Raw genomic sequence first — 54,094 nt, 5'->3', positions numbered from 1 at the left:
GTCATTACCTATGGGGGGAAACTCAAATTCGTATACCTTAAAAACTTCAGTTAGTATGTATACGGGATCCACAAAATGGTTATAGTCTTGATGTGTACGCGAGCAATCTGTTATCACATGAGAGCATGGATACTTCAGAGCTTGAAAAAACCCGCAGTCGCACGTTCTGTCCCTTAGATTTACTCTTAACGACACAACTTCAATCCCTTGAAGAGGACGCGACAACTTTGTGGCACGAAACATTTCATGCCTTCTAGAGAAGCTTGTTACAGACATTCCATTTGATGCAACATTTTTTTTCTGTAGATCTGCAACTAATCTAGGGTGATAGATATGACCGCCTTACATCCAGGTTTGAGCTTGTCCCCCGAGCTTCACAAAAAGCGCTCCCAAACGAAAATATATAGTTTTTACCAAAGCCGCTACAGGTAAGTGACGTGCACCCTTTAAGGTTGAATTGATTGCCTCAGCCAAGTTGGTCGTCATGTGTCCATATCGATATCCACCATCATATGCGTTCGTCCACATTTCTTTATCGATGAGGCTGATGTAATCGTATCCTTCCTCGTTCTTCGCCCGTAAATCTTGAAGCATTGATTCAAACGTTCGAGGAAGTAGTTCGTAACCTGATTAAAAAATGTATAACTTACTAACTTGCTTTCTTTGCAAAATTAAAATGATCAAAAAATGTATAACTTACTAACTTGCTTTCACTTACCCATGCGCACAATTAATTAACGCTCATCATTCTTCTAGTACCTCCCATGATAGTTCGCAGCAATGTGTCAGAGATAATACCTATGTTGGACAAAGGGTGGTTGCCACATTGGACCCAAAGACTCCATTGCTGCTTTGATCCCAGCTCCGCGATCTGAAATGACACAAATATTTTCCCTCGTGATAACATGTGCACGTAAATTTCGGAGGAAAAAAGCCCAAGAATATGTATCTTCTCATTCGACAAGAGCAAAAGCAACTGGAAGAATGTTGCATTTACCATCTTGGACAACTGCCAATAATAAAACTTGCTTGTATTTTCCATATAAGAAAGTCCTGTCGATCTGGACCACAGGCTTGTAGTATTTGGCAGCATTAACACACTGTGGGTAACTCTAAAAAACCCGGTAGAATTGGCTTCGATCGCGAAGAACTCGATCATTATGGTATGCATAGGAGGTTTCGAAGTCCACAATTATCCCAGGATTCAATGTCTGCACCATCCTAAACTAACCTGGAAGTTCGTTGTAAGATGCATCCCATTCGCCATGAAGTTTGATAATGACATTTTATTTTGCCAACCAAGCTTTTTTATAGGAGACAGTATACCCATACTGCGATTGTATAGCTGAAATCAACACTGCAACAGCTATATGAGAGCTTGCTTTTACCATGGGCATGATGGCTTGGCATATCACTTCAAAGTCCAAGTTGGGATGATCTTGGTTGACCTCTCCAGCACAACATGTGTGAGGACCGTTGTATACTGTTAGTTCCCATATGTTATTTTTCCTCTTCCTTTTCGATACGCGAACCATCCAATTACATTCGTTTTCGCGTCGGGCACAGTAGCATACATATTTTTCAGTCGTGGATCGGTTGACTCTGGACTGAACAGAATTACATATATTGTAATTTTTTTATAGCCATCACCGCTTCTTATTTGCTTGAGAACTCCATGCCTAAAGATAACTCACTATTATTTATTGATGAGAAATATCCATAGTCACTGAGATGAGGCATATCCGCAAATTCTGGCCCGTACATTGTACCATAATCAGCTTCATACATGTGTGTAGGAGGGTCAGTTTGTGCCACATTTACTGGTACTTCATCATCATCGGAGTTGAATTGCGGTGATTCTGGGTGAATGAATAGTCCATTTTCAGCACCATCCACACCAGGCTCACGAAGCGGTTCTTCTGGTGGAGATGATGGTTCCTCCATGCTCTCCACATTTAGGTCGAAGAACCTACTACTTGCACGCTTTTTCCTTGAACTGGTAGGCATATCGACATTGAGATCGAAAAAGCTCGCAGTCGAATGCCTCCCCCTGAAGCTTGAAGCCATCGTGTCAAATGGAAATTGCATAGATGGTTGCGTCGATGGCATCTCCATATGGTCAAAGAAATTTGCAAATGAATGTCTTCCCCTTGAACTGGACGCGGTGTTGCCATACGGATTGTTCGTGGACCCACCTCGGTACATATCGTAAGGAGTTGTGGATGAATGTCTCCCCATTATGACATTAAAATCATTACACATTACTGTAGTCGGGCTGTCAACTTGTTCAGCTAGCCCATAGTGTGAGCTTAAAGATTGACCCCGAACAGCACACACTTGAACAAAATATGCATACATCTCAATAGCGACGTCTGAATAATTATTTTGATCTTCAACCATCATTTGAACATCATCATTGTTCGAAAGTTCGAACGCTGTATAAGTTAATGACAACAATGATGTTGGAAATCTGTACTGCAACGACGACATTCTTCTACTACTTCTAACATGAATCTTTCTCGAAATCTTCGTTATCAGCTCCTCAAGAGTTATGTTTCTCTTGAATGATATTTTAACACGCTCATTTGATATGAAAACAACGCCGGTTTCATATTCTCGAATTTCACTATCATAATAAACAATAGCTGAAAGTCGCGCAATTCTTTGAGTTTAAAAGTGCGGCAATATTATATCTGCAAAAAAAAAATAACTGAAATAAACTGATTAAATAAATTATATATGAACAAAAATATAACACAAATTTTTTTTTACACATCAACGTAAATAATTTAAATAATATAATTTTATATTATTACCTGCACCGCAAAACTATTTCGACGTATACTCCCGCTTTTCAATTTTACAAACATAAAAATTAATTGAAAATAATTAGTATAATATTTTTTCAAATAATGATAATAAACAATAAGAATAATTAAAAAATTATAACAAAATTACCTTATAACGAAAAATCACACGAACTTCTAAATCAAATAGGAGTAGATTGCCAGAATCATTACTCGTTGACGGAATTGTTGTATTAATTTATAAGTTGAGAGGAGAGATGAGAGGAGATGTGAGAAACTTAACCGGTGGAGGATGGTATTTATAACCATATAAGGCGCGGTACCTGCACCGCGCTATATGTAATTATTCAGATAAAAGATATAGCGCGGACCAGGGACCGCGTTAAATATAATTTACCCCTACGTGGCGTATAGAGCGCCCCCTGATCCGCTCTATACCCCTACGTGGCATATAGCGCGGATCAGGGGCGCGCTATACGCACGTGTAATCCATATCAACGTATAGCGCGGTGCAGAAGGCGCGCTATACCCCACGTAGAGTCAAATCAACATATAACGCGATTCAGGAGGGCGCTTTACTGCTACATGTGTTAGATTAAAAAATATAATCTGACCGGTATTAAATCGATAAATATATCGATCACTTATGATTTTTCAGAAAATACACTCCATAAAATTAGATTTAAAATTATATAATAATGTATTAACACCCTTTAATTCTTAACTTTTGTAGAAAAAGGAAAAGGCAGTTTTGTAATTATCATTAAATGAGCCTCTGATTTAGGTGACAGTCATATTTGATTTGATGGAAGCGGAAAGGAAAAAAGAAAGCGCCAGCTTTACCTTTTATATAAGAATGACGGATATGCATAGGTTGAATGCTGAGATGGGAAAGTGACAGAAAGAACTACTTGGCCAGTTTTGTATTTACCAACCAAATAAGGCAAATAATTTTTGCACACCAAGTTTTCGACAAAATTCCTTTTACATATTAAAGAAGAAGAAAAATCTGCGAATGTTTACTAATGCAGAAGAATAGGCTTGGTCACCATCTTTACTCTCTAGCGAGACACTACTCCAGAGTAGTTCCGCCTCCACCTGCGTATGCTGATCCGGTCATCCGCGTATCCAGTAACGTGGCTTATCTGTGCAGTCCAAAACGGGGTCCAAAGCCTCGCCAACTCATTTCTTTGCCCTCTTCCCCTGGTTATCCTTTGCCCGGGAAGGACTCTGCCACTGGTCGCATCACTGCTATCAGCTGGCTCAAATATTTCTTTGATGAAATTTCAGATTCCGCCATTCAGTCTCATTTTAACAAGGGCCTCTCGTACGTATGCCAAACTACTTCCCCTTTGAGTATTACACACAAAAAGAGACCTATTTCTTTGCTCGATGCTTTAGGCCAAGTAGTTTTTTCTGTCACTTTCCTATCTCAGCATTCAACCTATGCGTATCCGTCATTCTTGCTGCAGGTTGAGATTGAATCCTCAAATCGTGATGCAGCTGATTCCTTCATTGAAAGGGGTGGGCAAATGAAACCCTTGAGAAAGGTTAGGTACTGATGCTTCTTGGCACGTTACCCTTATTCTCAGAATAAGAACGTTGTTTTTTCTTGGGGCCCTTCTGTGCGGGTTTAATTACCCTGCACTTATACAGTTTACCTACAGATCAAGCATAATGAGGTGATGGAAGTAGGGGACTCTTCATCCAAATGCTGATGAGATTGACTATTTGCGAAGACTTGTCATACAAAGCATGTATTGAGTTTAATTGCTTGCTGGTATCTTTTATCAATCCCGTGCAGGGTTTCAAGAAACGTTCGGCGACCGCAATTTCGTCCGCCATATAGCGGTTTCGCCGCGGTCCGGGTTTCCCGCTACACCCGCAATAGCACCCAATAGCACACGCTATGGCCAGAATCACGGTAAACCCAAAATGACCGAAAACGCGACCGCGATTTGAAACTCTGATCCCGTGTGCTTATTAATCTGTTATTGTATGTGTTTGTCCTTGGATACAAACCTTTAAGTTGATAAGCATCCGTCTAAACTAGTATGCTACTTTTCACTTGATGGGTGATGCATGCTCCAAGTTCCTTACTTCAGTCTGAAGGTCTTCCCCACCATATGTTCTTCCTTTTTTTTCATTTTTTTTCTGATTTATGTTTCAGGACTATGCTATACTTGTACTAAATAAACCCCCCAAGCTGCCAGTAAAGGTTTGTTTACATCATTAAAGGTATTTGAGTTGTCTCAGCATATTGTGTTTCCTCTCACTTTGTTCTATCACAATGTCTTCAGGGAAGTCTGCCTGTACATAACGGCATGGATGCATTAGCAGCGGCAGCTCTGTCTTATGATTATGATGAGGGTTCTAAACTGGTATGCTCATTTATTGTAGAAATTATATGGTGAAATTGAATGCCTTTACCAGTGTCTGGTTGTTATTATTATTGCCATGTATCAGTAACAGTTAAAAAGTCGATACTTTTCTTGATGCACTTAATATATATATATAGATAGCATCATATGATGAAAGAATGTGGCTTAATGGCTAAGCTTTGGATTTAAATGAACACAAGCTTTCTTGTTTGAGAGCAGAGCTAGCATCATGGTGAAGCATATGGGATGAAAAATAGCCTGACTCCACACATGTAGCTATATGGATTTTATGTAGTTGTAGTTTTAAATGTTTCGTATCAACTCTGCGTGTGTATTCAGTTACACACATATGCAGTTTTTTCTTGGAAAATATTATCGACTTCTGCTTAGAGATCCATAACATGCTATTTGATTTTTATTTTTTCTTCAATATTCCAAAGAAAGCACACGTCTCATTATTTCATGGGAGAAATATGTTTTTTTTTACTTATGTGGTAAAAACTGTATCAACCTTAAAAGATATGTTTGGGAATAGGATTAAAGAAGAACCAAGTATTTTATCTCCACTTTCCTTTTTCATTATCGTTTATTGAAGTCTCAAGTTAATTGGACCACGTTAAAGTAATTTAATTTAATTTCATTGATTCTTGATGTTAAACTGTATATCTTGAGAGTAACGATGACAAAGAAGTTAATAATTTTTTTGAGGGTTTATGGTGCTTATTCAGCTAATTCTTAGAAAGGCCGTAAGAGGTATGTTGAATTTTTGTGTACTTGGGATAAGGCTTAGCGAAGTCAAGTTATATGTTGAAAGATTTGCTTGTAGTCGTAAGTGAAATGTAGTTTGTAGCTGTTAATGAATTGTTATCTAATTTCATTTTTTTTATTTTCCTTTCAAGCCAATTCTGTCTGACTTTTCTACTTCTGCTTTTATTATGAACTTCTGTCAGGTGCATCGGCTTGATAGAGAAAGCAGCGGCCTCCTCTTAATGGGAAGAACTAAAGAAAGCATAAGTCATCTTCATTGGCTGTTCAATGATATAAATCCAGCAAAATCCTCCTGTAAGGTACATGTACCCCAACTAATGAAAACAAATTGTTAGATGCCTGCTTCCTACCTCCCATGTTGTTGTTATGCATTTTTTTTATTAGTGTGGTGGCTGCCAACTTGTAAAGGCATTATAGACTGCCGGTTGAACATTTCCTGTTCTTTTAGTTTACAACTATTCTGTTGGCTTATTTAGGCTAGGAATGATGCTTGTGATGCAAAGTTTCAGCGGTATTGGGCGTTGGTAATAGGCACTCCAAAGGAGAATGAAGGCTTAATTTGTGCTCCTCTTTCGTAGGTTCTCTTTTGCCAATCTCTCTTTGCCTCTACCTTGACCAGCTTTTTAATCACATATCTTTTTTTTAGATTCTTCTTGACGATGGTAAGACTGAGAGGGTCATCTTGGCTCAGAATGTGGGTTTAGAACCTTCTCAAGATGATATGACCGAGTATCGAGTACTAGGTCCTATGATGAATGGATGCTCATGGATTGAACTGCGCCCACTTACTACCAGGAAGCATCAGGTACCGTGTTTATCTATGTTTATCTTATTCAAGTGATGTTTATAGGAGACATTTTGTAGTTGTAGAATCCTGCTCAGAAGGTGACAATTATAGTCTTGCCTCCGCCCACAGGCTCTTGATGATCACGGAAGGAAATCCATTTTTTACTTGGGTTGGGGGGGGGGGGGTTCTCGGGTTTTGTAGTCCAAAAAGTAGGTGGCAAATACATACAAGTCTATAATTAACCTTTGTGCCTACCTTCATAGAATTTTTACTTCTCGTATTGAGTCAACAATAATATGCAGTCCTTTGTTAGTATATATTTGTATGAATCACACCCAATCTCTCATACTTCCAATTTCTTGCAGCTCTGAGTTCACTGCGCAGAAGCTCTAGGGACTCCCATAGTTGGTGACTATAAGTACGGCTGGTTTGTCCACAGGAAATGGAAGCAGATGCCTCGAGTTGATATTGAACCAAGGACAGGGAAACCATACAAGTTATGAAGGCCGGAAGGTCTGGATGTTCAGAAGGGAAGTGTATTGTCTAAGGTTCCATTGTTGCACCTGCATTGCAGGGAGCTTGTACTTCAAAATGTTGCGAAGTTCCTTCCGCTGTTGAGTCAGAATGCAGAAACCCTGGCTCATGGACTAAGTGGCAAGCCCGATATCTTGCGCTTTGTTGCATCGATGCCTAAACACATGAAAATTAGTTGGAACTTGATGTCCTCCTATTTAGTGTAAATTTTAACTTTGATGATCTCCTCTTTACATTCATTAAGGCCATATTAATTTTGATCTATACTTGTTCGGGTCAAAGGATTTTTATAATTTCAGCTTACTTGATCTAGTCTGGATTATTATTCATTTTAAAAAAATAATTATAAAAAGTAATTTAATATTTTATTCTTTTTTAATATAGGCAAATATTTGAAAATCATCGGTGGATCTTGGAATTAAGTTTTGGAGAGATTTAATTAATTTTTTAAAAGAAATTTAAAGGATTTGATGAAAACTTACAATTTTTTTTTGGAAGTCTAATCAAATTTTTTTAAAAATTTAAAATCAAATTAAAATTTTCAAAACCTTTTAAAAAGCTTAAAAAATATATTTTTGTCAAACCTTGAGAGGGAGCAAGGTGTTGTGGTATGGATAGCGCTATAAGCAGGTAAGTACACCAAGGTCAACCATATATAAGATATATTAACAGGATAGAATAAGCTTATCTTTTTTCAAGCATTTTAATGTTTTCTAGGTAAAGAACATGATTAGGATAGATTGTTCTCATTTCAAACATTTTACATATCTACACTTAGCGTTTCTACTATTTTGTTTTCCCATATATGTAGGGGTGAACAGTCCGATAGAGTTTGGGCTGATCACAAGTAAAGATATGTGTAGACACACCATCAAACGTTGCCCCTACGACCTAGTTGATGGTGTGGGGTGAGTATGGACAATATAATCCGACATTTTAACAATAACCTATTTTTTCCTAACGAGAAAGTTGGGGTCGATTTTGTGCATCTGCTATGCCTTACGGTCTTGACCTACTTGGGGAAAACTCTACAATGACTATATCATTAACACTTATGTTGTTACTTCTTAGACAGATCATCGAAGATTAAGGCTGACTTGACTTGGGTAAGGTCAATTTTCAAGTGTCATACGGACTAAAAACTTAGTTGAAAGGTATATCTGTAACACAAGGCTCCCATGCTCCGATGGCTGTCATCATCTACTCGTGTTAAGACTAACATCTATATTGAGAAATTGCTTGCTTTTAATTATTTTTTAAAATTAAATTTATGTAAAAATATATATTATTATTATAATATTTAGATGACATCAAATATTTTTATTATATATATTTTTAAAAAACCTTAAATTTATTTAATACATGTTATTTGTAAAATTATATTTTATTAAATAATAATTAAATATTTTTTTTACATAATCAAATATTACTTTTACTCCTATATAGAGCAACTTTGAAACTTTTAATATGGATATGTAGGGAGCTTTTGCAGTGCGGCGCCTAAAAAATGGCGTGACCGGTTAAAATTTAGACCGGTTATGTTATATCATTTAACCGGAAATATTATCAAGTACAATAACATATTAGGTAGCGTTTATATAATGTAATAGGTAGCGCTTATATAATAAAATAGGCATTTAACCGGAAATATTATCAAGTACAATAACATATTAGGTAGCGCTTATATAATGTAATAGGTAGCGCTTATATTGACATATTTTCTAAGTAAACTGGTATATTTATACCGATAACATTGTAAATTTACCTATTACATTATAATTATCGGTTTCAATGTTTTTTGGATTGATACAATTTTAAATGTATCAACACTTTATGCATGCACCTCGTTGGGCATTCATTCTGGAAAAAAGTATCGACATAAACTTAAAAAGTGTCGATATATTATTTAGACCTATTTTCTCATAAAACCGGTATATTTCTATCGGGTACATTGTAAATTTACCTATCACATTGTAATTATCGGTTTCCATGTTTGTGAGATCGATACTTTTAATAAATATATCGATACTTTTAATAAATGTATCGACACTTTATGCGTGCACCCCGTTTGGCATTCATTATGGACAAAAAGTATCGACACAAATTTAAATGGTGTCGATACTTTATGCTAACATTTTTTCTTATAAAATCGATATATTTATACCAATTACATTGTAAATTTACATATTACATTATAATTATTGGTTTCGATGTTATTGGGATCGATACTTTTAATAAATGTATCAACAATTTATATTCTGGACAATATATATATATTGACACAAATTAAAAAAGTGTCAATACATTATGTTGATATGTTTTCTAATTAACTGGTATATTTATACCCATTACATTGTTAATTTACCTATTACATTATAATTACTGGTTTCGATGTTTTTGGGGTCGATACTTTTAGAAAATGTATCGACACCTATTTAGCTAGTTATTGTACATACCTAAATATGTCATGCGAATTTAATGTTGTACCCACCCTTCAACTACCACTACCAATACCACATCCTATTGAAAGCACGACTGAAACATGTTCAATGAACCTTTACTTACATCTCCATCAACTCCGGGACCACTGAACTTGCACAACAAAATTTTTGCCATGGATCATACTGATTCAGACAATGTTAAGCCAACCGAGGAATGCCATGAAGTACATAATGTTGATGAATCTGACAGATTGGTTGGTCAGCTCTTCTCTTCACATGATCAAGGTTGGTACTTTTACAAGGGATTCACACGGGAACATGAGTTTAGTGCACGTAAGGGAACAACACGGCTTGACGTGGAAGTGAATGTGAAGACACAAGAATTTTGTTGTTCCAAAGAAGGGTTTCGAGTATCAAAAGTCAATACTGTTGATCGTTAACGTGCTCATACGCCAGTCACAAGAACATGATGCAAGGCTAGAGTCGTAGTTACAACAACAGATACAAATGATCACTGAGTTATAAGTAAGTCTTATCAGAAACATAATCATGCATTGTGCACACCTGCTATGACACCATTTATGCATTCTAATAGAGATATAAGAAAAGATGATATCGATGCGGCAACAACATTGAAAGAGGTCGGTGTTGGCACGTCACAAGTAATGAACTATTTAACGCAGCAGGCAGGGGGCTATCATAATGTTGGATTTACACATAAAGACATCTACAATACACTTCAAAGAGGTAAAGCAAAGGAAATCGTCGATGGGGATGTGAATGCGCTTATTGCTTACTTTGATTATAAGAAACATGATGATCCCGGGTTTTTTATAACATAATCGGTAGACAAATCAGGGGCATTACATAATCTTATTTGGTCGGATTCTACATCGAGATCAGATTACAAATGCTTCAGTGATATAATTACGTTCGATACAACTTACAAATATAATTTGTATGGTCGACCAATTATGCCTATTGTCGGTGTCAATCATCACCATAACACAATTGTGTTTTCCACTTCCACAATCGTTGACGAGAAGTCCCAATCTTTCGAGTGGGTACTACATAATTTTTTAGAAGCCATGATAAATAAATCGCCTATTTCAGTTATCACCGGTGGGGATAGGGCAATGCAGAGGGCTATCAAATCTGTTATCCCTTATGTTAAGCACAAATTATGTTCTTGGCATATTTCTCCCAATGCACAAGCTAACATTGGTGACCCAAAATTTACAGTAGCATTCTCAAAATGCATGAATTCCTGGTGGACAACCGAGGAATTTGATATTCAATGGCGTTCGGTTGTTTCAGAATTCAACATCGAAAAGCATCAATGGGTGATTGAGAAGGGAAATACTCGGCACTTATGGGCACAAGCATATCTAACCGGTCATTTCTTTACCAATATTCGCTCAACACAAAGGTGCGAGTCTATGAATGCTTCACTAGCGATTGTACTGAAACACAAGAAGACATATTTAGATGTTGTTCGTGCAATTGAAGATGAAATTAGTAGAATACGTATAACGAGGTGAAAGCGGATTACTTAAGTTCCCAGACGAAGCCCTTCCAGATCACAAATCTGGTCGACCTTGAAAGCCATGCTGCTGAGATGTTTACCCGCGAATCTTTTCGTGCGTTCCAAGATGAACTTCAATGGGAGACATTGTACCGGATTGAGGAAGAGATTCAGTCCTTATCAAATGAATGTCAACATTATATTTTGACAAAGTACAAAGAAAAAAATAAGACATTTGAAATTAGTTTTGATTCATGTACAGAAACCCTAATTTGCTTTTGCAAAAAAATTAAGACCGTTGGACTTCCGTGTCGCCATCAACTTCACATTTTGAAGCACTTGGATTACACATATTTTCCTGGGACTTTGATTCAAAGTAGGTGGACTAAGGATGCGAAGGCTTCTGCACCCAGTTATGTTGACTTGAATGTGCTTCTAGAAGTGATGCAAATGGCAAGGTTCGCTCCTCTACGTTCAACGTCTAGTAGGTTATGCTATATTGCATCAAAGACAGACGTGTCTTTCAAAACCGAAAGAGATGAGATAAAAAGACTAATAGAAGAATTTGAAAACTCGTTTGGTTTGAATGATTCAGTCAACCAGAGCAGTGTAGTAAACAACGTTCGTGACCCTCAATGAAAACAACGCAAGCGAAAAGAAGTACCGAAGAACAAGTTCAAGAAGAAAATTAGGAGATCTGGGTACTGCAACGGTGAGGGACATAACAAACTAACATGTCCTCAAGTTAAGCTAAGTTTGAATACAAGCACACAACCTACATCAACTGATTTTTTCGAAGACGGAATGGAATGTCCATTTAGTCCCGCACGTGATGACAACGATCTCCATATATCGTAAGGATTGACTCCATTTGTGTATAAGAAACATGTACAACAACCTATTGCTAACTTTTCTCATCTCATACATAATTACATTCACATACAAAATTATAAATCGTATGTAAAATTATAAATCTTATACAAAATTAACCCTACATTAAAAAAATTTCCTCTCTTAGTCTATTTTGATTGTGGCTTACGAGACCGTTTAATATTTCATCTGCATCATCACATAAATGCCAAACAATCTGTAAACTATAGTCTCCCACAATCATGGCCGGAATCAGTTCTGTAACTGGGATTATGTTGGTTAATCATGTTGACTGCATAGCCAATAAAACCTGGGGGTCCAAATGGTAAACTAGGAATTGGTAAGGCAAGCTTCCTTTGAGGGTTTAGGGTTTAGAGCCCTCCAACGTAAGGAGTGCATGATTGAACATTACATATAATATTTGTATTCAGTTGTTGAATAATTGTTCTTAATTTTTTTATATAAGGATAGTTGTTATGATATACGTTCACATTTTGGGACCAATTAATTAGATGCGTGTAGTAGCCTATATCCTCGAGGCAGAGCATAAGAAATCTGGCACTTAAAGATTTACCAAAAGCAGTAGCTTTTGCTCTGAATGAAGACCGAACCTAGAATCAACTTTGCAATTATGGCTATCATGCTGAAGAGAATCTGCTGAAAAATATGATTTGTACACAACTGCAAGCATTTTAAACGCTAAACCCAACTCCTCACATGGAAAAGTATACAACAGAGATGTCAGGATTTCCCATAAAATGATTGACAACTCTGTTGTATAATTTTCCATGTGAGTAGTTGGGTTTAGGGTTTAAAATACTTACAGTTGTGTACAAATCCTATTATTCAGCAGGTTCTCTTCAGCATGATAGGTATAATTGCAAAGTTGATTCTAGGTTTGGTCTTCATGCACAGCAAAAGCTACCGCTCTTGGTAAATCTTTAAGTGCCAGATTTCTTGTGCTCTGCCTCGAGGATATAGGCTACTGCACACATCTAACTAATTGGTCCCGAAACGTGAACGTATATCAGTACAATTATCCTTATATAAAAAAAATTAAGAACAATTCTTCAAAAACTGAATACAACTATTATACGTAATGTTCAATCATGCACTCCTTACGTTGGAGGGCTCTAAACCCTAAACCCTCAAAGAATGCTTGCCTTACCAATTCCTAGCTTACCATTTGGACCCTGCAAGGGGTTTTATTGGCTATGCTGTCAACATGATTATGAGTTTCCTTTATCCTTTCGCTTTCAGTCAGATTGTAGAGATTTGAATCAATTAAATTGGATTAAACACTTTAATCCAATTACCATTTCAAGAACAATTACATAAATACATTGATACTTACTGGTCCCTTTCGATTTTCTTCAATATTGATACGGTAGGGCTCCATTTGAAGGTCATACATATCGAACACAAGAAGGGAAAAAAGTGTCCAATCAGGAAATCAATACCATAATATCGATAAATTTATATGAATAACTGATCGTAACTGTTATGAACGCTGGTATTCATCAGAGTGGAAGAGAAGAGAACTGTCTTTAGGGTTTATCGATTTAGGGTTTTTATAGCGTTACATATAAATAATGAAGGAAAAAAACGCGTTATTTAAAAAGTATCGACACAAATTTAAAAGTGTCGATACATTATGTTGACATATTCTCTCATAAAACCGGTATATTTATATTGGTTACATTGTAAATTTACCTATTACATTATAATAATCGGTTTCGATCTTTTTAGGATCGATACAATTTCAAATGTATCGACACTTTTTGCCTGCACCCCGTTTGGCATTCATTCTGGACAAAATGTATCGACACAAATCTAAAACGTGTCGATACATTATGTTCACCTATTTTCTCATAAAACCAGTAAATTTATACCGGTTACATTGTAAATTTACCTATTACATTATAATAATCAGTTTCAATGTTTTTGAGATCGATACTTTAAAAATGTATCGACACTTTATGCGTGCAACCCTTTTGACATTCATTTTAGACAAAAAGTATCGACACAAATTCTATAAGTGTCGATACATTATGTAGACCTATTCTCTCATAAAATAGGTATAGTTATACCGGTTACATTGTAAATTTACCTATTATATTATAATTATGAGTTTCGATGTTTTTGGGATCGATACTTTTTTATAAATGTATCGACACTTTATGCGTTCACCATTTTGGGCATTCATTCTAGACAAAAAGTATCGACACAAAATTCAAATGTGTCGACACATTATGTAGACCTATTCTCACATAAAACCTGTATATTTATACCAGTTATATGACAAAATTGCCTATTACATTATAATTATGGGTTTCGATATTTTTGGGATCGATACTTTTTAAAAATATATCGATATTGTATGCATGCACCATGTTTGGCATTCATTTTGGACAAAAAGTATCGACACAAATTCCATAAGTGTCGATACATTATGTATATCTATTTTCTCAAAAAATCGGTATATTTATACCAGTTACATTGTAAATTTACCTATTACATTATACTTTTCGATTTTGATGTTTTTGGGATCGATACTTTTTAAACATGTATAAACACTTTATGGGAAACTTTAAGTTTAGAAACTTTATGTGTCGATACATGTTTGTAAGTTACCGATATTTCTAAGTATGAAAACTTTGTTGTGGAGATTATAGAAAATGATTATTTAATAATGTGTTTCGATACATTTGCACGTAGATGTAAAATACATTAACTAGTATTGATATTTCAACAATCCTCAAATGTATCTGTATACATTAATAAGTTGTTACCTTATAAATGAAATTTAAAACAATCCCGATGTTTCCATTGAGTAAGTTTTTGTTTGGATGGAACAAAGGCTCGGGCTATATTTATAGTGGAGCTGAAATTTATATTGAAACTCAAACTCAAATTGAAATTGAAATTCAAACTCCAATCACATATGAAATGAATTTGAAATGCAATGTTAAATTGAACATGGAAATTCAAACTCCAATCAAATTACATAATTGAACATGGAGCCGACATCCTTGACACGCTTCTAACTGACTTTTTCAACAAAATCATATCCCGCTTTTTTAATAAATAACATGTCAATCTTGTGGGTTAATCGAACTGGGGCATCATGTGAAAAATCATCTTCTTTCTTATTCAACAGATGGGTGATGACACATCCATATGGTAGTGAAGTTGAAATTGTTGCTCCCTTTGTGACCATATATACAATTGTATTAAATATCAGTTTAGCAATGTTTGGAGCCGTTTGGGATTTATACTTTGCTATCCGCCAATAATCGCTGTCTCAAAGCGTTGAATGTTTTCCCCAGTAGGTCGGATATACCAAGTGAGCATTTTGTGAAACATTCTCGACTCTACATCTAGGTGAATTTGGCTATTTCTAGCAACCCGTTGTATTGTAGTATCTAATGAATTTTCATCTGAATCCCCTTAATTCTCGACACCTAGACCCTCCGCAATAGTATCCATATATATATATATATATATCCTTCCCCATGTCATGTGTATCAATTCCTATTATATTAGTCTTATTAGGCTCGTGCTCTAAGGAAGCATTGTTGTAGAAGACTCTAACTAGGTTGGGGGTAATATTTTGGTTCTACACCAAGGAATTCAAGCCAACCCCAAGATGTAAATGTGGATTTAAAACTAAATGCATATTTATCATCGAACAAGAAACCCAGGTCAATGACATGTTTGAGATGAATATTCCTTACTTTAAAACTCCTCTGCCATCTTTCTTTCTCCGTATCAGATCTAAAGTTCAGAGTTTCGAAAGACATGATTTCCTCAGAAGAAGCGATTGTTTGATAAGGAGGTTATGGTTGAGAAGAACTGGGTGGAGAAGAGGTTTGAGAAAGACCGCGCTTCTGACGCTGACATTTTGGAGCCATTTTGGGTACGGATGTTGTTACATTGGAACACAAACACATTCAGGAAAAAAAACTCCAATCTGGAAATAAATAAAACCCATAAAATATCGATAAATTTACATGAATATCTGATTGTCACTGTTATGAGAATGCTGGTATTCGTCGGAGAGGAAAATTTCTCTTCTGCCTTTAGGTTTAGGGTTTGTCGATTTGGATTTTATATCGATTATAATATATAAATAATGAAGGGGGAAACACGCAATTTTTAAAATGGTATCGACACAAATTTAACAATTGTCGATACTTTATGCTAATCTATTTTCTCATAAAACCAATATATTTATATCGGTTACATTGGAAATTTACCTATTACATTATAATTATTGGTTTCAATATTTATGGGATCTTTTAAAAATGTATCGACACTTAATGGGTGCACCCTTTTGGCATTCCTTCTAAACAAAAAGTATCGAAACAAATTCCATAAGTGTCATTACATTTTCTAGACCTATTCTCGCATAAAACCGATATATTTATACCGGTTACATTGAAAAATTACCTATTACTTATAATCATGGGTTTCGATGTTTATGGGATCGATACTTTTTATAAATGTATCGACACTTTATGCGTGCACCATTTTTTGGGCATTTATTCTTGACAAAATGTATCGACACATAATTAAAAAATGTCGATACATTATGTAGACATATTCTCACATAAAATTGGTATATTTATATCGGTTACATTACAAAATTACCTATTACATTATAATTATGGGTTCGATGTCTCTGGGATCGACACTTTTTAAAAATGTATCGACACTTTATGCGTTCACCATTTTGGGCATTCATTCTGGACAAAAAGTATCGACACCAATTTCAAATGTGTCTATACATTATGTAGACCTATTCTCACATAAAATCAGTATATTTATACCGGTTACATTACAAAATTATCTATTACAATATAATTATGGGTTTCGATGTCTCTGGGATCGACACTTTTAAAAAATGTATCGGCTCTTTATTTGTGCACCCTTTTGGGCATTCCTTCTGGACAAATAGTATCGACACAAATTCTATAAGTGTCGATACATTATGTAGACCTATTCTCTCATAAAACCGGTATAGTTTTACCGGTTACGTTGAAAAATTACCTATTATATTATAATTATGGGTTTCGATGTTTCTAGGATCGATACTTTTTATAAATGTATCGACACTTTATGAGTTCACCATTTTGGGATTCATTCTGGACAAAAAGTATCGACAACAATTTCAAAAGGTCGATACATTATGTAGACCTATTTTCACATAAAACTGGTATATTTATACCAGTTATATTACAAAATTACCTATTACATTATAATTATGAGTTTCGATATTTTTGTGATCGATACTTTTTATAAATGTATCGACACATCTGCTTATCTATTTTTTAGAAACTTTACGTTTGGGAACCATACTGGACAAAATATTGGAAACAAATCTCTGTGTTTATTAATTTTGTCATTAAAAAGTCTATTTTTACACGTACATTGTAAATTTACCTTTTACTTGAAAGTTATTGAATTTTGTAGTTATTCTACATATCCTCAATATGGAATGACCATTCAGTGCCGCATATGATGACAATTATGATGACATTTGGAATAATGTACACAATGTATCAACATGACTTTTAATGTGTATAAGAAACATGTACAATAACATATTGTTAACTTTTCTCATCTCATGTATAATTACATTCACATACAAAATTATAAATCGTATACAAAATTATAAATCCTATACAAAATTAACCCTACATTTACATCATCACTTCCTTTTGTTATTATTGTGTCTCATGACAGCTTTTGTTATCTCATCTCTTAGTTGATTTTGATTGTGCTTACGAGATCGTTTAATATTCGCGATCGATCCCACTGTCCAACAACCTATATTCAAATTGTTAGTACGTTAAGTATTGTAAACCACAACATTCAATATACGACTTTTAACAATTTAACCGCAAACGAATTTTTAATTCCACTTACAAAATCACCAGTTGCCTCTGTTGAACCGATCGATTCCATCCACATCATCACATACATGCCGCAATCATAACTGTTACAAAATTTGAATACCACACATGTCAATTATGAAACCTACATAAATTAAGCTTTCTATTTATGATAACATCTCATATCCATTCACTTGCTTATTCATCTTATGCTCCACAAATTTGAAATTTTTCAAGGGGCGGTTTCCTAGAGATCCACATGCTTCTACCCAATTGCGTTTCTTATTATAACTATCTAATATTTTCATCTGCATTAAAATATATGAAGTTATGATCCAAACACATTATGCATTATAATTAACATAATTTACTTTCATACATACCAATCTCTTAGCATCATTCACTCTCTGTTTAGCTGCTTCATATGTAAAGAAACTATCATATAATGTTGCAACATGATCTACCATATCCAACACCAACAGATACCAATGTGAATTATGGTAGTTTATTGTGATCATGATCTTCAACAAATTTCACACCCAATTTGACAAAATTCAACATTCTATATCCGAAAACATCATTTGCAATTCGTATGGTGTCTTACCTTCTCATATTCGGTGAATTTCACATAGTTACACAATATAGGACCCCAAAAGCTAGCAATATCCTCAAACCTTACTTTGTTATTTGCATCCAACGCCTGTTGTTGCAATTACGCGACAATCATTATTAATTTACCGTCTATAACACTATTTTTCAACATTTATTAATTTAACTCACCTCTAAGTGGTATGGAAGGTAGCCAATCCTCCGGAGTGACTTTTTCGAATCGTAGCATACTGTCCAGGCGAGCAAATCAATAACCTAACAAAATTAATTACACAATAAGAACATATTCAATAGGTTTTAACATTTTTTACTTTCTACTTATCACACCGCCAACCCATTCTGTAGGCTTCAACGTTGCAACGTCGGATACACTAGCGAATTGATTTCCCATTGAGGTTACAGAATATCTGTATGAATCATTAGGATTAATATCTTTGTCATGAAATATTTAAATATCACTCACAAAGCAATATATTTCACTTACCCCGATTCTAACCCACTATTATATAAATAATCACAAATTGCAGCTTCGATGCCATCAATTCCGCTTGGAATATACGTTTTTTCAACCTACAATTTTGCATAAAATTTTTGTCACAACAACATGATAAAAATCAAATTAAGTTTAATTTTATTCAACTTACCTTCTGCTTTTTCTTCTGGGGTGCAGGACACTCCGAATCCAAATCTGCATCTATAACACTTTCCGATGTATAGATCATATCGACATCCTTTCTCCTCATTTCCTCCATCTTTTCTTCTTCATATTTTTTCAGTTCATCGTATTTTTGATCTACATAGCTCTTCATCTCTTTTATTTCACCTTTCAATTTTTCCCCTTCATCCAAGTATTCATCAACCACCCCCTTCACCCCTGTAAGTTCACTCCTCAATTTCACAACCTCCTTCACCACTCCATCAATTTTTTCACCCTTTACCGTCTTAAGTTCACCCCTAAACACCTCAACTTCTTTCACCACTTCACCCCTTAATACCTCAACTTCTTTCACCAATTCACCCCTCAACACCTCAACTTCTTTCACCACTCCATCTATTTTTCCTTCCACTTCCCCCTTATGGCTCTCAAGTGTCTCTTCGACTCTCTCAAGTCTCTCTTCGACTCTCTCAAGTCTCTCTTCGACTCTTGATTGTCTTTGCATGATATCAAATTGGATTTTTTTGATATCAGCCAATTCAGACATCAAAATGTCGAATTTACTCTTTTTCCCCTCACCGTTATCCCCTAATACAACTATCTCTTCTTCATTCTCCTTTGCCTCCACTCCCTCCTCTACCTCCTTGCCAATAACCTTCAAAATTAAAGTACAATATTAAGACATTGAATATTCTTAATATTATTTAATTACATTTATTACCCTTTCTTGCTTCCTCGGTCTATCCAACTTCAACTTCGTCATCACTCTAACCACCTCTTCCTTCCCCCATGCACGGATGCGTGCCACTCCGATTCTTTCATAAGCCGGCACTGCCTCACAACCCGACCAAAAATCGAACAGTGCAACCTGTATTTATAATAAAATTTATAATTTTTTATAATAACTATACTATCATTTTATATAAAAAAACAAAAACGTTCTTCAACTCATTTACCTCTAAGATTGCTATGCACCATTTGAGGTATCTCTGGCTGCCCTTTTTACAGGTGATTATTGATTCAATCAATCTCGAATAGACATATTCAGCCCAATTGAATTCACCATTCAAGTCTTCATCGCAAATGAGCTTCATATAGTCCTTGTTCGTTGACGTATCACCCGTTAGACAAAGAAAGATCCCGACAATGTACAATAGAACTTGGACCTTCAGCTCATCCCCCCGTAAGATCCACTTTTAATTTCCTCTTCAAGTTCATCATATGTCACCTTCTGCTTCAAACTATATTTGGAGGCAAGTGTTTTCCAGTTCTTACTCTTAGAGACTTCTACAACACTTTTGCCTTCATTTCCTACCCCAAAGACGGCTGCAGCACATGGGATTCCCAAAGGAAATGAAAAATTATCATATTTAGCAATACATTGTTCGACATCAAATTGAGCCATCAAGGATCGACACAATTCCCTCTGAATAGATCGATCCCTTACTCCTACCAACGATCCAAACTCTATTTCTCCCAACACATTCAACTGACCCTTCTCCTTAAGGTGTTTAATTAATGAATTCACCATTTTAATGTTGCACCTTGTCGATACTTCCTACATTTTTTAACAATATATAATGTTATAGTTCTTATATATTTTGTATCAATGTATTTACAAGTTTAATAAATACCTTCTTTTCATGTGCTTTCCTCCATTCTTTGTATTATTCACTATCAATCTTTGACTGTGCGATGTAATGTTCCTTATCAGCATTACTCATCGAATTCCATTTCTCCAACACATCATTTCTCACCTAATATTAAGCATAAACATTTCTTAATCAATACATTAACGCTAAATAATACTCAATGTCAATTTCAATTTACATACCGCACCGATGTGTTCGCCACCTTCCTTCATCCTTTGGCATTCGGTCATACTGTCAATATTTAAAATTTGTAATCAATTTAAAGTTCTTAAATACTTTAATCCAATTAGCATTTCAACAATAATAACAAAAAGACATTGATACTTACTAGAAGTACATATATTCACCCTTTGGTTGCTTTCGAGTCTCGGCCTCAATTTCAAAGTCATTTGTGCCACCAACAATTTTTCTACCCATTGACTCCATTTTTCCTTCATATATCAGTTTACGCAAATCAAATCAAATACTTGTTACATACACTTTATTCAATATACAAATATAGATAACTACTCTTATGGTAAAACAGTTTTCTTCAAAAGAATTTGAATGACCACTACAAAATGTGTCGGCACATTTATACAACCTAAAATATAATTTTCTACCTATAATATTATATAATCGATCCCAAATACTTCTTGGCTTCGATTCAAAATCCCCAAACCAAACCCAAAAACCCTAATCCCTATTTCCTTCAAACGAATAAGAACACTCAATACTCCAAGTATCGACACATTTATACAACACATAATATCATTTTCTACCTATAATATTTATTAAAAGTATTGATATTTATATTTTACCTAGAATATCACTTTCTACATGTAATCGATCACAAATGATTCTTTACTCCAAAACCCCAATCAATATATAAAAACCATATTTTCGATTACTGTAATAATAAAAAAATAGGGTTTCGACAACAACAAACAAACAAACTTCTCTTTAGAAACGCCTTCTGAAACGCAACAACAATTACGCTTCGATTTCAAAAACTCGTCCGTTCTATATATTTTTCAGAGGATATTTAACTATGTCCATTATATTTTCACCGGATATGTTATTTATATTTAATTGATATAACTATAAAAGTTTCGATACTTTTATGTCAGGTGTCAATACTTTCGATAGTATAATTACCTATTTCTTTGAAAGTATCGATAATTTATTACGCGTACTTATTAAAGTATGGACACTTTAAATATATCCGGTAGCGCTTTACCGGTTTTGTCATATTTTTACTTCTTATATCGTTGTGGACCGATACATTGTTATAAAGTATCGACACTTTATAGGCACTAAAACTGCTTCTCTTTTAAATTCACAAAGTGTCGATACTTATATTAAAATATCGACACTTTAAATATATCCGGTCGCTCTATACCGATTTTGTTCTTTAGAGATCGATTTTGTCATATTTTTACATGTTATATCATTTTGGATTGATATATTGTTATAAAGTATCGACACTTTATGAGCGTTAAAATTGTTTCTCTTTTAAATTCACAAAGTGTCGATACTTATATTAAAGTATCGACACTTTCAATATATTTGGTCGCTCTATACCGGTTTTGTCCTTTAGAGACCGGTTTTGTCATATTTTTATCTGTTATATCGTTGTGGATCGTAAAGTATAGACACTTTATAGGCGTTAAAACTGCTTCTCTTTTAAATTCACAAAGTGTCGATACTTATATTAAAGTATCGACACTTTCAATATATATGGTCGCTCTATACCGGTTTTGTACTTTAGAGACCAGTTTTGTCATATTTTTACCTGTTATATCGTTATGGATCGATATATTGTTATAAAGTATCGACACTTTATGGATGCTAAAACTGCTTCTCTTTTAAATTCACAAAGTGTCGATACTTATATTAAAGTATCAACACTTTCAATATATCCGGTACCACTTTACCGGTTTTATCTTTTCGAGACCGATTTTGTCATATTTTTACCTTTTATATTGATGTGGATCGATATAGTTTTATAAAGTATCGACATAAACTGTCAAGCTAAGTTTGCCGGTTGCTAAATTTTTTAATATTTTTTCATGATTTAGACCTACTACATTATTATTACTCAATATTTCCGGTAGTGCTAAACCAAATTTATTAAATATCTTTTAATGTATCTGGTAACACCGTATATTAACCGTATATTAGCGTGCCTTTTCTTAGACAATCCCTGTATACGTAAGCCGCCGAATTGAAGGCTGAGATTTCACATGCACTAAGCCAAAACCATTCAAAACACTAGGGTTTACTAAAGATTGGATTAGCAAAGTTTGTTGCTGTAAACTCTTTGCCAACGCCGTCGCAATACACTCTGAGCCGATGGCGGACCAATCACCTGCCGATCAGACCCCGCCGTCCTCCGAAATGCAGTCCCTTTCTATCAGCTCTCAACCTCCATCCTCTTCTACTCCACAGTATGTAATTTTCGTTGTAATTTCCGTTGTAATTTCAGATAAAAAAACGACTTCAATTTATTCAGTTATTTTGAAATTATGGTTTCAGGGTGAGTTTAGAAGAAAGGTTTAGGATTATAAGAAGCGTAGGGGAAGAATGTATTCAAGAGGATGAACTGTTAAACCTTCTCACTCATAAACCTGAACCCATTTGCTATGATGGCTTTGAGCCTTCTGGCAGAATGCACATTGCTCAGGTATTTTTCCTCTTTTTAGAATCTTTGAAGTAATTTTTTTATCAAGATTTTCTACTCGTCTTACGTTGAATCCTATCTATATCTAGAAATTGAATCTCAGAACTGAAACAACTGCTTTGTTGGATTTGATTTATACAGAAAAGTTAATTATGGACTTGATCATTATTCCCAACTCATTGTGACAAATAGAAAACTGCCAATTTTATCTCTCTGATGATTTGACTTCAAAGATTTAGCTTCTTTGTAGTGCTATACTGATTTAACTGTTTCTTATCAATTGCTATTTGCTGCTTGCCGGGCTTTTACTTTTTCATTGTTTTCAAATCTAACGACTAACATGCTTCTGTAATTTACTTTGTTTATTCATACACTGCTCCTCAACAAGATAGTAGCAACTTTTGGTCTCGACAGTGTAGAATACAATTAGATTTATGGTATTTCACCCTCTTTCACTGAATTTTCTTTTGTTATTTGTGGTATAAACAGGGAGTTATGAAGGCAATAAATGTCAACAAACTGACCACTACTGGGTGTAGAGTGAAAATCTGGATTGCAGATTGGTTTGCACAGCTAAACAATAAAATGGGTGGTGACCTGAAGAAAATCAAAGTAGTTGGACAGTATTTGATTGAAATCTGGAAGGCAGTTGGCATGGACCTGAATGGAAAGGTTGAATTCTTGTGGTCTTCAGATGAAATTAACTCCAGGGCATCGGAGTATTGGCCACTAGTGATGGATATAGCTCGCAGAAACAAGCTTCCCAGGATCATGAGGTGCAGGGCTAATAAAATAATTTTTCTCTGTTTTATTCTTAATATTTGTATTAATTGTTTTGTTGACTCCAAATACAAAATTTGTTGTTTTCTAGGTGTTGTCAAATTATGGGTCGTAGTGAGCAAGATGAGTTGTCAGCCGCCCAAATTCTTTACCCATGCATGCAGTGTGCTGACATATTTTTCCTTAAGGTGCTTCTGTTTTGGATTTTATCCTGTTATTATTCCTAGGCTTTTTGAGAACTTTAGACAAATATATTTATATGTAAATCTCAATGAATGTGCAAGTGTCACTACTCACTCGTGTCCCAAGTTATTTCTACAAATTACTCTATATCTCTATCAGTGTCACTAGCTTTATCTGTATCTTGCTGATAACCAGTATTTTGTAAAGTCTCTATCATGCCCTTCATGTCAATTGCTTGTTACAGATTGAAATTTCTCCCTGAAATTTGAAAAAATAGCCCAGTTAGTTGTTGCCACTAGATCTTTACTTTGAAGGTGGGATTTTGAAACCAAGCATATATAAATGCTTAGTAGGTGTATTTGGACATCTATTCTTTTTTCTTTTTGTAATTGAGAAATTCCCCTAGGACATTATTTGTTATCTTTTCGTTTTAGGAATTGACTATTATTTCTCTCAGCGTTGTTCATATATTCATGTTTTTTCAATCATGTCAAAATAAAGAAAAGTTTCAAATTCTTACTGAAGATCCAAATGTACCATAAAAATTTTGCTACAAAACCATTTTAACTTTGACAGTTTAAGTCAAGAACCGTTAAGGATCCCAGCATGGTTGCTTTAGATCTCCTTCATTTCTCTGCATTCTGGACTATTTTTTAGGAGCTGTAGGTACATTCTATGTTTTCTTATAATGTTAAATTCAAACTTTTATTTATCTAAAGCAACTGGAATTGCTTTATGTGGACAGGCGGACATTTGCCAGCTAGGCATGGATCAAAGGAAGGTTAATGTGCTTGCAAGAGAGTACTGTGATGACATAAAGAGGAAAAACAAACCAATCATTTTGTCTCATCGTATCGCCCTACTTCAGTATCTATAATTTGGTTCTTTTTCATTTCCTTTTTTTCCCCTTTTATTTTAGTTTCTCTTGGTTTTAATGATGTTCAGATATGCTTCCTGGTCTCCAGCAAGGACAAGAGAAAATGTCCAAAAGTGATCCATCATCGTCAATATTCATGGAAGATGAGGAGGTAGCCTATATTTAACCCGGAGGATTAATATCTGCGTTTTGAGTTGTGTGCCTAATGCTTTCTTATGATTCTTGCCACAGGCAGAAGTGAATGTGAAAATAAAGAAAGCATACTGCCCCCCTAAAATTGTTCAGGGGAACCCTTGTTTGGAGTATATCAAATACATCATATTCCCTTGGTTTAATGAGTTCAAGGTGGAGCGCAGTGCGGACAATGGCGGTGACAAGTTAGTAGTTAAATACCTTCTTCATTTATATTCCACATTAGAATGTGTGTGTCTTTTTGGAAATTAATGCCTATGCATCAATACTTGAAGCTTCAGAAATCCTGCAGGCTTTAACGTACTTTATTGGTTTAACAAATCATTTGTACTGTCATTGTCGCACAATTTTGGAATGGCGTCGCACTAATGTGTTACTTCTTCTTTCAGGACTTATATAGATTTTGGGGAGCTTGTTTCTGACTATGAGAGTGGGCAATTGCATCCTGGTGATTTGAAGCCTGCTCTTTCTAAAGCTCTAAACAAGATACTACAGGTAAGCATGCACTACCTTCTATGTTTTTTTCCTCTCCCGGTAATAACTTGGTAATGCTTGAAGAAAATACCTAAAACCCTATGTTAACTCTACCCTAATGCAACCGAGTCCAGTTACTACCACACAGCCTCTGTCTAATCATTTTGGTTAGATGTGTAACAAATTTTGAGACCTACCTGGTTAGCTGCCACAGGCTTCGTATGAGACTTTATCACCGTACGGAAAAGGGTACCTAAGAGCACCAAGTGTGTGTTTGATCAAATGTGCATAGGCTGAAAGGGCTTGTTTTGAGGTGCTTTTGCTATAGGTGCATGGCTTAATAACACTGTATTTAGCATCTGGATTCAAATTCTCATTTTCCTGTTTTGGAAGCTATAATCCTGCATCCGTGAATGTTGCCCAGGACTGTTAGTGTAAGTGTAGGTAAAATATCATTAAGTTTTAGTATTATATACCAAAAAGAATATTTTGCTCAAAGTAATGGCTTGATGGACTTGCATGGTCATTTAAATTTACATTTCCTCCATTTATTTTCTTATTTTGTTCTGAAGATGTGTACTTAGAGGTAAGAAAATATTATGATGCTCGAATTTGGTTCGATCGATAACTTGAACTGCTTGAGCTCATCAGATTCTAGTATTTTCTGAGTCGAACTCTAATAGCTTGCTAGTATAAGGATATATCATGTACAAAGTTGTCGAACACCTTATTTAGTTTAAATGGGTGTGAATCTAATTTTCTTCTGAATCTTTTATCTACAGCCGGTACGTGATCACTTCAACACTGATGCCAACGCCAAGGATCTGCTCAAACGGGTTAAGGTATTGGTTCATATTTCTTGATTCCCGTGTTTTAGTTATGATATTTTTTGATGAGCCATGAGATGCTTGACCAGCTGTGCCAGTATTTTATTTTTCAGTTTGTCAGACAGCTTTTTTTCATCTTTTACTGTGTACGAAACTTGAGTTTTTAATATTTTGTGTGATGCAGAGTTACCGTGTGACCAAGTGATGTCGAGGAAGATGATTCTTAACTGCTGCTCATCCGGATTGATTAGCATTTAGTGTTGCTTTGTTTATCACATAACATTCAAATGAAAACTTGACCGTGCATCTTCTATACTTCTATAGATAATAAGTTTGTTTTGGGTTTTATCTAGGCTTAATTACCTATATGGTTTTTGTACTTGCCAGCTCTAAACTTATTTACCCTCAGCTTGATGCCTGCACTTCTATTCCGCTGATTATTTTGATATTTTTAATGCCGTTAATTTTTTAGCAATATGGACCCTTCTACCAATAGAAATGTGCCACGTGGACTGTTTGACTCAACTTAATGTCTGCACTTTATTCCTAATTTTCTTGATTCTCTGTATTTTAGGTATGCCATTTTTGACCGGCTGTGCCACTATTTTCAGCTTGTTAGACATCTTCCTTCATCTTCTACCGCTAACGGAACTCGAGTTTCTAATATTGAGTTACTGTGTGACCGAGTGATATCGATGAAGAAATTCTCAACAAGTATAAACCAATTATGCATTACAAATTCAACTGTTACCATAATTTTATAAACCCAACCACTTAAATTTCCCACACTGTTAGATCAACTCAAGAAATGTTTAAACTAATCATGCATTACACGTTAAAATGTTACCATAGGGCTAAAAATCCAACTGCTTGAATTCTTCAATTGGGAAGTATCAAGCTCAATTATAAAACAAAACCATCGTTATTTGCCTCTTGTGTAGGGCATTAGAAGATCAATTCTCTTGCTAACTAGCTCTTATTTTTCAGCCATTCTACCGATTGCAGTTCACACAAGATTCTAATCCATTGTTTGTAATCTGCCGCATAGACAATTCAAAATGTATGTAAAGCTTTAGTTACCTACAGGTAGATTCTAATGGAGATGTTATGATGAAAATAAAATGCAAAAGTTATAAAATTTGAGCAGAATACCACACAAATATTATGTATAACCTTCCACAAACTACCATAGCAGAATACCCAAACAAATATTATGTATAATACATGCATACATAAATATGAGCAGAAATTTATAAAATTTGATTCTAGTTCAGTAGCATTGAAGTACTCTAATCTCAAATTCCCAAACCAACATAAGCCAGATAAAACAAAACAAAAAACTCTATCTAGAAAAATTTAACCTAAACACGTTTAAGAAGAAGAAGACGGCTTGGTAGCAGTCCTAACAGAAGACCAAATCTGGGCAATACCCTCAAAAACATGAGGCAAAACACTGCTGATGCCATTGAAAGCAGCCCCGGAAGCAACCCCAATTGCAAAAGTCTCCAAATACCCAGGCTTGGAGTCGAGCTTCATATCCACCACCGCTAGCCTGTTGTTGACACTGTCCATCTTTCTCGAGGCGTCGATCAAGAACTTGTCTTTCTTGGGCTTGGAGTTGGATGAGACGACCCTCATCACCACATTCTGGAGATCCTCAATGACTTTGACGGAAGCTTCTTGGGCATCCAGGCCTTGGGTTTGGTAATGGGATATTAGCTCTTGCGGTGTCGGGATTTTCCTCTTTGTTTTGCTGCTGCTGGTCTTGTCTCTGTCACTAAGTTTTTGAGGAACACTTGGTGTCGCAGGTTGTTCCATTTCCTTGAAACGATGGAAACACCGCCGAGAAACCTACAATTCTGGGGTTTTGGGGGATTAGGAAACGGATAGGACAACTGGAGAAATATACATTCTGTTGAGGTTTAAGGTTTTATTTTTTCTGTTCATTGATTAAGCCCAAATTGCTAACTTAGTAAAGGCCTAAATTTATCTTGTATAAAATTAATGGCCCATATGCAATGGGTTGCTCCAAACGTAGGTAAAAGTAAAGGCGAGTAAAAAAATCAAACTAATTAAAATTGAATCGAATCATAATATTTAACGATTAGTAGTTTATAAATTTAAAATTATAATAGTTTGAATTGAATCAAAAATTTTATTTAATTTATAAGTAATAATTTTAAAAAAAAAATACTTTTTAGTAAATAAAAACAATTAATAACTCTAATATAAGTACATTTAAATTATTTTCACTATTTGAGATATAAAAGATAAATTAATAAATTAAATTGATATAAAAACTGAAAATCAGACCTGTTTAAAATAGATACAAATTAATGAATGAATGAATCAGACATGGCCATTATATTTTTTTAGTTTTATAAACAGTTTCTTAGATTTATCTTAATTCTAAAATTAAGCAAATTGGTCCCTTCAAAAAAGAGAGAATTAATTTAGTCAATTTCAATTTTAAATATGAGATATTAAATACAATTAATCGAAATATTAATGTTTTCTACCAATTTTATACGGTTTTAATTAATATAATGATAAATTTATCTTTTAAAGTTTATATATTATATTAATTTGATCCTAATTCTATAATCATTTAGTTTAACCTAAGAGTTTCATAATATGTAAATTACATGTTAATTTTTTTAGAATTATGTTCAAAATGACATAATAGATAAATATCAAAGGCTAAATTTGTTATAATGACAATAAAATAATATAAAATTGACGGGAAGCGTTAAAGCTGAGAATAGTTGTCCTTAATTGCTCATTTTAGGAATTGAAAAGTACTAAATTACTCGTTTTTTTAAAAGGCCAATTTTCCCAGTTTCAAAATTTAAAGGGACCTAAGAGGTCATTTGACCTTTTACTTTTTATCTCAATGAGTGGTTCTTTTAACTATATATTCAATAAAATAAAATGTTGCTTGGCTCCGGTCAATTTTTGAAACACCTAAATTTAAATTTGATAATTTGATTTATTAATAATATGAGGGTGGTGTTTCATTTTCAAAAGAAAAGAAAAATTAATTTTAATATTAATTAAAAATAAAAAAATAAATTTTAATTCAAGCCAAAAAGAAATTGAAGATCTTGGTACAAAAAACTCAACCGAGTTCTAGAAAAAGGAAAGAACATAAATTTTAAAAAAATAGATTAAATTATTGGTATTGATGTGACTTAGAATTTCAGGTAAAAGAAAGAAAGTATTAGTATGGGATAATGAAAGTACTTTCTCTCTTCTTCCCGAAGAATCGAAGTAGGGAAGGGCGGACATTCAAAATGAAATAGTTTGAAATTAAGAGCAAAAATTGCAGTAATACTATCTTTATGCTTGTTCCTTTTGATAAAAAAAAGAAGCTTAGTCATGTGTAGTTGAAGTTTCCTCACTACCAGCCGAACAGCTAGGGGGCATGTTCTCTTCAGCAATCTCTTTGAGTCGATTCAGTTCCGGTAACACTTCCTTGTCGAGATCAGGCCTGTCTCGCCGTCTAAGTTCCGCACATCGAATTGCCAGTTTGGCCATTGACAAGGTCTCTTCAGCTGGCCAGTCGGTCACTGCAGGGTCCAGCATCTCTTCAAATGTGCCATTTTCTATGGCTAGCCCGACGTAGTGAGACAACCCCATTGGTGGCCTTGCTGTTAAGAGTTGAAGAAGTATGATCCCCAAGGAATATACGTCGGATTTCACCCCCAGCACACCTGTTTGTTGATACTCCGGATCGATGTAGCAAAATGTTCCGGCTGCCGATGTTATGCAGCACTGTGTCACGTTCTCTGCCACGGCTGGTACTAGCTTGGCCAGCCCGACATCACTGATCTTGCTAACGTAGTTGTGGTCCAGCAATATGTTGGCAGGCTTCATGTCACGGTGCACGATCGGTTCGGGTTTCGTTTGATGGAGAAAAAGTAGGCCTGTTGCGATATCTGCAGCGATTCGGAACCTGAGTTGCCAAGACAATACAGGACTGTTCCCTTTACCGAATAGACAATCATCTAAGCTTCCCCTAGCCATGTATTCGTACACTAGGATCCCATACTCTGGGCAGGCTCCTAGAAGAAGTACCATATTAGGATGGCGGATGCTGCTCAGTACTTCAATCTGCAAAACAATAATCAACACTCAAGAGCATGATGTTCAAATCATTTTATGTCTTTAAAGAGTCCCTTAATTGATTATATTTTCAGTTTTTTTTACCTCTTGCAGAAATTGTAATCTCCCTTGAGCAGCATCTGGTCGCAAAACTTTAACTGCAACCTGTGTATGTTCAAGATAACACTTAAAGACAGGACCATAACCTCCTTCTCCGATTTTTCGATTGGGGGCAAAGTTTTCTGTTGCCTTTTCAATTTCCTCAATGGAGTATCTCTTGTATTTGATATTACTGTTGGATAGAATCTGCAACATCCTCTTCATTTCCTCTGTTTCTCTTAGCGCTCCCCCTCTTGTACTTGCCAATATTCGCTTTGATTCTACTCGCTTCTGTACTGCTTCGGCTGCTTCCATGGCTGCTTTGCACTTGGCTTTCTCTTTCTCTACAGCTGACATTGCAGCTTCCTCGGCTCGTTGTACCTCTTCCAATCTTTGTTCTTCTTGATTTTTGCCGTGTTTTATCTCAATTGCCTGAGGTTAGTAAGTCCACAATTCAGAAAACTTCACAGTGGGAGGGCTAAAAGATGACATGATTGATGCTTGTACCTGTTGTTTTGCTGAAATTGCTTGTCTGCAAGCATTACCGTATAAGTCCATTGTTTGCTTCAATTCCTGCCTTAGTCTCTTCATTTCAGCTTCAACTTCGTCCTGTACGGTTTTAGATAAAATAAGTCGAAAAATCGATTTTGGCCAGCCATGAACCGTATGAACTTGTTGAGAATATTCAGACTAAAACAACTGCAGTTCTGTTTTTAATATTCATCTTCAATATGATAAGAGATGAATGGAACCTGAAGCCTGCAAGTGTTTATCTTAAATCTAGTCTTCCATTGGACACAACCTGATTAACGTACCAGATTCTGCGATGAACAAGATGATCTTCCACTGTCAATCGACGGTTGTGAGAAATCAAATTGAGAATTACAGTCAGCCCATCTCATTCCTGATCGCATTGATCCAACGCTAATATCTGTGCAGTTCGATAATCTCATATTTCGATTAGAGTCAATGAACGAATCAAAGAACAAAGAAGATCCACAATCAGTGCTTGGCCTGTCTGAGCTAACGAACGATATATCAGTATCTGATTCCGATAAGTCAGCGAACGCTCTGGTGAGACTGGCTCTTGTAGGGGGTAACCTGATTTTATAAAGACGATGGTTAGTTCACCAGCAAGTTAATGTCATCATAAAACAGATATCTTTTGCTTAACAGGATTGTTTCTCGATACTTGCCCCGAGCCGCATTCGATCGAAGTACGATGCTTGCTCGCTGACTGATTATCTACTGCATAGTCAAGATGCAAATATTACATTCTCAACTGGTCTAGCTAGATGTAAATGTAGACTAAACCTGAAAGGATATTAATGTAGCAGGGAAACAAACCTGCTTTTCCTGGACCAGGATTACTCAGGGAAGGCTTGCTCACAGACAAGCCTTGGCTACGGGTAGTAGATTTCTTAATTTGATCAAGTAACGGGGAGGTGAACGGGGCGGCACGAACGGCATTTCGTACCGAAGATACCTTTCCTTTCGAGATGACATATACGGTGCAGAAGTCCGGCGAAGCTTTCGATACACAGCTCGGTATGTCGGCCCTGAATTTTCTGCAGAACGATCATTTGCATAAGAATTTCAATACTGAAATGGCTATCAAGTTGGGAAGAAATACCTCATAAATCCACTTCGAGATGGGGCACCGAGAACCAATTTCTCAATTGCAGCATAAGCAACATATTCAGTCAATGCTTTTACAATATCCGAATCTTCAAGCACGACATCAAGAGAATGTATCTGTCGTGAAAGGAGACAAGCTCACATCAAACCGAATGAATAAACAACATTAACAAATGTCAAAGACACGAGGATTTGTTTGTTCCACTCATAAACATACATCTTTTCGGGTACAAAAACAATGAAAGGTGAGGAACAATTCCTTGGATATCTTGTCCGTTAACTGTTTGTTCGATGAGTCGCCACCGTTACCTGCACCAGAAAAAACCTAATGAGAATCGAGCATGAGGGAGCAAAATTTAGGGTTTTGAAAATTACTGGCTCCATTTGGTGATTTATTAACAACGTGAATAAGAACAACGGTTTGGCTTTTGGAAAGAAGATGCTCAACGGCCCATCTGAAAGCATGTTGGCTCCCTTTGTCCTTATCAATGGCTACGGCTACCAGCCCATTGCCACCTCCTTTCTTCATGGATGTACTCGTACTTCCCTTCGGATACCACATTTTGCTGCCTCTATTTCTTATTAGTCTCCTCTCAAAGAAGTAAAAAGAAAAGAAGAAAAAGGCTACGGAATCTCTATGCAGCAGGCTGATATTGACCATGCATCTCTCTTTTAACACCTGCTCCTTTTGGTTTTTGGTCCGAGAATCGTGTTCCTCTCATTAACAATACCTGAACCAAATTGAACTCCCTATTTCTCTTGTTCTCCAATGGCTGTATTATATTCATAGGAAACCTTACCAAAACCAAACATGATGCACCAATGATTATTAATATGCGTACTATCTACTATATATATCTATGCCATTTATAAAAAGTAAATACATGCAACTATTGTATATCTGACGGTTGTCTTTTTATTTCTTTGTTTAGCTTAATTTTTTAGCTAAATAAATTACTTTTTTAAAGAAAACATTTTTATTAATTATTTTTCTATATTAAAATGATATATTTAAATAGATTGTTTTAAATATTTATGGGGGGACAAATTTAGGACCCAAACTCAATTTATTTGATTGACTTTTTTTTTAAATCATGTTTTTGAATCTTTACTCGGGGTTATCTATATTTAGTCATGGAAATTTTGTATTTTATATTTTTTATTAATTTAATTAAAGTGCATAAAATTAAATTAATATTTATATATGATTTTTTGAATAACAGTCGATTGGTGATTTAAGGATGATTGATCATTCATTGTTAAATAATTAAGAGTATGTAGAACATGATATAGGGCTTGCTGATAACACATAACTATAAGTAATGCAACTATAATATATTTCACATTAGTTTGATTTTGGTAAAATTTTATATATTGTTTTATTTGTCTCCTCACACTGAATGATGTGGTTAAGCTTTATATATTGCTGATAACACATTACTGAACAGAACCTCACCAAAAACCACGAATCATACAGATCTTTTGAGAGTCCAATAACTTGTTTCCCCTCATAAAACCACAAAGACCAGATAATAATACAGAACTTACTGTCATAATTCTAGAAAAGCCAAACGTCAAAATCAAATTGATGTATTTTGTTAGGCCATGTATATCTGAAACGATTCCAGATTGTGTTAGCATAACTGCAATCAGGACTGATATGAATGGTGGTCTCATCTTTGATTTTACAACGTTGGAATCATCGTGAGATAATAAATCTTTTAATCACTAAATCTTGTATTGTAGGGACAATTTTGATAAAATATCACGTGATATGTTAATAGTTAAGTATATATATGTAAATGTCACATCAATTACATGTGTCGACCATCAATCAATAGTTTTCTTCTAACATAAATTATTTTGATTAAAAATTAAAACATTATGGACTAAAATCCTTAAAATATAAAAATCAAAGTGATCATTTAGACAGTCTATCCTCTAGACGTACTCAAAATGCATTGGTGAAGTCCGCTCAGTGGAATAAGGGGGTACAGGTTTGGCACCTCGATGTTGGCTCTTCGCCACCTGAGACTCTAGTATGTTCCAAGGGTTAGGCTGTTCGCTCATTAATGTTGTACATGAGTTGGGTTTAGAACGTCATGAGACAGTTCAGTCTATTAGAGATTAATTTTATCATTATACCTTTTCAAATCCTTTAATTTTGTTCCAATTAGAAAAATTACAGAGATTAATATCTTTCAGCATTTATTAGAGACATCGAACTATTTATGGTATTTTTAAACCCCAGATGTTCTATCTTATGAGCTCTATTGGGGCAGACTAGTAAGGCCTATCCATGTAATGTTGTTGACGCCATTCAAATAATTTTGTGTAGAAACTCCAGACATGGCGGACTGGATTCGGGGGCGCTTAACACCCTCAATTTGCAATTGGGTTACCTTCTTCAGCAAAATCCATTTCAGTGTTGAATCCACAATTAGGCTTGGTATATATCAAGTCTGGATTCGGTCCTATGCTCATCCCTAATTTGTAGTCTCTAAGATTGAGTTTTTTATATGAATGAGTTTATAGTGAATGACACACAAATGTGCATTGATATGCACCATTAATATAAAAATATGGTAAAATTCATAAATGATCATTAAATTTATTAAAATGGTTTCATATGTGATTAAATTTTTAAAAGTTATAAAATAGATATTAAACTTTGAATGTTATTAAAAAATAGATAGCAACCGTGAAATATTGTTGAATGTGTGATGTGTTATGCTAAATTAATAAAAAATATCTTATTTGGCCTCTCAATTATAACTAAAATTTCATTTTTGATATTTTTTTTTTCAATATTATTAAATAATAATTTCAAAAATAAATTATAAATTTAATTTTTTATAAAAATATATAAAAATAATTTATTTTTAAAATTAAAAATCATATTTTTTTTGAAATTTTCATTCATAAAATTATTTTATAACTAATTATTCATGATTGTATTTGTAAAATTAAAAAAATTATAATTTTTGATATCCAAAAAATTGAATTATCAAATAATGTAATTATTTTTTTAAACGACATGATTCAAGCACTTGACTTTTGTTTAAGAAATTTAAACACAATTTTAAAAAATACATTCAGAAAATTATAGTGTCACATTAATATGAAAAATACATCCAAACTTAAATAAAAATCATCAAAACTATTATTAATTTTTAGTAATTTATATGGTATAAATTCAATAGGTATAATATGACACTAAAAATTAATATGTAATTTATTTATATTCATTTTTTTTTCAATTTAGATAACATAACAAAAATTATTGTAATTAAAATTAATAGTAAAATGAAATTTTAGTTTCAACTAAAGGAGAAATTATTTCATGGACCTTTTTCACTGCATCATCAATGGTCATAACCAATTAAAATAGTCAATGTCAATCTTTTTTTACATGTCATTTATACACTAAGATTTTATTTTCCAAATCAATTTCTTCATTCAATGCATATCACAATTAAAATTAAATTTAGAGATTATTTTTAAGATTTTCCTTAATTGTTTTTTTTTTACTCTAACAACACATAAAATTTGAACCTGTTCATAGACATCTACATAAAACTCACACATAACTTACAAGGTGAGAGTTGAACCTAGATCAAGGACTTAGAATTTATTAACTTTATTGACTTCAATCAAGAAATCGATAAATTCGAACAATAATTAAAAAAATCAAAATATTATTCTTTAACCATAATTTTTTCCTTTCAAAATCCAAGCATTATGACCTCACCAAACGTTTTAGAGTCGGGCAATTCTATAACCAAACTTAACTCTTCACGCGATTAGCCATCAATGTTGGTCGGACATGATAGAAACCCTGAGGTATACGACAGAAGAAGGTGACATGCTTGAAGGATACTGCGACCAAAAAATTGTCGATTCACCTCTTTTCTTAGCCGTATGTGAAAGATGACGTGAATGTTCCTGTAACATCCCAAAAACATGGCTAGTGACTAAATTGTAAGTTTTGAAACTTTGAGGTATGATTTTAAAAAAATTAAAAAGTTCAAGGACTTAAATATGAATATTTTTGGTATGAGATTAAATGGTAAAGATGGAAGGAATAAAGGGTATTATGGTCTTTTTAGCTTAAAGGATACTTTATCTCCTTTATTAAGAGATAAACACGTGGGAGTTGAGAGAGATATCTGGAAGCTTATTTCTTCTTGTTTTCTTCTTCTTCCCGTTAGCTCCAGCTCAAAGGTGAGTTAAGATTTAGCTGTTTATTTCTTGGATTTTAAGTTGATTTGTGTTCTTTTAGTGTTATATAAGCTTAAGGAAAGCTTAAATTGTCTTAAAATTAAAAGATGAAGGAGTTAGGAAGGATTAAAGATAAGAGGTTTATAAGTGAAATATTGGAAGAGAGTTACTAAGCAGAATTTGAGACTAAAATTGACTTGTCATCAGTCAAATTAAGAAGTATGTAGTGTTAGAATTGAAATTAGAACATGTTGGAAAAATTGGTAGGATTCTTGATTTCAAGAATATAAGTTGATTTGAGTAAGGGTAGTTGAGTTTAATGACATGATAGGAGTTTAAAATGGAAGATTTAGATTGGTATTGGTGATTTTTCGGGTTTTAAAAATGAATTCTTGGCTATTAGTATCGGTACTGCTTCATCCAGTACCGATACTTCAAGGGTAAATGAAGGAAATTGGGAGTAGGGGTATCGCTACTGGTTGAACAATATCGATACCATAAGCTTGAATTTGACAAGATATTCAAGAAGTATCGACACTTTAGGGGTAGTATCGATACATGGGGTACCGATACATAAGTCAAGTATCGATACCATTTTGAAATAAGGATTTCAGAATCGTGAAAGGGTATCGATACCAATGAACAGTATTGATACCACAGTGAAGGAAGTATCAGTACCATACCTTTGGCACCGATACTACTCAAAGGGAAATGTGAATTAGATACTTCTTTTAGTTCAAATTATTGATGATTGGTTATAAGTGATTAGAATTAAGATATTCATATCGATTATATGTATTGTGTAGATATCGATCGAAGACAAGTCCAAGACGGTTCGAAGCTATAAGAGTGTACAAGAGTTATACGTATATGAATGGACTAGTGAGGCCAAGTGAGTGCATACTAGTAGGAAATATGATTTGATGGAAATTACACTTATGACAAGTATGTTTCCGACATTTTGAAAATATGATTATATGAGTAGAATAATGATTATGATTGTACTATGTGAATCATGCCTTGTATGTATCACATGTATGAGACTTATGTGAATATAAGAGAATAAAACATAAACTATATGAAATGATATGAGCCATAAGAGATTACCTATATGAACATATGAGAAAGGATATGAGCTATATGTGCTACATGATATAAGTGATTTCATAAAAAATGACATTTCTATGAGATAAGCCATATGACTATAAGCTATGTGATAAGAAGTTATGTGATTACATAATTTCAAGATATAAGCTATGTGATGTGAATATGTGACAAACATAAAAGATACTGCCCATGTTATTTGTTATAAGAGCTAGGGGTATAGTTGACATGCCAAGAGTCGAGGGTTCTATGTGGTCCTTTGAGACATATATGTAATCCTTTGGAACATATATGCGGTACTTTGGTACACCTATTTGGTTCATTGGAATATGTATGTGGTTCTTAAGGAGTGGTCATTCGGGACATATATGTTGTCTTTCGGGACATCTATGTGGTCCTTCGGGACGCAGTCATTCGAGATAAATTCTATGTGCCCCTAGTGGGAATTTATACGAGCTATGGTAACAACATAAGTGCACAACCTCAATGTACTCACATATCTTTAGTTCTCACAAGTGTACCATGGGCAAACAAAAGAGTTAACTTAAATAAACTGTATGTGATGCTATGTGTTTTGATTTGTGAAATGTATGATATGATGTGCATAAATGTTAAGGATAAGATCACATGAGTAAAGGAATGAATGGAAATAATATTGATAATAATAAGAATGTGAATGATGATAATGATAGTATATATATGTATGTATTTGTTGCATGAAAGAACTTATGAGTTAGTATGACATGATAGAATTATATGTTCATGCATTATTAGGAGTTCAAGTTACCTTATATGCTTTAAATGCCTCACTAAGTCATCGACTTAGCGTGTGAGTGTTTCACACGTAGGTTCCGTGAGCAAGAAGAGGAGCATGGATAGGCAAATCAAGTCAGTTACTCCTCTCCAAAGATCATATCAGAAAAACAAGTCAGTTACTCCTCTCCAAAGATCATATCAGAAAAACATATTTTGAATAATATGTATTTTGCTATATAGAATGTAGTTGGCATGAAATAAAAAAAATTGAATTGTATCCGCTCTGATAAGTTTTGTAAACTTCTTGATGGAAATGGTATAAAATATGCATTTTGATTTAATAAAAGTCGGCATTTTCATATTTTTGTAAAAGTAATTGTTTTTAAAAGTCAGTGTGACATCTCGGACTCGTATCCGGGTCGGATACGAGTTGGGGGTGTTACAGTTCCGGTCAAGGGTCTACTTCCTTGAGTGAAAGTTAGTTACACTTGTGTTTACTGTTTAGTCACTCGTTGAATAAATTTTTATGAAGTTTTATGGGTTTTTGTTGTCTACAAATGGTTTGATTTTACGTGTTGTTGGAGAAAAAAAGAGAATTAATGAAAATCTTAAAAACAATCTTTAAATCTAATTTTAATTATGATATGCATTGAATGAAAAAATTGATTTAGAAAAAAATGTATAAATGACATGAAAAAAAAGATTGACATGGACTATTTTAATTGGTTAGGACCATTGATGATATGGTGAAAAAGGATCCATTAAGTAATTTCTCCTACTAAAGGGTGAAATGATATATTTTTTTGTTAATTTAACTTGTCCCATCACATTTTTAATGATAGATAATGGTGTTGTGTCATTTTGTAACAATTTCTATGATTCAATGACTATTATATAACTTTTGAAAGATTGATATTTAAAAGAACATTTTGATATAAATTTAATGCCTATTATGAATTTTACCTTATAAAATTAGTGGCGGTGGATATGACATTCATTCTAGAATTTTACTTTTGGTAAGAATTGTTAACGCTTGATGGTCAATTACGATTATCAGGGAGTATAGTATTCTATTTTGATACTCTTGTGTAGGTTCTTTTTTCTTTTACCACAATTATGCGTAGAAAACTCCATTTTCTTGAAACAAGGTTTATGTCGGGAAATTTTACAGTACGACATTCTTAATATATGACTAAAAAAAGATGTTATCGATTTTATTATTATTTAAATAATAAAATCAGTAAAAAATTACATAAAATATTATTATTTCTATCAATTTTGTTATTATTGGGTGTTTTACCGAGCTTTATAATATATCCGGTAAAGCGCTACCTAAAATATTATTTTTCTACCGAATATATTACCAAACTCGGTAAAGCGGCCAATAATAACAAAACCGGTAGAAATAATAATGTTTCCGGTAATTTTTACCGATTTTATTATTTAAATAATAACAAAACCGGTAGTACATTTTTTTAGCCGTATATTAAGACTGCCGCACGTGATCATTTCATGGATTGTGTCACCATCCAAGCGCCATGTCTCATTGTTTTCCCAGATCATGTGTTTCTGTTGGTTTTACTACAATGGAGAAACCTGATATAATTTCTAGATCAATCGCCACAGTTCTCACTGAATATATATATGAAATCTATTCATACTCTCAACATGCAGAATTTGTGAATCCGAGGAAAAATTTGCAGATTGTCTTGTAGATATGGCAAAAACCATCAAATTTATATAACAAGAATGCCATGGAAGACATGTTTAGTTTGTCCAATAAAGATAAGATTTGATGGAATCCAAGTACAAAAATAAATAAATAAATACATGTGTAGGCCATGTAGACCTGCTTTTAATTTATGTTATCTTAGAAATTATTCAGAGAAAAAAATTATTAGAATCACTAATATAACAAATGAAAAAAATAAACAAAAAAACTAGCAACAAATATTTGCATTTGTTTCCTTTTAATTCCAAAGAAAATTGTATCAAATATTTGCTTTTTTGTTCTGTATTTCCTTCACCAACTTAGAAAATGTACGAACCAGCTCCGAATTACGGCCCAACCAGGCTTTTCAATATTTTACATGTGGAGAGAAAAGCTTAACTCCCTTGTTGTTCTTCATGAAAAGACATAGCCGGGACATTTGGTTTCCTTACATTCGCATCTTTTTCACCCCCTTGAATCTGTAAAGCTCAACGATTAAAGGACGAAGAATCACCCTTCACTTTACTATGTTTATGTTTCCGGGATATAATCACGTTCACTTCACCTATGGTTGAAGACGAGTCTTCGTCGTCGTAGTCGTGGTCGTCTCCGGCTTTCAACCCTTCAATCTCTTTCAACACTTCCTTCAACTCGGGTCTTGCCTCCGAATCCTCATTGCAACAACTTAACCCGATATTCAACACGTTTATCATTTCGTCTTTACAGTTCTTCGCTCCTTTCATTTCCTTGTCGAACACGTCACTGATCTTCTTGTCCTTAACCATCTTATTCACCCATGTGGCTAAATTCATGTTACTATCGTAACTGGCTGTTAGGTAGTTCTCTGGAAACCTACCGGTTAAGATCTCGAGGATGAGTATGCCTAGGCACCACACGTCGGTTTTCCTGCTTATGCGACCAGTCTTGTCGTACTCCGGTGATTTGTACGCTGTCATCAACTTGTGAGCCTGATCCTGGTTTATCAATGATCTTAAAGCATAGTCACACAAGAGAGGCTCAAAGTTCTTGTCCAAAAGCACGTTGGAAGATTTCAAATGCCCATGCGGAACAACTATGGTAGGCAGCTGGTTGTAGAGATAATTCAAACCCTTGGTAACTCCTTTTATGATATTCAACCGAGTCGGCCAATCAAGACCCGGATTATCACAGGAACGGTTGGCTGTACAAAAGAAAAAACTCGAGTTAGTAATTTTACATATGAGAATAAATTTATCTCATTGATTGTTGATAGTTGACTCCTTTTAATTTGAATAGAAAATTACAGTAGACGAAATAATAACCGTTGATTGATATTTTTCAATTAGAAAAAGTTGATTATAAAAGGAGGGTTTTAAAATAATAGAGATCTCATATTCATCTCAGAGTTGTGTTGAGGGCTATTTATAGGGAGAGTAGTTGGTGTCAATATGAGGTAATCATAATTATTTGGAGACTATTGAATTATATAAATTTGATAGTTAGATATTGAATTTCTTTATAATATGTCACGCGAAGTCTTGTCTATACGATGTAGTTATCTCGAAAAGCTGTGCTCAAAGAATATGAGTTCTTTGGAAGCTCCTATAAGCAGACGAATCAATGCGAGGATCTTTACTGATGGAAGATAATCTCCAGCGATATAAAAAATAAGATATCCAGAAAAAAGAGAATTAGGGAATGGGAATCTCACCATGAAGATGACTAGCCACGCTACCATCAACCATGAAGCTGGTAACCAATAGTTTTTCCTCTTTCCTATAGTAATAAGCCAATAAAGGGTGCAAGTTCTGATGGTTCAACCTTCCTAATCGTCTCATATGCTCGTTAAATTCTTCCTTCCCCACGTTATTCATTTGCTTATAGTTCTTCACCACCACCACTTCACCTTGCCCTATCATGGCCTTGTACGAAGCTCCGAAATTCCCACTACCCAGAATCTCAGCCGAGGCTTTCAATAGATCTTGCAAGTCGAACCTTTGGACATCATCTTTCAAGAATATCAATTCAGTCCTTTTCACATTGGGAGCTAGAGTTGGCTGTGGAGCTTTCTTTTCCTTTTCGACCGAAGGTGATGGCGGCGGCCTATATGACTCGACAACGAATGCTTCCTCCTCCGATGTTTTATATTGTCCTCTCCGCCGTAGGAGAAAGAGGATGAGTAATAAAATAACCAGTACTAAAGCTACAGATACCACAATAAGAGCAATCTTTAGACCAGTTGATGACTTTTTAATTATGGGTGGCAGAGGGGTAGGCGGGGAGCTAGGCGGAGAGCCGGGCAGCGGAGGGCTGAGATTACCGCATTCTTTGAGAGGTGGTCCGCATAGATTTTTGTTCCCTGCACCACAACAGAAGATATGAACCAATACATAAAGATTTTTACAGTCTTCAAGTACAAAATGCATGCAGTGGGGGTACCTGAGAAAAAATGGGCAGCCATTTTGCTTAAGCTTTTAGGAATAGGACCCTCAAATTGGTTGTTAGCCAAGTTCACCATCTTCAATTCGTTCCCGGTAAATTCAGGCACCGGGCCACTAAATTCGTTCCCCTCCAATTTCAGAATTGCTAGCTTAGGCAATTTAGTTAGCGATAAAGGAATTTTACCACTAAAAAGATTATTTGCCAAAAACACTTTCCTCAACGATTTCATCCCATCAAATATATCATCAGGAATCTCCCCAGAAAAATGATTATTCGATAAGAACAAAGCCTGCAATCTCCTTAGCTGCTTCATCTCAGGCATTTTGCCTTCAAAGTTATTGTTCATAAGACTTATAGTGCGCAAGTCCTCCAATGGGTCAAGACTTTCAATATTCACCACCCCTGATAGACCCATGTTCTCAAGTTGCAAACCCAGAACTTTACCGTTCTCGCTGCAAAGAACGCCAACCCAATTTGCTGCCTTTCCTGTACATGGACTAATCGAAGCATTCCAATTGGAAAGACCCGATGGGTCCGTAAACGAGTCCCGAAACGTCAAGAGGGGCTCAATCTCCTCCGGGTCACCGGCCGAGAGGACCACCATTAACGATGATGATAAAAAAACAGTAAGTGCAAGGAATAACGATGGATTTGGCATGCGCACAAGCCTAGCTATGTGCGTGCCCATTACCATTGCTTGCTACAACGTGGGAGCTTTGGTATCTAAGCAGTAAACACAGGCGTCGATATTGGAAACGGGTTTTGATTTTGATTGCATGAGCTTAATGAATTATGATCTCATTTCTTTATTTTCCTCGCATTTACTTGGTAATTTTCGTGGATTGTTGTTGCTGTGTTTTTGGGAGAAGGGAAGGAGTGAGGGATGAAAGGGAGTTGAAGAAGAAAATCAGGGGACAAACGCCACAGCACGATACGTTTGGCGTAAAATCCCAAGAATAGGAGAGTTGGTGAGGATTTCTGTAATAAAAGGATGGAAGGAAGAGAGGGTCCAAAGTTGGTGAATTTGAGTAAACATTGCTATATTCTTAGCTATAGGGCATGATTTTGTGGTTTAGAAGCTGAGCTGTGCGCCAGAGAAATGTAAGGCCTGCCTTCGAATTTTAAGCATTTTTGCACTCGTTTTTCATTTTGATGGTTTTAACCATTTCTCTATTTATAGCTTTTGTCTAGGGGATACCTATAATAAGATCAAGTTTAAACTCTAAAGCCTCAACTTTCAGAGCCCCCCCCCCCCCCCAAAATCTAGCTTAAGGTTTTATGCATGACCCCTCGTGTACCAAAAAATGTTCAATTAGATTAAACTCTATATTTAGTATAATATTCAATTATGCCTAAATAAATTTTTTTTAAAATCGTCACATTTCCTTAATTGATATTAAACAAATAAAAATAAGATTAAAAAAATATGTTATTAATATATTACGTGGATATCATTTTTACTCCTATTAGTTAATGTAGCCTTTAGTATTCTTCAATGAATTAAAAAGATGAAATGCCAAATGATTTGACTATTCACATGTATTATAATTATTAGAGAGCATTCATCATCCATATATATATATATATATATATATATATATATATATGGGGTTCATGTACTTGTCAAAATAAGGAAAAAATATAATACATCTATCTCTATTTTCTCTTCTATATCTCTCCTTTATTTAAAAATAAGTTATTAGCACGATCCAAAAATATTGTTGGGCAAGGCTGAACAAAAGTGAACCCAACGTTACCAATTTCAGTCAAGTGTGTAGATCTCAATAATCTAGCATCTATTAAGATATAATTTACTATCATTGTTCCGACATGAATTCTTTTATTGAGATTTACTATTTAAGTGAAACTTACTTTTTAAAGAGATTTATGACCTTGCATGATTTTTTTTTTTTAATTTTGGCATGTGTGAATAGTTTTATTTTATGTTTTCCTTTACTATATATTATTTAAGGCTTGTCCATTACTTTATTCATATGAATTTGTTATAATATACAAGTCTCTTGTTTGTAATAATGATTTAATCTAGAGATCTCGTATATATTAGCTTAACTTGTAAAACATGTTTTGTTGTTTGAATTTCTTATCATCTATTACCAGGATTAGAGTTTATCCATGCCTTGTCATTTTAATTATAATTTTCCCTTTTTTTTAAGATTTTATTTTCATGTTTATAACATTTTTTGGTATGCGTATGAGTAAACGACATTCACTTAATTGGTTTCTTTAATTATAATAGTGATCATGTCAAATCTTACAAAGCTTGAATTTATGCCCTAAGACATCATTGGAAATAACTATTTATCAGATGCTGAAATTCACTTGGATGCAAATGGTATTAGTGAGACCATTCAAGAAGGAAATAAAGCAACAACTCAAGATAAGGCTAAAGCCATGATATTCCTTCGCCATCACCTTCATGAAGGTCTTAAGACTGAATACTTGACTGTTAAAGACCCTCAACTGAATTACACCCAACTGGATCTACTCTATTCACTGAACTGAATGTGACAACTAAAAATGGGTAAGAATTGAAAGAAAGAAACCATGCCAATGACAGTGGTAATGGACGCGGCCGTGGTCATGGTTATAGTCGTGAACGAGGACGTGGATCTAGATATGGTCAAGGTGGTCATTTTAGAAACTCATATTCCCGTAGGAAGTGGAATCGTAAAGATGAAAGCAAGCATGAGAAAGAAAAGGAAAACAATGTGACCAATAAATGTTATCGTTGTGGAGGAAAATATCATTGGTCACGTCTATGTCGTACTCAAAAGCACCTAGTTGATTTTTATTAGCAATCACTAAAATAGAAGGGAAAGAAAATAGAGACAAAACTTGTGTATTAAAATGGCGAAGGTGATTTTGATGCTAGCAATACAACCCACTTGGAAACTGCTGATTTTTATTTTACCCTTGAAGGAAATAATTAAGTCCACAAATTTTTATTGATCGTCCTAAACTCTATCAACTTATGTTTATTTTTAATTATCAACGTCTATGTAGCTCATGTTTATACACGGAATGGTCTTGCATAATCTTTAATTAAGCGACTTAAATTGATAGCAAGACCATTACTTATGAAGTTTAAACTCCCAATCACTGATTGGGGCATGGAATTTTACATGGGGTGGCATTGATTCGCATCAGACCAACAAGTTATCATAAAATCTCCTCATTACAAATGGTTCATGGTCAAGAACCAAATATATCTCATCTAAGAATTTTTGGATGTGTCGTATATGTTCCAATAACTCCACCATATAGAACTAAGATGGGTCCTTAGAGAAGGTTGGGTATATATGTTGGATTTAAATCCCCGTGATAAATGATATCTAGAACCATCTACTGAGAATTTATTTATTGCTCGTTTTGCGAATTGTCATTTTGACGAGTCGGTTTTTCGAACATTAGGGGGGAGAGATCAAACAACTGGTAAAGGAAATTAATTGGAAAGAATTATCATTGTCTCATCTTGATACTCGTACTAAGCTGTAACACCCATTTCCCGTATACGTTACCACATACAAGTTCAATATGTCACAATTCTTTCAATACAATCTTTATTCGAAAATCACTAAAATTTTATTTCTTTATAGATTCATTCAATTATTATCAAAGATCATAAAATATTTCATTTCGATAGCATTAATAATCATTTTCACTAAAATACTAATCAACAAACCATTATTCATAAACAGTAATAATAAGTATCATCTATTTAAACAAGATTCAAACATATCTATTTTAAATATCATAACCACATAATATACATGTCAACTAGTACTATCAACATTAAAAAAAATGCCATATTGATTCTGGAGCGGATATGATCTTCAAAAGTTGATGATGGGCCTAGTTCCTCACTCCCAACGCTCTTTATTTCCTACGTGTGAAAATCATCTCACGCTAAGTATACACTTAGTGAGGCATTATAATTCTAATAATAAAAAAAGTAAAACATATGTATAACAAAACATAACATATATATAAAATATGAAAACATTATATAAAATTGATTTCTAATTCATCAAACCATATATAAAATATTCAATGTCAAACCAAGTTCTCAATAAAAGCTCTTCATTCGATCATATCAATCAACCTGTATATTCACATATCATTTCATATCACAATCCATTGTATGATAATTGAGAATACATAGTACGGAAATCACATACAAATGAATCATATACAATTTAACCACCTTGTAAACAATTTGCAATTTTAATGCCATATAACTTATTTTCAATTAAATCAATCAACTAGTACATTTCCATTTCAGATCAATCATGTGCCTTTCACTTTATTCATTTCATAGCATGTATCATTCACTTTCATTTCATAGCATATAATATTTACCTTTTTATTTCATATTCCAATGTAAACCACTGAGAGTGCAAGGTATGCGAGTTAGACGAGCATATACATATAACACACAAGTACTGTATAACACATTATCAATGTGCAATAATAAGGAATTCATCGCACCATCATCACATATGTGCAGACACCATTTTCATATATGTGCCATAAAATGTATTCCTGGTACTTTAGCACCACAGACGTCAGACATGTACTAAGTACCATATAGTAGCACCACTGTCACACAGATGTTAGACACGTGTTAAGTTTCATATAGTAGCACCACCGTCACACAGACGTTTGACACGTGTTATAAGTATAATGCAGTTGCTAGTAGCACCACCGTCACATAAGTGACGTCAGACATGTGATAAATATAATGCTCAAACTCTATGGCATGCCAATTATACATATGACTCTCAATGCATTTACAATGGACATTTTCATTAAATCATATATCATTCATTTATCAGAATCTTTTCAAACATCATTACAATCAAGTATCATAAATCATTCACATATCATAATCTTTTTAAATAATAACAAAATAAAGTATCATGTAATATATATTTCTCAATGCTTAGTAATAAAACTCATACAAATTCTATCGATACTTATTCGATACTAAATCCATTTCAAAACGTCAATGCTAACCATAACACTTAAAATATAACTTCAATCCTCTTATCATTCATGTCAACTCATAACTCAATCAATCATTTCAAATTCCACCATCTAACCATTAAAATGAATTCTTTTAAATTTTTTCTCAACATTTCCTATTTATTCAAAATAGTCCCTTGCCATTTAACTTCAATTCCAAGCATCAAAAAATATAATCAAGCATTCTAATTATACATTTAAACATTACTCTTCAACTTCTATTCCATTTCCACTTCAATTCTAAAATTTTCATATTCTGACAACTTGCACTACCTTTAAAGAATCATTATTATATATTAATCTACACACTGAAATTTAATTCTGTTTGTTCTGTTTGAAACTAGATTCAAATAAAAATATAAAAATATAAAGCAATCCTTCTAATTCAACTTGTACAATTTATAGTGAATTTCCTAATCCAATTTTCAGAATTTGTTTTGAGCAGAATTTCTTGCCCTCTTTTCTGACCTATCATCAATCAAAAATTCATATATTTCATTATACACGTAGAAATCAATTTCCGTTTGTTTTAAACAAAAGTATATTGACATACAAACACAAAGGTATAAAAATCACCTCCTAATAACTTTTATAGAAGTTTTGGTGATTTTTCAAACTTACTGCCAGATTAAAAAATCTAAACAATTTTCATTGTTTTGTATCCTTAATTTCTTCACCAATTCTTATAACTTGCACTTTGGTCCTTAAATTTTAACAAACTTACAAATTGGTCCAAATTTTTTTCTAAAGCTTGCATAATCATCCATTCATCATGTCTAACCTTAAAATAATTTTTCACAAAATTTTCCATATAAACTTCATATTGGTCGAATATACCATAATCACTTTGACTTGGTTTCCAACTTGATTCAAGTATGAATTCAACTTCTAAACATCATTTCAAATCCTTTAAAATAAAATCCTTATCAATCTCAATTCAAACAACCAATTTCATCATAAACCCTAGCATGGCAGAATATAGTATATGCATTTCTAGGTGGTTCTAACCTCCCCTTAATCCATCCTTAATTCATCAAAACCTAACCTCCCCTTAATCCATATAAAATGCATGAAACTAATGCCTAAAAGGTACCAAATGATAGAGAATTTCACGTAGATCAATTTTGTATTTCATGATTTCATCCAAAATCCTAATAAATTGGCTTGAAAAATCAAAATAATTTTTTTCTTACCTTGGCATGGCTCACAGAAATGGAGGGGAAAGATGAAAAATTCTCTTCAAAATTCTTCATCTTTACTTATTAAATAAATGAATTAAAATTTTATTTAATGAAAAATTACCAATTTACCCTTAAAATTTAAATATCTTTACCAATTTACCCTTGAACTTCATGATAATTACTAAATTATCATGCTTTCATCATCCCTTAAATTATCAGTCAAACATGAACAATAATTTCTCATCTTCCAATTTTACCCTTGTAATTTTCCAAAAATTACAATATACTAACTCAATCCAACGATTCATATTTAACATGGAAGAATCAACTTGAATCCAATGATCCATATTAAATCTTTCAAATTTAAATCATGCAAATGACATTATTAACCTTACCTTATCATCTTTCAAAATATCTCAAAAATATGATTCGATTCGATTATTCAAATTTTTCCTCGACTTTATCGCTTGATAGCTTTTAATACAAAATCCGTATGAAAAATATGAAACCCATGGAAACATCATTCTTGGGGATGAACTATTTACTTACGAGACCAGAGTACATATTTTTTTAAAATTACACTTTGGTCCTTGAAATTTTCAAAGTTTATACTTTGGTCACTAAATTTTCAAAATTTACATTTTGACCACTAACTGAAATTTTAGGGTATTACATAAACAATGTGAATTAGAGATTCAAAAGATTATTCATTTATAAAGTTTAGCTAATGAATTGCTAGGCGTATTTATTGACCCAAAGAGAATGGCTAAGTCACATATATCTGCTGTGAATGCCCCAATAACACTTGACATCCCAGAAGGACAAACACTAGTTGCTAATGGGTCTAATGCACGCCTGAAGCGTGGTAGACCATTTGGTTTCAAAGATAAGAATTCTTGAAAAAGAAAATGAGCAAAGAAGAATGATGGTCAAATTGAGGAAACAATGGTTTTACCAAGATCTCCAGAAGAGAATTTAGACATGGCTGGGAAAATAGTTTCAGAAGAAACTCAAGTACCTGAAAATGAAGAGATCTCTATTGATTATTTCATGTCCAGTATTAAATGGAACCAAAATCAAATCGATGTCGATGATTTTTTACATGCAATGTATCACTAGATGTTATGAATGACAAAGAGGATCATGAACCAAAATCAATTAAGGAATATAGACAAAGAGATGATTGGCCAAGATGGAAAGAAGCAATTGAAGCAAAATTGAAATTGCTAGCGAAAAGAGAAGTGTTTGGACTAGTAATTCATACACCTGCAGGTGTGAAGCCAGTAAGATACAAATGGGTCTTTGTGCGTAAAAGATATGAAAAATGAGAAATTGTGAGATATAAAAAACGTTTACTTGCACAATGATTCACACAAAGAACTGGAATTGATTATGAGGAGACATATTCTCCAGTGGTAGATGCAACTACACTTAGATTTTTGATAAGTATGGCTATAAGGGAAGGGCTTGATTTACGCCTAATGGATATAGTAACAACTTATTTGTATGGCCCATCGGATACTAACGTTTACATGAAAATCCCTGAGGAATTTAAACTGCCAGAAGCAGTGAATTCAGGTTTTCGAGAACATTATTCAATCAAATTAAATAGATCCCTCTATGGACTGAAATAATCCGGACACATATGGTATAATCGCCTAAGTGAGTTTTTGTTAAAAAAGTGTTATAAGAATGATCCAATTTACCCGTGTATTTTTATTAAGAAGTCTGGAACTGGATACATTATTATTGCAGTATACGTTGATGATTTAAATATCATTGGAACTCTTGAAGAGATTCAAATTGCAGTTGATTGTTTAAAGAAAGAATTCGAGATGAAAGATCTTGGAAAAAAGAATATTTTTTTGGTTACAAATTGAGCACCTAAAAGATGAAATCCTTGTGCATCAATCAACATATATAGAAAACGTGCTAAAATAATTTTATATGGATAAATTGCATCCAGTGACTACCCCAATAGTTGTAAGAGCACTTGAACCGAGTAAAGATCCTTTTCGTCCTAAGGAAGATGATGAAGTTTTTCTTGGTCTCGAAGTATCATACCTCAATGTAATTGGGGAATTGATGTATCTTGCTAGTCATACCCGACTTGATATATCATTTTCTGTAAATTTACTGGCAAGATTTAGCTCATGCCCAACTCGAAGACATTGGATTGAAGTTAAGCAAGTATTTTGTTATCTCAAATGAACAAAAGATATAGATTTGTTTTTCCATAATAAATCCAAAACAAAGTTGATTGGTTTTGCAGATGTAGGATTTATGTCAGATCCTCATAATGGTAAACACAAATTGGATATGTTTTTACATATGGTGGTACATCAATCTATTGGCACTCCATGAAGAAAACGATTACAACAAATTCTTATAATCATGCAGAAATCTTAGCAATCCATGAAGCTAGTCATGAATGTCTATGGCTAAGATCTATGATTTAGCACATAGAGAATAACTGTGGTTTATCATTTGGAAAAGAAGTTGATAATGTCTTGTTTGAAGATAATACAACATGTATTAAACAACTCAAGAGTGGGTACATCAAAGGTGATAGAACTAAACACATTGTACCTAAATTCTTCTTCACTCATGACCTTTGGAAACTTAAAGAGATAAAAGGTAATCAGACCAATTCAAGTGAGAATTTGACAGATTATTCACAAAGGCACTTCCTAGATCTGTGTTTCAGACGTTAGTACACTACATTGAAATGTGTCACCTTAGGGGGTGTTTGGATGGGGGAATGTGGGATTCCCATGGGAATGGAATCCACATTCCCCCGTTTGGTTAGCCCGGGAATCTCATTCCCGGTAATGTAAGATTACCAATAGTGGATTTTTTGGGGTATATTACCGGGAATGTCATTACCTCCATTTCCTTAGGTATTGTTGGATTCCCAGCATTTTGGACTAAAATGCCCTTAATTTTTTTAAATATCATTTTTCTGTCATTGAATAATAAAAATTCTACGAATGTTAAATTACAAATGTATCCTTAAACTATTTTAGATTTACAAAAAAAGTCTATAATTAAAATTTTATATGAAGTTCAGGGGTTAAAATAAAATTTCACCCTTTCATTAAACCTTTTTATATTTTCAATTTTGTAAAAAAAATTATATAAATTTTATGAATTTAAATTTTTTAAAGAAAATATATAAATATTTTCCAACTTGTTAAAAAAAACAAATATATAATAAGGACAATTTGGTCAAATATACATTCCAATAATCTTTTATTCTTTTAACCAAACACGGTAATCTTACATTCCTGCTAAGCCAACCAAACACAAAATACAACATTCCCAGTGATCATATTCCCTGATAATCTTATATTCCCATTGATAATCTTCCATTCCGTGAACCAAACACACCCTTAGAGATCTCAAGTGATGTAGCCATTATGGGGAGTAAATACGCGTTGTACTCTTTTTTCCCTAACCTTGGTTTTTTCCCTATGGGTTTCCAGGTAAGGTTTTTAATGAGGTAGCATGTCAAACATATAATTATTTACACTTTTCTTTCACTAGGTTTTTATCCCACTAGGTTTTTCCTAATAAAGTTTTAACAAGGAACAATTAGATTATGAGCATCCAAGGGGGAGTGTTATGAATATATTACGTGGATGTCATTATTACTCCTATTAGTTAATGTGACTTTTAGCATTCTTCAATAAATTGAGAAGATGAAACGCCAAAGGACTTGACTCTTCACATGTATTATAATTATTAGATAGCATCCTTTATCCCTATATATATGGGGTTTATGTACTCATCAAAATAAGGAAATAATATATATACATTTTTCTCTATTTTTTTCTCCCGTATCTCCTTTATTTTAAAATAAAATCACTATAGATCTATTTGTTTTAGATTCATAATTGTAAAGAAAAAGAAATGGAATAAAAGTAAAGTAAAAAAAAGGAATGCTAAGAAAAGGAAATAATTTCTTTTTCTCTTTCCCTAGTCCGTGCCATCGACAAGCTTCGGAGGAAAGCTTGTGTAACTACTATCTTGTGGACTCCTCGTCAAGCTAAAAGTCTTGCAAATGCCCGGGTCAAATCTGCTGATATTCACAACGTCAGCACCATTGTCTTTGAAGAACCACCTCTTGATCTTCTCCAGCTTCTAGATAGAGATAAGTCAAGCTTGAGTCCAATGTAAACTTTTATAGTTTAGCTTTCTTATTTTCAAAATAGAATTGCCCGTCCAGCTTAGTTGATAGAGCGCAAGACTCTTAATATTGTGGTCGTGGGATCGAGTTCCACGGTGGGTACTTTCATAATTGCCGGAGGTCTTCCACAGAAGTTGCTCTTAACCTAGTATTAGGAGCAACCTACTACCCTACCTCTCCCTTACCTCATTACATATGGGAATAGGGTTAGCTAATTTTTTTTTTCAAATAAAAAAAGTACTATTATAAAATTTAGATTGACAATTAAATCAATCATATAATTTATTTTTAAATCAAATAATTAAATCATCAATTAAATAAAAATAAATAATATTTTCAATAATATTTTCTTAGAATAAAATATATAAATGGTCCATCGATTATAGGGTATTACTTTATTGAGTCTCTAACTCTTAAAAGTTATAAAATGGTTTCCGACTATTCATATGTTCTAAACTCATTCTTGTCCGTTAAAACATTGACATCAATCTAAACTGAAAGTTAACCTTCTGATTGAGGTATGATAAAATCATATTTTAATGATGTCTCTTGATACCATAATTATTTTCAAACATTGATTTGACATCATAAAGTAAACATAAATTCAATCAACAAAAATTCAATATTTTGGCAACATATTTTATCATAAATGATGAGTTTGAAACATATGAATAGTCAGGTGATCATTTTGTAATATTAATAG

At 33.9% G+C, this 54,094-nt stretch overlaps 4 protein-coding genes and 1 pseudogene across 4 annotated transcripts; 2 read left to right on the top strand and 3 right to left on the bottom strand.

The window, feature by feature from the left end:
* The first annotated feature begins 3,736 nt into the window (after nt 1-3,736).
* Nucleotides 3,737-7,515, top strand: LOC120133467 (annotated as a pseudogene).
* Nucleotides 7,516-23,133: 15,618 nt separating this feature from the next.
* On the top strand, nt 23,134-27,326 carry LOC120133499 (tyrosine--tRNA ligase 1, cytoplasmic-like). Its single transcript, XM_039150071.1, has 10 exons — nt 23,134-23,355; nt 23,444-23,591; nt 24,078-24,364; nt 24,460-24,556; nt 25,297-25,402; nt 25,497-25,579; nt 25,660-25,805; nt 26,010-26,115; nt 26,877-26,936; nt 27,106-27,326. Exons 1-10 carry the CDS (start codon nt 23,261-23,263, stop codon nt 27,124-27,126), a joined length of 1,149 nt encoding a protein of 382 aa, XP_039006002.1. The 5' UTR covers nt 23,134-23,260; the 3' UTR covers nt 27,127-27,326.
* An 852-nt stretch (nt 27,327-28,178) lies between these two features.
* LOC120133500 lies at nt 28,179-28,806 on the bottom strand. Its single transcript, XM_039150073.1, has one exon. It carries the CDS (start codon nt 28,737-28,739, stop codon nt 28,293-28,295), a length of 447 nt encoding a protein of 148 aa, XP_039006004.1. The 5' UTR covers nt 28,740-28,806; the 3' UTR covers nt 28,179-28,292.
* Nucleotides 28,807-30,293: 1,487 nt separating this feature from the next.
* On the bottom strand, nt 30,294-33,400 carry LOC120133424 (U-box domain-containing protein 35-like). The gene is made up of 9 exons (XM_039150008.1): nt 33,138-33,400; nt 32,980-33,071; nt 32,758-32,879; nt 32,472-32,692; nt 32,321-32,372; nt 31,940-32,225; nt 31,632-31,733; nt 31,131-31,556; nt 30,294-31,034 (listed from the first exon to the last, which is right to left on the bottom strand). The coding sequence occupies exons 1-9, from the start codon at nt 33,322-33,324 to the stop codon at nt 30,294-30,296; spliced, it is 2,229 nt and encodes a 742-aa protein (XP_039005939.1). The 5' UTR covers nt 33,325-33,400.
* Nucleotides 33,401-40,976: 7,576 nt separating this feature from the next.
* Nucleotides 40,977-43,737, bottom strand: LOC120133501 (pollen receptor-like kinase 4). The gene is made up of 3 exons (XM_039150074.1): nt 42,973-43,737; nt 42,245-42,892; nt 40,977-41,734 (listed from the first exon to the last, which is right to left on the bottom strand). The coding sequence occupies exons 1-3, from the start codon at nt 43,667-43,669 to the stop codon at nt 41,043-41,045; spliced, it is 2,037 nt and encodes a 678-aa protein (XP_039006005.1). The 5' UTR covers nt 43,670-43,737; the 3' UTR covers nt 40,977-41,042.
* Nucleotides 43,738-54,094: the final 10,357 nt, after the last annotated feature.

The sequence above is a fragment of the Hibiscus syriacus genome, unplaced genomic scaffold, assembly GCF_006381635.1.
Source record: "Hibiscus syriacus cultivar Baekdansim isolate YM2019G1 unplaced genomic scaffold, ASM638163v2 tig00110580_pilon, whole genome shotgun sequence".
In the NCBI taxonomy this organism is placed as follows: domain Eukaryota; kingdom Viridiplantae; phylum Streptophyta; class Magnoliopsida; order Malvales; family Malvaceae; genus Hibiscus; species Hibiscus syriacus.
The sequence above is the reverse complement of the archived record's forward strand: the minus strand, read 5'-3'. Positions and strand labels throughout refer to the sequence as shown.

What these genes read in the sequence shown, in the direction of transcription:
- LOC120133501 (XM_039150074.1), bottom strand. Translation starts at nt 43,669, where the DNA reads ATGGTAATGGGCACGCACATAGCTAGGCTTGTGCGCATGCCAAATCCA. An exon ending in GGCTGCCCATTTTTTCTCAG is followed by an intron (nt 42,893 to 42,972) that starts GTACCCCCACTG and finishes GTTGTGGTGCAG; the next exon opens with GGAACAAAAATCTATGCGGA. An exon ending in CGTGGCTAGTCATCTTCATG is followed by an intron (nt 41,735 to 42,244) that starts GTGAGATTCCCA and finishes TCTTTTGTACAG; the next exon opens with CCAACCGTTCCTGTGATAAT.
- LOC120133499 (XM_039150071.1), top strand. Translation starts at nt 23,261, where the DNA reads ATGGCGGACCAATCACCTGCCGATCAGACCCCGCCGTCCTCCGAAATG. An exon ending in AAGCTTCCCAGGATCATGAG is followed by an intron (nt 24,365 to 24,459) that starts GTGCAGGGCTAA and finishes GTTGTTTTCTAG; the next exon opens with GTGTTGTCAAATTATGGGTC. An exon ending in ACCAATCATTTTGTCTCATC is followed by an intron (nt 25,403 to 25,496) that starts GTATCGCCCTAC and finishes AATGATGTTCAG; the next exon opens with ATATGCTTCCTGGTCTCCAG.
- LOC120133500 (XM_039150073.1), bottom strand. Translation starts at nt 28,739, where the DNA reads ATGGAACAACCTGCGACACCAAGTGTTCCTCAAAAACTTAGTGACAGA.
- LOC120133424 (XM_039150008.1), bottom strand. Translation starts at nt 33,324, where the DNA reads ATGTGGTATCCGAAGGGAAGTACGAGTACATCCATGAAGAAAGGAGGT. An exon ending in CAATTTCAGCAAAACAACAG is followed by an intron (nt 31,557 to 31,631) that starts GTACAAGCATCA and finishes TACTAACCTCAG; the next exon opens with GCAATTGAGATAAAACACGG. An exon ending in GATTACAATTTCTGCAAGAG is followed by an intron (nt 31,035 to 31,130) that starts GTAAAAAAAACT and finishes ATTGTTTTGCAG; the next exon opens with ATTGAAGTACTGAGCAGCAT.